Below are 62,731 nucleotides of genomic sequence, written 5' to 3'. Positions count from 1 at the left end.
TTAGCCCAGAAAAGTGTATCCATCGAAATACCACATGAACAGAAGCCTGAAAAAATAATTTCAAGTGAAAGTTAAACAAAATACTTTTTGACAATGAAATCTCTAGCAAAGGCAATACATGTGCAGTGAATCGCAGATTCGCAGTGCTCTATCAGTGCCCTACCACCGCTTGGAGCTGCGCTTTCCGTTGATAGATCGTGCTGGATTACCTCAGGAATTACATTTGCCGGGAGTGAGTCTGTACTGTTAATGTACTGTTAATGTGTGACATTTGAGCATAGCTATCATGCAATTATTTAACAAACCCTGTGACACCACGGATACACTGGTGGTCTACATTAACCAACTTTGATAATATGCTGTGATTAAATAATATTTATTTCAATATGACATTAATTCAGTTCAACAAATCTTGAGCATAATCAAAATTAACAAAGACCAAATGTGTTATGCATTGAATGAAAACATGTAAGTTATACACAAAACAATAATGAAGACAAAATTGTGAAGAAAGGCTTGAGGCTTATGCTATGTCTCTCTTCTGTATGTCATTCATGCTGCTCATGCTGGTGATTGTTGCAGTGATTTGAATAAGTATAATCTTATAGTGTGTATAACACTGGTATGTGAAAACAAGGCTTTTAAAAAAAAATCTGTTATCAATAAAATAAGAAGGAAAAAAGGATAGAGGTAGAAGAAAATGACGTTCAAATTAGGGGTTGGTACAGGGACTGGTCAGGCCAGGATCGGCATAAGATTTGTTAAAATTTGTACTCAAAAACGTCTACATTGACGTATTGTACTTACAGACGTGGTCAAAGTTTTTTTCACTTCATATGAGGTCTCCTCAAAGAATAAAAGTTGAAGAGACGAATAACCAGCGGTGGATATAGAAAATATTTGAAAATAGATGTTCATTGAGACTGCTAAAGTAAAAACGTTAATGTCAAAATTGCTTAAGTCATCGAATAATGTTCTTTTTACTACTAAAGTTAAAAACATTGTAGTTGACGATATTTAGGCACCCAGTAATGTCAACTGGAAATCAGAAGAGAAGGGGGATAATGGAAAATGCGTGGGGCTAGGATTTCCATAAACCTCGCCAGAACAGCGTAGGAACATTGTTAGCCAACGCATTAGATCTAAGCTAGCGAGACATTTGATTGTCTAAGCACGACATTAATAGTAGCAGAAAACACCTACCCACATTCGAAAGGTGCCTAATTCAATAGATATTATGATACTACTTTAGTCCCTATAAACCGGCCCTACCCGGGTAGCTCATCGTGAGCAAAGGTCTCGTCCTTTGAAAAGCCTGAACAAGTATACAATTACACTATCGAACGCGGGTCACGCTTTTCCAGTTCTTTGAATCTTGGCCAAAGACGACCCCGCGCTTTTTGAATTTCACATGGATAATGAAACTCTTTTGAAAAACGGGGTGTGTTTCATGTTTCCGGACAATATTCATAATCGGATGAGCATTTCCAAAGTCGCAAAATATTATCAATCTATTCTGGTGATGTATGTTAGAGTTTCTCTGGCCAAGTCTGCGGACGCGGGCAACATACACGCAGTGTGGGTCAGTATCAAGATTATTTTTCAGGAAGTCGTGCAATATCTGCCTGCAGTTTTCTCCAATGTTAAATTTTTATTTTTATACTTATTTCTGAAAATTTATTCGAGGTGTAGTAAAAAGGCAACAGGTAGCCATAAAATTGAATTTAAAAACAATCGTGAATACACAGTAAATAGCAGACCGCTGATTTTTCTGGTCAGGTATTCAGGCCCCATCAACTGCACAACATGCTGCATCGTGTATGGTGATAGATCTTGAGTACATCTAACAGCTCTGAGTAAACGTCATCCAAGATGACCCCAATTCAACCAACAAGTTTCCCATGACATAACAGTTTAAAAATTAATGTATATATATGTCCTATAATACCATGTCTTTGTTCTGGTCACATTTACTGACCAGTTTCAAAATTCATCCATCAGAATCTCAACTTCTAAAGGTTGAAATGTTACATGCATCAACTGTTAACATTTAGAAAGATATGATCATTGACAGTGTCAAAATTACATATTCGTATGTGAGGCTCCTGGTTGTTACAGTTGCCTTTAGTATGGGTATATCAGTCCCGGATATTAACCTGCTGGTACACTTAGGTGCCCGGCGTTATGTGCGTTCATAAGGGCCGAAATACTTGGTTTAAAATGTCATGGCAATTATGATGACATTCCCAAGGTCACTCATGACAACGCTGTCGTTCATACATGCCCGCAAGGTTGTTAACGGGAACTTTTGCATCGTTAAAACATTTCGCGCCGATTGCTCATGAATAGGATTGGCGAAAATGACATGCAAACGACAACGCCGTGCGCGTTAATCTGTGAGAAATGTTTTTGTGAAGCTTGTATTTATTGCTCCGTTTGCAAAAATGTATGCCAGTTTGTAGGAAAGATTAGCTTTCGGGAGAATCTTAGACTGTTATAATTGTTTTCCCTTGCTGACTATTTATCAGATCTTGATAACTATCAACATGGCGCCTATATACACGACACAAATATGTGTTATTTTTACTTCTTTCTTTTTGATTTTTTAAATAGGTTTTACCAGTGTGAACAAGTTACATTGCTGGAATAAAATGTGAAACGAAAAATGTATTTGTCTATATTCAGGAGTAGTCCAAATTTTGATCTGAGGTCATTTTGGTACCGGAGAACCCGGAAAATGAACACGTCATAAGACATTGTTTGATATTGATTTTTGGTGGGAAACAAATGAAATATTACACTGGAAGGTATTGACACAAGGGCACACTGTGACACTGTTTCATGTGTCTCATCCTGTGCTGAATCTTTTTATAAACATAAATTTCTTTAATTGAACTTTAGTCATTGGATAAGTTCTTTGAAATTGAATGTGCAGATGGAAGTAAGTTGCCTTACCCTGGTTTTATTAAAGTTTCTATGTTGACACCTGTAATACCAAAATCTGAAAATCAGTCATGCTCGTTATTAATTGTTCCTACTACAGAGTTCAATAAAAAGACACCAGTGTTAAAAACACAAGGTACAAATGTGTTGCAAGAATTGATGAAACATTGTAAAGAAAACTAAGGTCCACAGTTTTTTCAAAGAGCAGGACTACATTTAACATGGTTTCTCGAATGTTGATGCATGTCACTTCGTGAAACGGAACTAAACAAAATCATAACAGAATAGCAACATTGCGAACTACTTTGCTGTGATTCAGTTTGAATAAGACAAGAACAAATAGTTTACAATAACATTGTCAAATGTAACGGGTAATACTATCAAATTTACGCCTGTAGCTGTGATTGCAGAACTCCAGCCAGTTGTAGTTGATACTAGTGTTCCTACAAATGAGACTAATGAAAAAACAATTTCAATTTGTTTTAACTCATTTACAAAGGAAAGGATATATCTTCAGAACAGCAAACAAAATTGAGGAATTAAAACAACTTTTAAAACAGCAAGGATTTTTTTCTTAACATTAAAATGATATTGGCCATTAGGCCACAACAATTTGATCATGTCTTCTACGTATTTTGCCAAAAAAGTAGGAGCGAGCGAGCGATTTTTTTTAAAGGCAATTCAGAGGCGAGCGCAAAGCGAAAAATAAAAAAAAAAGATAATAAAGTGTATTCCTTACCAAATTTATCATACAATTATGTCCAGAAATGCTTTTTAATTGCAAACATAGGTCCTCAGATATAAATGAAAATGTTTTGATTGTATCACATGAAAATCTCTCTTAATATTTAACAAATGGCAATAAGATCCTGAGTGATTTAACTTCAATTAAAACGTGGATATATTGTAAAGACAACATTCCTCATATTAACATGCAATTAATGCAAAAATGAAAACTATTATATCCATTCTGGAACTTACTATCACAAAAAAACATTTTAGACTAGTAAGAGTAATTCATCATTTAAGCATTTCCAAATATTGGGTCAAGTCTTAAATAAATTTAAAGAACAAAGGTTTAGAGTGATATAGATTAGGAACAGCCAAATGCAGAAATACCGGTTAATGTAGTAAATACAAAAATAATATTTATATAAAAAAAACAACAGAAACAAGCTCAGTAGCCGAAAGTTTGAACATGAACCCACTTGAATGGCACAGGGTAAACGCCAAAGACATAGAACACAAAAAAACAAGCAATCACAAACTAGATACATGGAACAACAGCACAAAAACTCCACTTTAAGAAAATTATTACAATGTAGAATTTTATTTCATACAAATATTTGTAATGGTAAAGCTTTACTTAAATGTTACATTTACTGTTGCTTACACTCGCTGCCTATAATAACGTCTATAATTGATACTTAAACCAGATTTCATATCTGGTCGTTGACCGTATGACGTTCAAGCCATAGCAAGTGATCAATTGTTTTGCTATGTTCACCAATTGAACTTGATCACTTATTCAATATACTAATCGAGAAATCGCTTCTATGCTCAAATGAACGTATTCAAAAATCCTTTGCTACCAGATTGTAATAGGAATATCAGGGTTTGTCGCTCGCGAACACCTGTATAATTTAGATAGAATTATGCAAATACTATTGTAAAACACACACCCGAACAATGAGTACTATCAAAATCAATTTTTGAATTCTATGTTTAAATCGCAGATGATCTCCTCATCTGATTATAATATGATGATGTATTAATGGCAAAGAATGAAAAACTAACCAAATGCATTTATTAATAATATTCATATTAGATGAGTTTTCCTGGACCCTATTTCTATACAAGAAAGCATTCCAGTTTACACTTTTTAATTTTTCATTAATGACATTATTGAATCTTTTTTTAAATTATTTTTCTGAAACAAAATCAAGTTAGCTTGCCAAAAAGTATATGTTATTTTTTATACCTTATGAACACCTTTAACTAAGGGTGAATATTTATAACCTTAGACTCACAAATACATTCTTAAAGTAATTTTACATATAAGGATCATCCGTGACCATCCACTGTCTTTCGGAACCGACATCTTAAAGATGCACCCCTTGTTTGAAGGTGTAGATGCACACATATGACGTTTCTATACTCCATGCACTTACGTTATATACCGAAGATGAACACAACATTAAATAACTATATCTTCATCATACCAATCTATGCAGACCTATCCTTATTCGGGGTCATTTAAATACACTATGAAAACGTTCAAAACATACACTTATTTAAATGTAATAAACCTGTAGTGAATAAGCTTCGTACGAAACTGATAACGATATCCTAAACATCGTTGTATCACAATCAGACCACAACACATTTATCGTTTAAATATTTAATCAGTAAATAATTGAACGTAGCTTTTGTATACTATTAGTGACGTCACCTGTAGGAAGGAGTACACAGTCAGCAAGGTCATTTATGAGAAACCCGAAGCTAATGTTGCCTTGGAGAATTGTTATACGTTATTCTTGTATTTTATGTTAATTGGAATCAAAAGCTAAAAATCAATAAATATCGATTTAAAAATGAGTGTTTCATGCTTTTCCAATTACCGTAGTGTGCTGAACAAAAACTATTTGAGAATTCATAGTTATGTTAAAAGGTCACCATGAATTTTGGTTTAAACAATATTTATTTCGATATAATATTTACAATTAGTTAAGTTTAACACATTTGAGCATAATCAACGTTAACAAAGACCAAATATGTAATGCATTTAAACAAAGAACATATTAATTATGCACAAAACAATAGTGTAAACAGAACTGAGAAGAAAGCCTTGAGGCTTATACTATGTTTCGCTTCTGTAAGTCATTCACGCTGCTTAGGCTGGTACGCAAGTTCCGGTGATCTTATAGTCGTATTGTGTAAACTATGGTATGTTAAAACAAGTTGTTTTAGTCTGTAATCAGTTAGTTAGAGGGAAGAAAAGATAAGGATAGAATAAAAGGAAGGTGATATGAGAGGGGTGGTACCTGTGAATTTTGACATATATAACGATTTTTTTGCCCAAATGGCAAGAGAACTTGAAAGTTCTTTTGCAACACAGTTGCATTGAATTTACAAGATTGTTTGAATATTTCTTTGAATGTTCCCACAGAAATGAGTATTCGTAGAAAAAGTTCATGAAGTTTATGTACAATCTCCATATTTCAGACAGATCATGAATCAGTGTTTTATTAAAATGATTGTTGTGAAAAAATATATTCTAAAGATGATTCAAAACATGAAGATATATTGTACAGATAGTGTTTCAAGAGTATGTATCATTTTATAACTTCATTTGATAAAGGCTTGGGACATCAATTTTATAATTCAACTTATGGATAGCAAGGACAGTACATGTACCTCTAGTGTTTATCATTCCATACTCTAATATATCCCCCTTAAATATCTTAATGTTTACGCTACACTGAGTATTTCATATAAACATAGACAAACATATACAAACATGTAAAAGCTTTTATATACACAAGTCATACAACGGGGTTTATGTTTTAAATTTTGGCTACTGATCTTGTTTCTGTAGTTTTTTTAATGTAATTTAATTTTATATTTCGTTAACGGCAAGACAATAAATGCGCACGTATAGTCTGTTTTTATATTTAAATGGTTAAGTTTAAACAATACTGTCGTTTATTTGTTTTTAGATATTAAACTTTAATTCAACTTGATTGATGAATTAAATTTTGTTGGAATAAAATGCTCATGATGAAATTGTTCTTGTGCAATCAAAAAAGTACAGTTAACTGTTTTATCATCATATGTTGTGGTTAAAATGCATCTACAATAAGCAACTGCAACCTTGTATCTTGATGGTTTTACAACAAACCACATTATGTAACAAAAGAGATAATTGAAGACGCTAGAGTAAAGCTTTCTCACTTGTTTCAATCTGAACTAAAATGCAATTGTTTCTGCATGAAAATTTTGTTGAGTGTGTATCAGGTAGGGTTTTTAAATCTAGTTATTGGAAAGGGCTGCATCCTGTCCATTTTGATAAACCTTCTGTCCTCATGGAAAGAACCATATATACCCTTCGACCTTTATAGAAATAAAGGTTTAAGAAATTCAGATATATAATAATTCTGATTAAAACTAATACTATAACTATCAATACATACATTTGTTTTACATTTATTGAAGTTGAATCTTAATATTAATATTAATTTAATAAAACTCCGTTTCTAAATATTTTTGTCATACTTGTAATGTCAAAGTTCGTCATGGCCCGATACAACGTCTTCCCCTTTTCTGTAGTACCCCTGCCCTTTTCAAAACCTTGCTAAACCCTACTTATGTAATATATAATTCAAATACTACAGTTCAGTATTGATACCATGGAAAAAACTTTGATAAAAAAGGAAGTCGTGCAATATTTGCCTGAAGTTTTCTCCAACGTTATCTTTGCATACTCCGAATCGATTATTCCGTCTAGATCTTGCATCAACATCAATGGACGTGTACGTTAATGTCTTAAAGAAATCCGAAAGGGCATTGGTGGCCGCTATAAACTGACTCTTCCTATCGGTTACAGGTGTCACTGTCCTATGGAGGCATTCAAGTTTAAGATAAACATTATTAGTTAATTATTTTGATTTTATATTTCAGTTTAGATTATTATATCTAGTATAAAATAGTTTTAACTTATCTCTTCATGAGGTACACGATCAAATTAACGGAAAAGTGTAAAACAAGTTTTGATGAAACGAAATAAACGATAACACGCATGCGTGCTTTAACAATGGCAGCACACTGAGGTTTTGACAATATATAAGCAGAACATAACAGAACAGATAATTAGTTAGGATTGTGATCAAACGTTTTGTAACCGTAATCAGTGATCCAGCCAAGGTAGAGTGCAAGGTCAGAAAATGCTGTTTTGATGCCTATTGAATGAGCCTTTATCGGGCACTTGCAAAGGCAATTGTTCAATTCTTATTGTTTATGTGTTGTAACTACATTCAATACAAATCGTTTATTAATACCCTCGCGTTTATCTGTACTTTAGTGTCAAAATTATGTGTACCTTATTTTTTATACTTATTTCTGGAAATTGACCCTGTCAAACAAAAGGACACACAATCTTAGTAAAGAGGGAACAGGTAGCTGGAAAAGGCAGTGGGGTACCCAACCGTGCTTAAACTAGAAAAAAATCACTCTGTTTGAAAAAAAAAAACAACTTTTTTTGACAAAACAAACGGAGGTTTGAATTAAACACAGTCTTAAAGTTTCATCAAACTACGTCATTGGTATATAAGCTTCCATTCAATTGCAAATCAAAGAATCCAATTAAAATACGTTTTTTTTAGTAAATGTCGTATTTTATATTATGTAGACCAATATTTTTATTACTCTCCGTTTCCTATACTATATTACTGTTTAAGCTTTTTGAAAGCTTGTGCACTTCAAACATTATCATTGCATTGCTTTGTCATGTGGTTGACGAAGTCATCTGTTTTCTGCACCATATTTTAAAAATATTTCATTTGCATGATTGTTTCTGTTCTAATTTCTTTCTTTTTATGTTCTATGCAACGTTTGGGTTTTGGAGGTTATCATTTTAAAGATACTTATTCTATTAACAATACCATCTTGAAACTTTAGTAATATGATGCACAAGCAGGACTGATTTCTTGAAGCATAATAATTTTCGTTTTTTTATGTTTTATCAAAGATTCGGTGACTAATTAGAAAAAAATGTTGAATTTGAAGTGTGCGGTGTGGTTCGTTTGTAGAATTTATTTTTTACGATCCATTTTGTCTGTTTTAGTTTAAGGATAGTACATTTCAGCTGGCTATTCGAGAGACCCCCTTTTCTTAGTTAGTACAATTATTTTCAGGGCTCATTGGTGTTAGCATTGATGATAATCTATTTTTTTTAAAGTTTTGCTCAGTTACATAGATACTTCTCGATTCTTAATCAAACAAAATAAGTAATATGGTATCGTTCGAACTATACATACATATACATATTGATGCATGCAATCCAACTTTTTATGATATAAATGTGTACTCTCTGAAGTTGTTCTTTTATTTGCTTTCGTTCAAAGGTTCACAGACCAATCCCCTTAGAAAATAACTAATAAATGTCTATTCACAATAGAGGTTTTTGTCAACATATTAAATGTTAAAAACACTTTATCTATTAATACGATTTTACATCTCATACGCAAATCTGAAAGAGAAAATATGGACTACTGTTATCTAATGGTATAATTATGTTGTTTGTGTACATTTTACATATGCTCATGTTTCGTCTTTTCTTGATAGTATTTCATGTTTGGTGTTTGTATATGCTTTTTTTCATTAATGCAGAATAAAACGAATATAGTTCCAACAAAATTCAAGACAAAATTAGAAATTTAATTTAAATTTAAATTAAAATGTTGGTATTGCTTGAAAGAAGCATAGCATGTAAATTGTTGACAACAATAAAAAACATTGTCATACTTTGCAGAAATATTTTATTTGCTTATCACAATTTTTACCATCAATAAACATTATATTTTCCAAAGATTTAAGGCAGATACTCTGAATTTAATAATGTTATCTCAGAAAACTGCTATTCGAAGTTGGTATAACGTGAAACGGAAGTGGCATTTAAGGTGACACCACACCAGTATGTATATCAAGTCAAAACGGCAAAACAACAGTAGTATGATGAATGACTCCACCTCCTCATGAAAGTCGTCCTCGATTAGCAACAACATGGAATAAAGTACTCCAAGAACATCAGCTATCAAACTACATGACCTGAATCAGACCAGATATTTATAACCGAAAATAAAACATTTTTTCCCAAAGGCGACCTAATGCCTTTTTTACAATTTCAGCAGAAAAGAGCATGAGTACTTCAATCAAACAGTCTTTTTCATGAGCCATGAACCTCATTTGTCTTGTATCCATATATTTCTACTCATAACGTGAGGAAAATAAAAATAATATTTAAATACAATACAGTGTCAAAAAGTGAAAACATGTGAGTATTATGAACATCAATATAGCTATGAGCTTATACATTCTTTGCAAAAGAAAAAAAGAAATAAGCAATATTTAATCTGAAATATCAAAAACAAAATATAATCACATCCTCGGCCTCTTATGCAATTTTAGCTTAAATGTAAATCAAAGCACAATAACATGACAGAAATGGGACATATCTTTACTCGATGTACATACGAAGTATAACCAAATACATGTCAAAGACATAAAACACACTTTCCACTGTACCAAAACAAGGGAATGTCTATAAAACTATTGTGTAATCAAAATATATGCATTAGCATTATCGCAAAAGTTCATTACAAATGCAAATAATAATACAAATCACATTATAAATATAGAAAATTTAAAACCAGATAAAAATCATATTGCAGTACTATACTTTAACAGTTTTACTCAAAAGTGGTACTCAACAACTGTATTGTCAATGATGCTTGGAATCACAACAGACAGGCTTTTCCTTAACTCTGCTGGATTATCTTGGAACCGGTATAGGTGGTGCATCTGGTGGATTATCTCTTGCTCAACTTTATATCTGTCCTCCTGAGTTTCAATTGCTGGACCTTGAGGAACCTCATCTGTTTTATAAATATCACATCTTTCTCAACATCTGCTACAGCAGAAGGTACTTTTTTGTGACCGGCAAGTCTTTTCTTTGTACATTGGTGACCTGGTAATATTAATATGAAATGAAGTAAAATCTTTATAATTAAGAATGGGAGGAGTGAGCAAAGCGAACGAGTCCTTTCTCCTTCACCTTACTGACTTCGAATACAGCCTCATTGGCTGACACATTGTCAGAGTAAAATCTGACACAGAAAGTGTGTGTAGCATTAGTGGTAGCAGAGTGGAAGTAGCATTAATAATTGACGCTGGTTTCTTCTTGCCTTTGGAAATCTTGCATAAGCGGTGCATACTGTTGTATACGCGTACCAAGGTTGGTTTAGGGAACGCGATGGCATTTTGTTAATGATAATCAAGAAAACACGTTTCCTTATGAACTAAAGGCGGTAAATAGATAAACTTACTGTCATCGATTTCGCTCATTAAATGAATGTTGTATCACTTTCAATATAGAACCGTTTTTAAAGCAGACGGAAATATAACGGTTGCAATAAGGTTCACAATACATTTGCCTTTTTCAAGAAAGAACGATTTGAGCACGACAATTCAGCAGTGTACATTGTGAAGATAAAATTATGTAAATATTCCAATATCGATGTTTCTATGCCCTGAAACCTTATCTGTATGTTTTTAAATAACTTAAATTTTATACAGAAAACATGGACTGCAGCCCAAACTAAACCCAATAAGTGAAAGGTACACTTTCTATAAACAAGTGCAAGACACAAACAATGACCAGTCTATAACACGGCTCAGATTGATTGCCCAAGACGGTAATTTTGCAATTTTGATGAGATGATACGTGGTCGAGTAGTGTTTAGGACTGAATCTTCCGAATCCGAAAGAAGAAGGAAACGAATAATAAACGGAGTAAAGAAAACCTATTCTCGACAAGACCATTCTTTTTATTCATGGACTTGTGTATAATATACAGCAAAAGCTAGCTGTTAATCTTAAACAGCAGAATATCAACGTTATTTCAAAGGACGCAATGTTTTTTTTTTTATATACGGTCATGTCCCATGAGTTGAAAAGAAAAGACTTGAAAAGCATTATATGTCCATGGAAGACAAACGTTCGATAGAAATGAACAGGATGAGAATCACCAATGAAAACGGTCATTTAAAGCTTGGTTTTTCATATGAATATTGCTTTGGCTTGACGTAGACCGCTCGTTGCCTTACAACATAGCTCTTGCGCGAAGGCACGTCCGTAGGAATTAAAACGAAGGCTATCACGGAACTCTAAGCAAATTAGATGTACCCTGTTAGTGTGAATTAATTTACGACCAAAGGTTATGCAAAGCAAGGGTCAAATATAAACTCTGGTTCCAATGGTTTTGGTACTTACCTCACCACCTTAATTCGAATAAGAACAAACCAGGCAAGGCTCGCGATACATTGGTGGGAGTATTGATTTGGTTTCAGCAATAAAGGTTACCGTGGCAGCCGACATTGATGCCTTGTGAAAAAGGCTGTGGCGCTTTACGTTTCTTATGGTGGCCTGATGGGGTCAAGGTCCAAGATCTTTTGCATACAAGTTTATCTTTTCGGCGCGACATCATCTCATAGCTGCGTTAGGTATGTACTAAAGCGGACGGTTACTGTCAACACGCACATGACTTTTTGTTTCGACATCTGTTCGAAATCAGTTTCACATGAATATCAGGTCGTATGACTAGCTTCAGATCTACAATCTCTTTTAAGATGGGTAGCTTCCGGGGTACAAAGTGGCTAAGCAACAATAGATATGCCTGAATATGAGCCAGCGCCATTTGTAGTCAGCCTTACTCAAGAAAACACGTTCCTTAATGACAGAAGCCTGGGCCGTAGAAGACGACGAAACCACGTTCGGGGCCAAGAGAGCTGTAAAACCTAAACAGACGCGCAATATTATATAGTTCGAGCTCTTGGACTTGGACCTGTCTCACCATTGCTTAAAGCAAAGGCTATTGTACAGAGTTTCTGTAGACTGAAAGTTGGCAAGGACGAGAAAGGTCAGAACGATAAACGTGATAAATGCGTTCGGGGATGTCAAACATACACAGCTACATTTCTTTAGATATTGCTCTAAACAATGATACGGCGCATGCGCATACCTTCGAATGTCAGATTAAAACAACAATATCTCTGCTCGCTCGTCATGAGAAAACTCCGTCTGGCTTGCCGCTTGTCTGGATTTCTATCCCAAGAATTGGAAAGAATGACAATGTCACATTGTGGACCATTTAAATGATTACATTAGGTTACATCAGGATAGAATCAGAACGATTCAACGCGTTCGTTGGGAACATACCGAAGGTCATCTACGACATTACGTTACTGGCCCCAATTTATCGAAACTTCTTAAGCTTAACAGACTTCAGTCGCTTATTTCAATTAGCCAAACTACATACTGAAAATGTTTTTTGGTAAATGAAAAATGGTTTATTCTGATAATCATACAGATTATTCCTACTTAATTAAAAAAAATAATGAAGAAGTAAATATAACACATTTTATAGACTAACAAAAATAGTGAGATAAGCTTAATCCTGTTATAAGGGACTTAAGAAGTTTCGAGAAAGTAGGGTCAGGTCCATTGATATCATGTCGACACACACTCGAACCAAGCCTACATAGTTTCTCGGTTTAATTACGCTGACGATACACGAACTTAAGTAGCATAGCTAAGTGGACCCAAGATTATGTGGGAAGAACCAAAAAGTTAGCCTAAAAGACAACTATCGGAGGAAATAGATGATGATGACGTAGATGACAAAACTGAGGTATCCGCACACGTCATAATTTGCGATATTGTTGACAATGTGATTTGCCACTACTCTGATTCGTGTAAACTTAGAAGAGCTAAAGCTTGGCTTATTTGGTATACAACCTACCGCAAACTACATTACCTGGAACATGATGTACAGTGCAGTGTTGACGAACTTACGTAGGAAAATTACGAGGAGCCACAAACGTGAGTTTGGTACATGTGTGTGTTTCATTTATTGTGATTCAGAGGGAAACAATGAATAGAAAACCAGTCGTGTTGTGAAGCTCAGCCATGTACAAGTTTTAGCAAATGACCTTGATATTCATAAAAGAACGAATTGACGCCGGAAGTACACATAATTATCAAATCATAGCCAAAATCTTCTGAGAAATTTAATGGCAATTTAACCCGCCTTACAACAAACACCGGGCTGCGGGAAGACGGATTAGATCACAACGTGCTATATTAAATGCACTTACTACCGATACTACTTTTTAACAACAAACAACTGGTCTCCTTGATGACCGAAGCAAATAAGTTCATGAAAGATCGGCTGATAACACAGGCAGAGACCTGAGCGATCCACGAACCCTGACACCGAACAAGTTGCTGTTGATTATATCCAACACACATCTAACACAAGGTGTTTTCAAAAAAGAAAACGAGTATACTTAACAATGGCTGAAGTTTTGGTACACGTGACTTCTTGACAACTACGACCACAATCCAATGGTTAATCAGAGATAATGGTCAAGACGGTGAAACGACTAGTTCATCAAGCTAAATAAAGTACGACAGACCCTAACAAAGCAATACGTATAAAAACACTCGATATTAGAAATATACCAGCACGATCGCTTATGCGCATGAAAAGACCCAATAATGCCAATTGCAAACAAAAAGTTGCAACCATAACTGCCAATATACAGTTCGTTACAAGCAAAACAAGTAGCACAAAGTCAATGCAAAAGAAAGAATGATGTAAGGCTTCAAATTGGAATAATCTGGAAACGTGAAGCAAAAGGATCGTTCATACATTGTTCAAATAGAAGATAGTGATATTGCCGTGCAATTATTAAGACAAACAAATGAGAAATGCCAATACAAAGAGGAACTTAACTCAAATGTCAATGCAGATAGGAGCAACAACACCCAAGTCCGGAATCACCACAATCATATTTTGCCCAGCAACTTAATTTCAACAATGCTCCACAATCAGCATCTTCCGAAAACCAGACTAATCATAAACAAAACTATGTAACTAGATCTTACAGAAATGTACGACCATTTACTATATTCATTGAAAATAAAGGAGTGAAATAAAAAACTTATAAGCAATGCTTTGTTGCATTCAATGCGTATTACGTTGCAGATTTGTTCTTCAATATTTCTTATTATATTGAAAGATATTGGCATGTTCCATACATCCGTTGTCACATTCCTAAGCGTTAACCCGACCGCTCATATTACTTTACTACGAACCGCAAATTGAAACTCAATGATATTATATTGCTCATTAAAAATGTTCATAACCATTACTTGCATTACAATTTAAAACTGTTCAATACTTTATGTAAATACTTTCACTACTATAACGTTAGTTACCTTGCATAAATTACTTTTAAAAACTGGAAATAACATCGCACCATATATTGGTTTATCAAATTCGCTTTCGTGATAGGCTGATGTTCATATGGTGAAATTAAAGTATCACTTTCCATTTTTCTCGAATATTCATATCAGTTTGCTATTTAAATTAGTAATATAATTTGATTAACGTGTTTATGACATAAGTACCGACATACATGCAATCTGAAAGTTAATGAACATCTGTTACATTTTCAAAGAGTTTTCACAATTTACATCTCTTTAGTTTACCTATATAAATGCATGTGTTCTGGGATTGTTGAGGTAGTGGCTTGGTACAGGTGAAGTTGAATGTCAGTGGGTGGATATTGACCAAATCTCTGCTCAAAACGCACCTGTGTACATTATTGTCTTCAACAACCACAGAAACACTGCACACCATTCTTATTATATCTTTATACGTGTACATAGTATTTCTTAGTTGTTTGTTATTTGTTTGTTTTTTCACCTGTATTTACTTTTGCTCACTTTTGTTCGTCGTACCTTGTAAACGAATTTCCTTTTGTTTACGTGTTTTAATTATCCATCTATCCATTGCGAAAAAAAGCTGATTATGAACAGGTCAACACACTTACTTTTTTTGATGTTTTATTAATTTTAAATGAATGAAGTTACTCATTACGCGTTTGTTGAGTTTCTTTATAAATGTACAAAACAAAAATCCGTGTAAGAAGACGGAAGAAATCTAAAAGTAGAAATTTTAATAAACCGGAAACAGTTTAACATATGACGAAATAACAACACCGGAAAAGAATAATCACTTCGTTGTTGATATGATCGTGTTAAAGCTGCACTCTCACAGATTTACCGTTTTAACAACTTTTTCTTTTTTTATTAAGTTCACAAATTGATGTATTATGCATTTTTCGTAAACCGTTAGTCTGCGAACTGATCTTTTGTCAGCAGTCTTATATTACTCGATTGAAGATATTTACGCAAAAACTGGGTCATTCCAAGACAAAAAAATAAAAAAGTTGTCAAAACGGTAAATCTGTGAGAGTGCAGCTTTAAATCGTTGCACAATTGCAGGCGTAGCCGGTATAAAAAATACTTGTTAGATAAAGTAAAATAAATATGGGATGCTATGGAGATTGAAAATAATAAAAACAAACTCGAAAGGTAAATATCAACACCGGCCTCAGCTTACAATAACGTTCTTGGATAATCTGTATACGTTATCACTCTCCAAGCCATCTGATATTTACAAAATGAAAGAGGACGTCGAAGAGTTTAAATCTATTGATTCTGCGTTATAAAACTTCCTAATTTAATGCAATAAATCTGAAATGAAATACAAATCAGCAACTTCATACCAAAAATCTCTTGAATGCATGATTAACTCTTAAATACGGATTTAAAACTGTTAAACGCTTTCAGTCGCATGGGCGTTATGTGTTCCGGGTCTAGGAATGTTTGAATACGGGATTTGTACACGCCAGTATATTTATCATGTACGGGAAACATTCCCGGGCCCTAGCCGTGAATTTATCCACCCAGCATTGTCGAATTCAATTATATTGTATCATATAGATGTCATGTAATTTCTTCAACGGCTGTTAAAAGACATAAAAGCCTTAATATTTCTACAAAACGCGACTCCTGTTACTCCGCGAAACACGGAAAAAACAAATAAGTCAATGGTATATGTAATAAATGTTGATCGTATCATATATACTGTCAAATGTAACACCACTCAGCAATGTCAAATCTTATTCTTTTATATCACAAAGATGTCCCTTTAATTTCATCAAAGGCTGTTAAAACCCCAAAAAGCATTTACAATTTCTACAAAACTCTTACTTACCTATTCCTGTTTCTTTGCAAGTCAATGGTATAAATGTTGTTCATATCATATATGCTGTCAAATAAAAGAACAATTAACCTTACTTGATTAAAAAAATCAAAACTATTTTAAAGCATGGGTGTACGGGAAAGAGTACATTTCCGTACATCTATAATATACGGGAAATGTATAAGCCCGTATATTCATCGTGAACGGGAATGGTATAATCCCTTATTCTCAAAGTGTACGGAAGAGCATAAATTCCCGTACACTCAACATGTACGGATAACATACATGTCCGTCCGCTCAAGATATACGGATATGTACGGTGCCGTACATTCATCAAACTAGCCGTTAATCAACTCTACCAGCATTGTCGAATCTCATTAATTTTTTTTATCATAAACATGTCGCTTTAATTTCATCAAAGGCTGTTAAAACCCGAAAAGCATTACATTTCCTACAAAACGTGACCCTTACTAACACATTGCTGTTTCTCTACTTAACACTGAAAAATGTATACAAGTCGATGGTTTAAATGTTGTTAATATCATATATGCTCTCAAAAAACACCAAATTACCTTACTTGATTACAAAATTTAAAACTATTTTATAACATGGGTGTACGGGACTTCATTTCCGTATATCCATAGTGTACGGGAATTGTTACTTTTACTCAGCGTGTACGGGAACGGGTATATTTCCGTACATCCATAATATACGGGAATTGTACGCGCCCGTATATTCATCGTTTACGGGAATGGTATAATCCCGTACGCGATGAATATACGGAAGAACATAATTTCCCGTATTTTCAACATGTACGGAGACCGTACATGCCCGTACACTCTAGATATACGGATATGTACGTTGCCGTACATTCATCGAAATAGTTTAAGTACTAGTCGTTAGTTAATCAACTCAGTATTGTCCAATTTATTTATTTGTTATTATTCAGACCTTTTTTTAATTTCAAAAGCTGTCGAAACCCATTAAAGCATTTTATTTTCTACAAAGATAATTTTTACTGACACCATCCTGTTTTTCCACGTAACAGTGATTTTTTAAGTCAATGGTATAAATGTCGTTCATATCATATATGCTATCAAATTAAACACCCAAAGACCTAAATTGATTACATAATTCTTTTTTTATATTATAACACGGATGTACGGGTTAGTACACGCCCGTACATCGAATCCCGTATACTCAAGATGTGCGAATTTTATGAATATACGGGTCCGAACACACCCGTATATTCAACATCCCGTACACTTACCGTACACGTTGGATGAACGGGTTTCAGTACATTCCCGTATATTAAACCATTTTCTGCAGTGCATTTAATGAAATACAATTTATGCAAATTTAATAGAAGGCTTAACACTACAGCACTGCAAGTGAAGATGAGGAAGTAAAATATTTGAATATTAATCGTGCTTGAACTGTCGAAGCAGATAAATGATACGCTACCGTACAATTCACTGCAGTCTTTTTAATATTTGAAACGCAATAAGTAAACATGACTTAACCTAACATTGAAATGACACCTTTACTTATTTGGGTGTGTTAATACAGTTTAAGCATTGCAGTGTTTAACGTCTATGAAAAATAGTGTCGCCGGTATTACCACAAACAGAGAGCATATATTCGAAAATGAAGTTACACGGGATTTTGTGTATTATTGTGCTTTTAACATTATTCAGGTAACCTTTCTTTTATTATCTTATTTTGTAAATGATTTAAGTGATATAAAGGAACATTGATGATTTGTTTATGATTAAAGTTCCCTTTGCTACAATACAAACTATGGTAAGAAGTCAATTACTCATTTGGCTAAATCTGTATGAAATTCTATAGCGCTTTTTATTCGAAAGTCATCATCTTTACTTGCATTTAAAACACAATTAAAAAACACCTTATGACAGAAGACTGTCTGTTAAAATTGTTTGTTTAAATGAGATTTAGTTTTGCCATTTATAACTTAGAACATTCTATATGTTGTGTTTGAATGTCGTCGTGTTTGTTATTGTTTGAATGAGAAATGTGTACTAATACGTTTATAGAATCCATTGAAGACCACATTGTAAAGAAGATAACAATATAACTTAATGTGTTATCTTCATGAAATAAAGTTATTATATATATAAACTTAATAAAACGTTACCGAATTGCTACAAACTTAATAACTGTTATGTTATAATGAAATCATAATGAAAACTCAAGTGTACCTTAATCTTAAGAAGGTATCTATAAGAGAGCAAACATACAAACTATGAAACAACTGTATGTTTAATATTGGTATGGTTAATCATAATTTACATAATACCAATCAGCAAGCAATACCTTGTAAAGGAAGCCAACATTATATGGAGTCACAAGGTATCAACATTTTACATAATGGATGCGAGAGAAGTAGCTTATTTGTAAGACCTTTACTATCTGAGCAAAAATAACAGTATATTATACAGCTTACTTAAAAAGTGTTTCCCAAATTACGCATCGTGTTCATGATATTGTGTTTAACAGTTAGACGTGTATTATTTTCTTCCTAAATTTAGTTAAAAAGGGATAGTTTATGTTCGATTAAGTGAAGATAATGTCAATTTAAATACACTATAGTATTTCGTTATGTTTGGGGTGATCATATAAAAAAGAGTTTCACAAGTGACTGTGCCATGAGTGAAAGTATGAGTTTTCAATTGACAAGAATAAAATAGAACGTGATCTTACACTGCAATTAACAAATGGTATGTTTTTCAAATGCTTAATTTCGGAGATTTAATGTATATGCAATTGTGTTAAAAAATCAAATCAATAAGAGGCCTAAAACCCACACCTTAAGCCTTTTACGAACATATTGAAACACCCGACAAGAACGCGCCAAAACAGATCTCGTACAAATTAATTGCTTATCATTGCATGCTGTTTTATTAAACAATATTGTAATCACATTAGTTTTAAGAAAGAGTCCTAATTATCTTTTTAAATTATTAAACAAATATAATACTACAATTCAATTATTGAACTGCGTACAAGAGGTTGTCGTGAGTTACCCATTTACTCTTTTGAGGGGTCGGCAGAAAGATCAACCTAACAAAACATTATGTCTACGTCTAATGTAACATTGTGTCTTGTGTAGGAGTTTGTTTGGAGGATTAAAATGATTGTTCGTTGGATTATTCATTATTTAGCATGCACATATTAAGTTCAGTTTTCAGTCATCAAAAAACACTCAAATGAAATTGATACTTCTTAAGTGTCTTGCGTTTAGGTAAAATATCCTTCTTACCTAAGATGAGAACGCCGACAAAAATGGATGAAGATTTGTGCAATGATCTGTTTAATTTATTGTACTTTACATGCATTATGTTGCTGGCTTCCAAGGTCAAAACTTGATAATTACAAATAAATATTTGTCGTTTCATTTTTACAAAAAGCACATTGTTCCATGTTAAATAAGTGTGTGTTTATCGCCTTTATACATTATAATCTTCAAGCAAAAACAGGTATCAGTAAAGATGATTATTACAAACGAATCATCAATATAAGCAGTACAATCGCAAAACGTGTCTTTCTGTTGAGTCAAATCAGTAATTTTATACTAGAACGGTTAGTCGTATTGCGATTTAATCCGGGAGATCGTATTCGACTCTTGTGTTTTTAGCCTCATGAAATCAAAATTTGCAAACATCTATTCGAATCTAATACGATCTACCGGATATTGGGACTGATTATGTGGAAATTAAACCCATCTTGATCGAAAAGTAATACTTTCATTTGATTATTTCAAGATGTCATATACCATACATATACACGTTTTTGTATACTGAATTGAAATAACTTTGTCTGTCGGTGGTTCAACAAGTTGTGTCTATGAAAATTAACACTTTGTATAATTCAGCCATGCGTATTTTACGCTAACACTTACAAAACGTTTTTAAAATGGAAGACGCGTATTGAATATAAACCTGGTGTAAAAGTTGCCTATTGATTAATATCAGCTCAAATATACTATATTAAACTTGAAGCTATTTCAGGCAACACCGAACTTGGGTTATAACATCCTACCTTCAAATGTTTTCGCGTATTTTATGACGAATTTTACAATATGGACATTCAATAAATGCAAAAAATAATTCAAAACGTACTCGTATTACCCTTACAAACTTATTTCTCGTTTTTCATAACCAATCAATTTCAAACAAACACTTTTTGTCAAGGTATATCATCTCAGGCGTTGGTTTTAAAAGGGAATCTTTCAGAGATATGTTTATCGCTTTCAATGTAATTGAATATATTAAAATCAACAAATCTCTGAGTAACAAGATAACATTAATGGTTTAAATCATGAAAAAGTAAATCGCAAATGTCATGTTTAATACGCAGTTGTTAACGGTTTTCCACAGTGCAATATCTCTTTGTAGGGCCATACTATAAAAGTATATAAGAATCATTTTGTTTCAGACTGATATAATTAGCGAGAATAATACATACATCCGTTGGAACATGTGTAGGTGTATTTATGAATTAAAATATTATGAACGAAGATAATAACAGATTTTCAGAAAATATGTCTGGCATTTTTCCAAAATGTCTTTAAACAGAATGTGTTTATGTCAGACAAGTCATCTTTACCCAGTCAACAATTACATGTAGATTTGTGTCATTTGCTTAGATACTTGCACTTTTGCTTTGTGGAAGGAACAAATCTCCGATAAACAAGTAACCTTAAATGACGTATATCATTAACGTGTTTGTAGCTATGCAGAAGCTGGATTCTGTTCTGAAGCATATACATGTAGCAGTCAGTGCTCAAGAAAGGAGAGATACACAACGAGTTGTGGATTCCTTTGGTGTTGTCGATGTAGCAAATACAGGTATGTTTAACGACAGGATGAAGACACATTGACCGTCAGAGTGTGTAGAGCTACATGACGTTTAACTAAACACTCACTTGAAACAGTTATTCATTATGGGAGGACATTTCACATTAAAATACACGTTATAAAAGCGCATGCTTATAAACCATAACTCTGTATTTGTCGATATGATAATTAAGAAAGAAGCCGATATGTTAATAACAATATACAATTTAAATAATCATAATATTGTTTTGTGTATGTAGCATGACTCTCCTCTAATCTGCTTATCTTACTATATTACAGGACGAAATATGACACATGTTATAGCACGTGTTACCGCCAGGTTTGCTGCCCGGGATATACAGGATCAGACTGTAACACGCGTATGTTATTTTTTTAGTTTGGTCTCAATGCCATTCTCCAGAAGGCCTTACATGCATGATTAGGATTCAAACAAAATGATGATCAGGACGATTATCATGAAAATACTGATGCTGATAAATTTGCTGCTGCTCCGGGTGGAGTGATAGTTGTTGATAATGCTGCTGCTGCTGCTGCTGCTGCTTGTTCTTTATGATGAAGATGATTCATTATGATCATGATGATAATGACGAAACTATGTGATTTTTTACTATGAGTCATGATTCCGGATTCCTTAAAGCAGTTCATATTCACATTTATACTTTTTCTTTTCAGTAAATAAATGCAAACAAAAATAATAACCCAAAACAAACTCGTTTTCCGCATATAAACAAGTTTGTTATTATATTATTTTGTTATTAACTGATTGACTTTTCCCTATAGTTTGCTTTGTATTATTAAGTTGGTATATATGAAGATATGTTGTGTTTATGTTAATACAGCCTTGTGCTATGGGTCCACGTCATGTTTGAACAGCAACCCGTGTAGAGGGCCTGACAGATGTAGCTGCAGAACTGGCTACAAACTTCCAAAGTGTGAAGGTACAAGGAAATTATAGTTTACCTTCTATTTAGGCCGCTGTAGTTTGTAAGTCGATTTTGTGTTTTATGACAAGATACTGTTTCTATGTATTATCACGCGGACTGTCCCATAAGGCGTTTGCCGAACATAACGTATTTCAGAATGGAACAGTTAAACAAAGAAGTCTGAAGGCATTTCACCGAATTAACGGTTGTGCTGTTTTTTAAGTCTGAATACATTACACTGATGCAAAGGTTGTACTAATTTTGTAAGTCCAAATACATCACACTTGAGCAACAGTTAGACAATTTCAAAATTATTAGTAATCCAAGTAAACCAGGTTATATGTTTAACAATATTTACTTTGTTTATAGCAAATTTTTATCTCACGAATTTATTTGTCTTTTCACATGATACCCTGCACATAATACTCATGACTTCCTTAGCAAGCTTGATACATAAATCCAATGACGGATGAGTATGTGTTAAAAAGACAAGAGCATAGTTTACGAAATAATGACCGTTCGGGTGTTTGCCCAAAACTTATTTTTTGCATTTTTTTCCGTAGAAGTCTTCCTACAATATGAATGAGTTTTATCTACTCAACCAACAAATTATTGTTTTTGAAGGTGCTTGCATCTATTTAAGAAAATAATATTATTTTTTGTACCCAGGAAGTGAATTTAATTCACTATGTTTCACTATGTTTCACGGTTAAACTGAACATGTTTTTAATGTGAAAATATCTCGTCAAAAAACACTTGACAGTGTAGATTTGGTAGTCTGACAAAAATGTCTTATATTGTCGATTCATGTTTTTCCAAAACAATGTAAATACTTAAACTAAACTCTGATAAAATTTTACACCAATAGGTCTAGAAACTTGTTATGCAATGATATTGTCCTTCCCTAAAACTCATTCATCTGCCCCTGGGTACACTTCAACCGGGAGATTTAGCCCCCAGAAGGTTTACTTCAAATACCATGCTTCAATTTTGACATGGTTTGGGTGTAGCCAATGTTTTTTGAATGAAAATGAACATTCTCTATGTTATTTTTAGCAATACTTCAATTGTTATTGATATTGACTACCTTGTCACGATAATGTTACGCATGAATGTGTTAGTTGTATATATTTGTTTGATGAGACGAGTTGTTACATAAGTCAAAATAAACTTCTATTTTATCTGTTCTGTTCTTCTGATAAATGTTCTACTCTTAATTTTGGTTTTAAAAAAATAGGATCACGTAAACGTTTCACACGTTTTATTTGTTGTTCTTACTCACTCGCCACTTTGGGAGACGCTTGTTCATTCAACGCTTCGACGTTTTACATTTACTATGTATAAAATGATATAAAAATTACCTACAATAAACTAAAATAGTTTGTTGGCTTGTATTTGGTAGTGTTGCATATTGTTGTACAACAGGTGAACAGTCTCAATTATACCGAGACAGCTATGTGCACACATTTAATGTATAGTGAGGTTTCGAAGCAACCAACCGTTTAGACAACATGTATAATAGCAGGCTGAATATTTTTTTCAGATATAAATGAGTGTTCCTCAAACAATGGCGGCTGCCAGCACGTCTGTAGGAACAATCTGGCGTCTTTTACATGTTTATGCAACAGTGGATATGTGTTAAAGACTGACCTCAAAACTTGCGAAGGTATACTTAATAGTTTATTATGATGTTCAATAATGAAATCCTTACATACATTGACACATGATTAGCTCATACGAATGAAAATTGTATGTAATGATCTTACTTAAGTGTTTAATTACACACAACTCTGCATGGAAACAAAGGAGTTTACAGTTTTACCGTGTTCAAATATGCATCATATAATTATTTGTTCTTCTACTAATTGGATTTTAATAAATAGATAATAATTCTGGTAATAAATTTCTTATGATTGTAATAAATTGCACGGCAAATAGTTTCTTTCATCTCTTTCATCGTAGACAAGAACGAGTGCTCTTCCAACAATGGAGGATGTGCTCACACATGTACAAACAAGCCAGGGGCACATCAGTGCAACTGTAGAGAAGGCTACACACTTGCTTGGGACGGACGTCAATGCAATGGTTAGTGTAAAGTCTTCCAATGAAATGTAATGGCCTATAATTTCGCAATCTATTGAATTACAATGTGTTTGTTATGAATCATTTTTGCAGACAAATCAAAAATCAGCTTACTTAAGAAAGTATATTTGAACGCCATGAAAAAAGACTGCACTGTTACTTTGAAATGCTACTTTTGAAACAATCATAAACAACTTCTTAAAAACTATTGATAATTGAAAATAAGCAGAGTTATTTCTTAACAAGATAATATAAATACGATTTGTTTTGCTTTGGCTAATAATATGCAACTGTTGATACGCATTTTCAGATGTCAACGAATGTTCTGCGGGAACATCTCAGTGCGGACATGATTGTACAAACACTTTTGGCTCATATACGTGTTCATGTAGGGCCGGGTACCAGCTGGCTTCCAGTGGAAAAACATGTGACGGTAACGAAATGGTTTATTTGATGGATAACATTGATAATATTTCATAAAGCTCAATTAACCGGTTCATCGGATATTTAATTGTCAATTAATAAAACAACACAGTATATTAACATGTACACTCACACTATACATATCATATTTGACTAGACATTTTGAGCCACTAGCAAGTAACTTAACCAGACACATACACCTAGTTTTGTCTTTATCGAAACAATAAAAATGTACATACGGTGAATTATTTATACTCAGACGTAGACGAATGCAGGCAAACTCCGTTCCCTTGTGACCACCAGTGCAACAACACTCCTGGATCTTACACATGTAGTTGTGAAAAAGGATATTTTCTTGACACTGGGCCACAAACGTGCAAAGGTAACTACAAACGTTACACTATACGTAACACTACAAGGTCGTTATTTGAGTATTTTCGTTTTGTGTAATAATGAACAAAATATCCAAACAATAAAATATTAAATAATTCTGCCCTTACTTGCATATCAGATACAATATAAATGACATCAGATTTATTGTTTGTGATTTTTAACGTGTGATTGTTTAAACGAAACTATAAGGTACGCAGGTCTTTAATTCACATGGTGGCATGTCAATAAAACCTTTATAAATCGTTAACTTCGATTGTTCTTTCATACGCTTGTAAGCTTTCATTGTATTGTGAAAAAGTTGTTTACCTAATAATTGCAAGTATCAAATGATGTTAATGTTTGGTTTTCAAACTATAGATATTCGTGTAAATTTTGTAATTGCCTTACAATTATTCTTTATTCCAAAAGACGTGAATGAGTGTGACACACACAACAATAAGTGTCATCACATTTGTACGAACAGCAAAGGGTCATACCAATGTACCTGCCGACCTGGATATTTATTACACACTGATGGAAATACTTGTACAGGTATGGCAAAGTTCTTCTCATCAGTGTAAGTGTGTTCTGTTAAATCACTTTTGCTTTTGTGTAAGGTCATATTCAAAAGAAATCTGAGTAAATTTGTTATTGAGTTTCTCAACTAAATATTGAGTTTACAGATATTTATGCATTTCAAAATAACGTAAGGATCGTTATGTTCCTTTACTTTTATAAATATACTGTATACCTACAAATATATTTATTTTTGGAATGGAATTGAAAGAGTATGTGCAAATTAAGATACAAAGTGCCATCTTTAGTTAAACGAAATTTAGAAATATTCATACGAGTTTCTACTTGTAATCTTAGGTTTAACATGTTAGTGTTTTTGAACCATTTATATATCGTACGCAAAGTTAAACCATAATAAACAGCTTTATGTCCAATCAACATAAATACCAAAAAGGTTTAATATTTTGGGATAAGAAAACACAAACAAGTTACTTACATCATTTGATCTGAACTTTGGTGATTTTGTTTCGTACATTTATGTAAATATCACAACGTGTATATTATCTTAGATGTGGACGAATGTGCAGAAGGAACGTCTCAGTGTTCTCAGAAATGTACCAACACACCCGGCAGTTGCACCTGCAGCTGTCAGAAAGGATATATACTTGGGACAGATACATTCAGTTGTATCAGTACGTATCATAACTGTTACCGTGTTTACAAATCTTCCTAAAGATGTTCACTTGGCTTTCATTCCATGAATCTGTCGATGTTCATAATTTTCCAATCTTTGACAAACTTCACAGTATCATTTGTGAATAAAAAACAATGTATAAGGTATAAATACAGGGGGTCCATTTGTTTATTACGTTTCACATTTTCGTTTCAAATTCCTATATCATTCTTGCAAACAGGTTAAATAACATGTCATATTGTTATTTTCCATGAACAATTTTCAATGAATGCTTGTCATTTAATTATTTTTAACAGACAAAGACGACTGCCAAGGCATCGCATGTGACAACGGAGGAGTTTGTATTGACAACATTGGCGGGTATTCCTGCTCTTGTGCTAAGGGCTACACAGGAATGCATTGCGAACTCGGTTGGTTGCGACATAAATTTAGCACAAATAGCGGTAGCCATATGTAAATGCATATCTGTTTGATCGTATCATCATTTATTTGTTTATTTCAGATAAAATCATCTCATTCAAGTTCAATTTGATTTATTGCCAATGCTCTTAATATCATAATACAGCGTGGTGTTTACTTAAAGACATGTCTGAATCATAAGCATATCTTCGTTGGAAAAACGATGATATATTTTTGTGGAACAATGTTCAAAACTGACTTAATACTTTTCCAAATGTTACGTATTGGTTCGGAAACAAAAAGGTTCGGTAATTGAAGGTCGCAGTGTTCAATATAGTGATATCCCTTTTTTAAGACTGTTAACAAGTGTGAAGACAGTGTAATGTTTCATCTTATAAAAAACGAAAATCAAGACATAACATTATCTGTTTGGATTTACTTCCAACGCATGCTGCAACGTTTATAATTTTGTTTTTCCAAGACTTTAATGAATGCTCTGGATTCCTAAATGGCGGCTGTGAGGACGAATGTATAAACACAGTGGGTTCATTTGCTTGTAAATGCAGCGACAACAGCACCTTGAACGAGGACGGCTTCACTTGTTCCGGTTAGTATATTGACTTGATTTAGAAACAATAACAGTGCTATGATAATCATATACTTTAATATTCCTTAAAAATGTTGTATTTTAATTTAATATCAAAAACATATGAGTCATTGTAGGTGATGTATAACATAACTGAGCCTATAAAGTATTCTGCATCGATATTTATCATATATTGACTAGTATAAAATATGATTAAACACAAAAAGCATTTTCACTTATTCTTATCATGTTTAAGTGGAGACCAGTTATGACCGGCATCCATATGGTTGTGTCAATTAAAATCTTTGTATAAGGTCCGGTATCAGTATAGTAATATCAATTGATAAATGATCGTATGTAACTGGATGTATTACAGGCTTAACTGGACCAAGCGTATTCTCCAAGTATGGGTTATTGCGACGGTTTCTACCACGAGGCTGCTCAACAATTCTTTTAGCGAAATGCGACGAGGGAACTGATGTTAAAGTTCTTCTTTCCTCAACATCAAATTGGTACAGGTTGAAAACTAATCCTGGAAGAATATTTACTTATGGCATTGTATTTGTTGAGACAAACACAATAGCCCTTCCAGTGTCTATATCAGGCTTGGAAGTCATCGAAGGAATCGACGATTTTAAATTAATTACCGGATCGGTAACACGTGATGTCAACGATGGCGTTCCATTTGGAGAAGAAAGACCGCTGTCCTGCTGGACATTTGCTACAACGCCACGATATGTTAGAGACTTCCTGGTTTCCAATTCATTTTTATCATCATTTTTTAATAATATTGAGAAAGCATTGCCTGACTGGCTACAATTTTCCCCAACTGACAACGAAATACTTGGTGTAAATGATTTGAAGACAGAGCTCAGTAAAGGTAACGATATTCAAAATACAGAATGCAGAGGGGCACCTTTGTATTCTGATCGCCTTTACACTGTTTTGAAATTTAGCAACAGTTTTGCTTTGTCTATCTACGGTCAGGAAATAACATTACCAGCTGCAGTCAGTAACAAAAAGTTCTGCATCATTGTTGATATCTGCCAGGATTATGGTGGATCTGTATTCCTTATTTTGCCCGAAGAATCAAGGGACATTCTGGACCGATTTGACATGTTCAGAAGGTTGATCAACGATTCTGGTGTTTATATCCGCCCGATAGGAGTAGGGTTGTCTCTTCAAAAGCACATAAACGTGCATTCTAAGACAACACATTTGCAACAATGGAACGGGGATGAAATTATTCAGTATCCGTAAGTTAACTGAAAATAGCTTTTCGGATTTTAACACAGGTGTAAGCCATTACGTTATACAACGTGAACCTAAAGAAAATAATAGAATAATAATGATACCATTAAGTGAGGGTAAATAAGATATCACTAGCTGATAATTTTTTTTTACATATGTCTGTAAATAACAAGGAATGATTTGTAACAAAGTTTTCGTAGATCATATTGTATACATGAATAACCTTTACTTTGTTAGTGTACAGATAACTGTTACTTTCAGTGTGTTTCAAGAAGCAAATATATGGCTTGGAGGCAATTTCCGAATGGACTCTGACATATTCCGCGTATCAGGAATGACAAATGCGTTTCTTTCTATCCCGTCGCCAGTGAATGTAAGCTATAAAATAATCTCGAATATAGAATTATATCACGTACAATGTTCAGTTAGCCAGAAACAATGTATGTTTTTGAGGTTTGAATTGAATCTTCATCTAATTTAAATAAAAAAGTTTCTAAAATATATTCAAAAGTATGCTTACCGTTTTATACAATTTCTTAGTTATCATCCCCGCTAAAACAAATCAAAATAACAAAAAGACACCAAAACACGACAGTATTATACAAAACGACTCATTATATATTCCGTATGTCGTGTGGTAGATGCCGTTACCTTGTGACTTTTCTTCGACCTTTCTCTCTGTCAGTGGCGAAGTTACGAATATTTAAACATGCTTATTCGTCAAATTTCTGTTGAAGCCGAATATCGAAAAGAAGACTACCTTTTCCTCGTCTTTCCGGTTAACGGTTAATATGCGCTGTGACATGATGCGATAAACGGAAAAGAGATTTAATCATTATTGATTATGTGTATCAAGTGAAGAAATCGTTTTATACTATGTATGTGCTTATCGATACTTGAACGGGTCACTCGTTTTCTAAATAATTTCAAGATTATAGACAATATTAAATAACAGATTGCACGTAATCTAGTTGTATGTTTTATTTTCTGTCCCAGTTAAATGCCATAAGCAATCTATATGTAAAACCGTTTACACGTGATGAATTCCTAGTAAGCCATACATCGGCCACAATTCAAGTAGGATGAAAAGCAACGGTATCAATAAATTAGCATTTGGTTAATTTAGTGAAGAATAACAAGATTGATTCAAACGGATAATAATACACCATTTTTAAGACAAATTGGTCAACAAATTTGCACCAAAAACTTACACAACTGATAAACTTAAAGTGATTGACAATTTTTCATTGTAAAGAAATAACATAATAAATAATTGCGATTCGCATTGAGTTGATTAACATAAAAGTCATAAGGATAGAATTGTCTAGATGCTGATCTAATGATACACGGTACCAATCTTGTTATCAGTTGTTAATAATTATCATGCATTATTGAGTAAGTAGGGAAAGGTTTATCAGTCAAAATATATGTTTGTAATACATGTGTATGCATTGATATAAAATAAGAGTGTCACATTAAATGTAATTTTGCAAGAACTAACATCATTTTAAATATGTAGTATTAACACAATTTTATTACTCTTTTGTCTTGCAATGGTCAATGAAACAACATTTTAAGTATAAAACGAGACACACGATAAGGACTAACGCGACACAGAAAGAAAGGCACATACATACAAACACACAACACAAACTGTATACACAGGCAACAAATCATGTTTAAAGATACATCAGGGGATCCCCACCTTGGTACGAACAATTTTGTCTTCAATGAAAGTGAGCTTCGCATTTATATATTTCAAACAGTATCGGCCATATATTTCAATGCTATGGTGTCACAAATATCTAAAATAGCGGTGATGTGTGTGATTTATCTTCTCGTTGTCACTTACATTTTATTCAACGAATAAGAATGTAGTGACCACGACTCGCTCGTTTATACGACTTTCTTATATTATGGCCACGACTAAATTACTCGTTACCTCGACTAAGTATGTCATGGCCACATTTAAAAGATACCTAAGTGTTGCGAGCGATGTAGTAAGTCGTTGCCACAACATACTTAGTCTTGGGAATGAATAAGAAGGTCGTGGCTTCGAGATTAAAAGAAATATTCACACATGTCACTGTTATGCAACCGTGCACAGTGCGCAGTGAATGTCTGTTATTTTGTTTCGTCGGGGGAGTGGGAAGATGACAAAAATACACTGTCATATATTCGATGTGCCATTTTTTCGACCGCGCGGAACATTACAAAGAAATGGAATAATCCGCCATGCGATAATTGTTTGACCGATAAGTTACTATCATACATTTGATTGAATGCAGTCGAAACTTCATTACAAAAGTATAAGTAATGTTTAAAGTATAAGGTGACACTTAGTTATAACAAAATATAGCTTACTATTTTTGTGCATTTCTTTAAGATATTTGTATTTATCTTTTTCAGATAGTATATAGTTTGTTTCTAGAGGAATGGGGTTTTGTGGTTAGACTTGAAGCAGTTGGTGTTTTAGAATTTACATTCAAAACTCCATTTGGAAAGCAAACTATTCGAGGTAGTGGTATTGGTGAAGTTAACGCTCTTGCTTCGCTTGGAGGTAAATTATTTACTTGAACATACATTTCTTTATATAATCTCGGACAAAATGATATTATTTTGTTTATTACGATCTTTTTTTATTAACTCGTTTTCATAAATGCCACGTGACATCTGCTTAGATGTCTAAAGCAATTTTGCCAATACGATTTGTTAATGGCGACATTCTATGGGTGTTACTACATGCCATTTAATTCATCAAATCACACCTCGTAACACCATTCTATTTCCACTTGATTAACAACACGTTCAATCGTTTTGTGTAATTTATTTTAATTTTCGCCCATGTCCGCAATATTTACAGAACAATATAACAAAGTAATTAATTTTCAGGATCTAATCCGAGGAACTTTTGTGGTCTTAATGCAAATCCTGCAGGAGTCTTCATGTCGCTACTTTTCAACGTTGAAGCATTTCTCGATGCACCACTTTTGCGTTTTATTAAGCCCGGGGTCAGTGTTAAAGCCTATGTTTTTCTTGCCAGCGATTCAAAAACTCCTGCCCACAATCAAACACTACTTGATATAGAGAAAGAAGTTCTTGATTTAAAACGCATAAGTAAACGGTTTATTAATCTCACAAGAGATTATTCAGCTAGGTATCAAGTCCTATTGTCAGACCATTCAACCATATTACTTAATACAGTAATAACCACTGGTCAGAAGTTTTTAGCCATTGTTGAAGACGTTATTCAAGATGAAGGTAACTTTGATAAACCAAATCTGCAACTTGTTCTTCAAAAAGTTACTGCTGTCTGGAGAGTGGGATGGAAACAATTGCAAAACGACACAGATGAATTTTTAGAGTCGATAAGAGAAAACACACGATTACTCAAGCACAACGTTACACATCTTATTAAGGAAGAAGCCAACACAATACGGAACAGGGTAAATATGTTGCTCAGTAATGTAACTGCACAAGCTTCCATGGTGCTTAGGAAAATCAACGGAGCTGGATTTCGGTTTAAAGGCGACCTAGATATTTCAGGTTTGAAGATATTAGGACTAGAAATTGAGCTTGTGTATTCCATAGAAACTCTGGGGTCATGCGGACGGTTTGAACGCGCGTATAGTGTTCTTAAGGGAGAAAACGCCGCCAGAGTTTTGGCTGTTATCTCTTCTGAAGTAATTCAGATTAAGATCGGGCGCTTCCTTCGTATAGAAGGAGCAGGCATTGGACTCGCTATAAGTTTAGACTCAAAAGGTAAATTTGCTGCTTTGTTACGTGTAGAAGCCGATTTCCTTGGAATTAAAGCTCAAGCAGACCTGTTTATAACAAATCAAGGTTTGTATCTTTACCTTGAAGGAAATGTATGGAATACATTTAAAGCACAACTACAAATATCTGCAGAACTTGGAAACGAATGGTACCAATTGTCATTTGGTGTGAAAGGAAGTTTTGTAGCCGATGCCGATGGAGATGGTAGTTTTGATGACGGTTATTTAGCTGCACTGCGTAGATTTACCAGTACAATAGCTGATGATGCTAACAAAAGAATAAGTAAGTTACAGGATGGCTTGACAAAGGCTCAAAGAGGGTTAATTTCTGCTCAGAACTGGCTTGAAGATAAAAAGTCGATTTTCCGTAATGCAAATTCAAAATTCGATGATGCCGTACGTGCACTTGAAAGAGCAAAAGATAAACTAGAAGATGCGAAGAAACCATTTCAAGATGCACTAAGTAAACTAAATGAAGCCCAAAGAAATGTTGACAGATTATGTAGGATTAAAGACTGCAAGAAAATATGTATTCCAGGAATTAAATGTAAAATTTGTCACAAACGGGTTTGGGGAGTTAAAATACCATACCCATGTTGTAAATTTACGAGCTGCATGATTTCTTTTCCTGATCCAATCTGCCTTACCCTTAACCTTCTATGCAGAGCTGTTCGAGCTATTGCCTATTTAGCGCTAGAAGTAGCCAAAGTTTTTGTTCGTATTCCAATGCTAGCCTTAGATGCCGCTAAAGTGGTCGTGTCGGCGGCACAATTCATTGTTGATAAATCAAGGGTTGTTTTGGACATAGCTATAGCGGCACTTGATTTGGCTAAATTAGGATTAGAGGCAACTAAAGGGATATTGGAAGGAGCAAAGCTTGCTCTTGAGGCTGTAAAGCAGGTTGTGAAATTAGGCGTTGCAGCTTTAAATATGATCATTAAATATGGATTAGAGAGTATCGTTGATGTGCGAAATTGCGGATTTGAAGTTACGCTTTCATCACGTAATATAGCTGTGTTTGATGTCCACTGTGATGTTAACGTTTTTAAAACAGGATTTAGAACAATTAAAATACGCATCAATTTCAATGACATTTTCCAAAGTCTATGGTATGCTGCCAAAGCAACAATATCAGCTATTTTAGATTCCATCGGAAATATCTTCGGACGCAGGCGAAGAGAGATAGAATTTGATTCTCTTAATGTATTGTACAAGCATTATAGGAAAACAAGGGATACTCATGTCAATGCTTCAGAAACACTTTACAATGAGACCATTGACATAATCGCGGATACACTTGGCTTTACTACTAACGAAACGGACAGTGAATATGATATTAGGACAGAAATATTTCGGCAAAATTGTAAAACATTTAAAAACATCCATACTTTTCTGCTTGACACTATCTTTGCCTTGCATGACATGGCAAACGAGACAGCTAGTACTTTGATAAATGCGTCAATTGTACAGGATGATCTGGGCTTAAAAGATAAGCAGGCCCTAGGAAATGCATCGTTAACTGATTTAGGAATTGATCCGAACGTAGCTGAAGCTGAATTCAACATCAGCCTTACTGAATTGACAGAAACCATCGACAGCGCAAAAGCAAATTTAACTTCTGATACATACTTATCGGATGTTGAAAGATTTTCTGGAGATGCAGCCGCAATGCTTCAAAATCAAACCGATGATGCCAATTCCCTAGAAATGGTCAATTATTGGGTCGTCGCCATGGAAAACGTAACAAGCGCACATTTCAGTGCAGATACGTGTGTCTCTTTCCTGGATTGTGCACATTACGCTGTTGCATCGCTTTATGAAATTGTTCTTCCATCAACTGACATACCTTACAAAAATCAAAGCATACAACGTATCTCCGCCTTTGAGGATATCTTTTTGACATTGACTAATAACTATTCCCTCAAAATTCTCGAGGTATACGAAATGTCTCTTGGTCTTTTGGATCACCTAGATGCGATTAATAAGTCCAACGTCTTCTGCTCTACTTCACCTACCACTATGTATCCTCTTGAAAACCAAACAGTAGTGGCAGGACAAACATGCCTGCTCATTTGCAATGCCACAGGAAGTCCTCCTCCGACTTTCATTTGGTTTAAAGACTATGAACAAATCACCAACTCGTCGGCACACATGATATTCACCATCCGCAACGTGACTTATTCAGACGAAGGTAGTTACCACTGTGTAGCATCCAACTTGGTCGCCAGTCTTATCATGCCGGAGGCGTACGTCAGTGTGACAGGTATTTTAATTTGTAATGATTCTTTTTCTAAAACGAATCTAGTAAAATAAACGACAGTTAATTGAACTTATTGTTTTTTTACGGTTAATATTCTCAAGTATTTGTAAACGTCCTGCAATGAAGAAAGAAAAAGGCTTTTAATACAAAAATAGTTATAGTAAGATGCAGTATGTTTGCTTAAAATCGATCTGTTTTAAAGTGAAATTTTCAAGTTGCAATAAACTTATCCATTTTCTCACGAAAATTAGATCTCAGTAATGATTTGTATATCAAAATTCCATTTCTCTGATGAATTCGTTTCTTTGCCCCGTAAAGCTTTACTATACTATTTAAATCAATGAATTGTACATTTTACAGAAAAAGAGGACATAATCGACAAAACGACTACTGAAGGTAATATATGATCTGGTACAGAATTGCCAGAAATGTGTAATGAAGCTACTATTAAGTACTGAATGGTCTGATATTTAGCGGGTTGCGCTTTCATCAGCACTCATCATTAGCACGGTATAATGGCTAACACTTTACTTGAAGCATTTTTCTACCAGATTAATGTTACGTTTGTTTAAATAATCAGCTTAAAGGCCTAGTATAAGCCTGCTTTAATTGACCCCCACCCCAAAAACAATCCGTGTATAGTACACAACTGCTGTGTATTGATCTTTATCTTAATTACATTGTGCTGCTTATCAGATCTCTGAACTGAGTGTCCAGCTGTTACGTTATAGATGTTTTATTATGGAAATGGACAACGATACATCTTGTCTTTTAGTTGTTTTTGTTGTTTCCAAATGGTTAATGATGATGTAATGTAACATTAATTTGTACGTTTTGACAGCTTGCCCTTCTATACCAATGACTTATGTCTTCCAATATCGGCATTGTTGCCATTGGCACAGAATATAAACGGTAAATACACTTCAAACCTTGTCTTATTTTGTAAAATACGACACAGAAATCTTGCTAATTAGCAATAATTGCCCTACTCAGGAACAGACATGGTATAATCAATTCAACATATTCAGCCCATGTGCTAATCATATGGAAACACGGTACACATATGACTAATATATGTAGTGACTAATGGCTTAGCTATGTCAGATGGCTGTCTTTGAATGATTTTTCATGCATTTAAAGAGCTAGCACATTTGATTCGGCTATCTTCATTTGGTTTGCAGAATATTCATTGTTTTCAAGTTTATGCTTGCTCTGGTGAGGTTTATATTTTTAATTGTGAAAACATTGATCAAGTTTTTGTGCAAGTATGGGTATTGCTATACAGACTAATTGAATCAGTACACTAATGTCCAAGTAAACACGTGTTTCAATGACCGTTCCAATGTGGTAATCCCGTCACATATCACATTTGTAATGCATCTATAGTCTGTTTGTGGTGTTTGTATTTGATTATGTGGTGTAAATATGTTTCTTTATCTAGTTCATCATCATTTGAACTCTTGTGCCGCTTAACAGGGCTTATGTGTATTGTTTTGCAAGTGTCCCTGTATATTTCATTGTATTATTGTAACTGCTTTGATGCAACGTTCTGGTTTTAAATCTTCAAATATCACCTTATTTTGACAGTTTAATGCCAGTATGTATTGTATTTTTCTTCCGGCTTGGATATATTAGTAATGTAAGTTTTTCATGTGTGTTTTCCAGATGAGTTTCCATTAACACTGGTGGTGACACTAACGGTGATACTTACGACATGTGCCGTCATTTTAGCTGTGATTATTGTTGCCTGTGGTGTATGGTGCTACAAAAGGTATTTTATCTAATTGGTTTTAAACTAAAGTATCGCCACATAATTAGACCGGAAAGAAATTTTAACATAGAAACAGTTAGTAAACAAACGTGAACGTATTGCAACACGAAATATAAATTTTGCTTCACAGTTAAATCCCTTGAAAACTTAAATTTTATCTAATGTAAATTTAACTTGCAGTCCCGGTTTCCTTACGGGCAAAATTAATTTCGGATTTGTAAAACAATGCTTAATATAACAACTCAAATGTACAAAGAAATCTTGTTGAATTGAAGGACTCTTCATCAAAATTCCACCTTCATATCGAATGATATCTGGTATTGATTTGAAACGATTGCGCAATAGTGTTGTCCTAATTTTCATCGTTCAGATGGCGCCATTGGAATTATGATCGCTCGTTAAGAAACTGCACATTTACAACATTTTCATTAAAATTGTCTTCCATTTATATTGCTTCTTCCGTAATAGGCTTCTTATAATCTAAAACACCGGATTTTAATACAAAGACATACATTTAACAAAATAATGTTGTTGTTTGATCATATCGTCCAAAGACCACGTTTGTTTAAGAATAATTGTTGCTAATAAAATACATAGCTTTAAGAACTTAAAGGGAATATAAATTCCGAATTAAATCGATCCAAAATATTACACATTAAACCTTTTGTCATAGACAGTACATTGGGTGCTGTGTTTGTGTTTCTCGTTGTAGGCTTGTATCAAATATGTGTGAAGTAGGTGAAGCAGTTAGAACGATACACTGATAGTGTTTCGTGTTATTGACATGCTAGTTATCATGCGGCTCTGGAACGATACAGTTATGTTACGTTTTTGTGTCTTACTGCAGGCGTGTGCCAAATACGTATGGTGTCTGTGAAGCAGTTTTTACGATACACTCATGTTGTGTTTGCGTTTCGCATTGCAGCTGTGTGCCAAATACGTATGGTGTTTGTGAAGCAGTTATTCCGATACAATCATGCTGTGTTTGTGTTACTTATTGCAGGCTTGTGCCAAATATGTATGGTCTTTGTGAAGCAGTTATTACGATACACTTATGTTGTGTTTCTGTTTCGCATTGCAGGCTTGTGGTTTACATAATCTTAGCCATATGTCTTTGGCGTTTGCCCAGTGCCATTAAACCGGGTTTATTTTTATACATTTTGCTACTGAACTTGTTTCTGTAGCTTTTCGCATAAATATTGTGCCGAACACGTATGGTCTTTGTGAAGCAGCTATTACGATACACTAATGCTGTGTTTGCGTTTCGCATTGCAGGCTTGTGCCGAGCACGTATGGTGTTTGTGAAGCAGTTGAAACGATACACTCATGTTTGGATTGTGTTTCGCATTGCAGGCTTGTGTTAAAGTTAGTTGTCGTGTGTCTTTGTGGGGCAGTTGGAAGGATACATTAATGTTGTGTTTGTGTTTCTTATTGGTTCCTTGTGTTAAAGTAAGATGTCATGTGGCTTTATAAGGCAATTGGAACGATACAATGTTTCCCATTGTAGGTTTGTGAAAAAGTAAGATTGTCAAGTGACATAAAGATGCAGTTTGAACTTTTTACTCATGCTGCGTTTATGTTTCTCATTATAGGCTGGTGCCAAATAAGGTTGAAGTGTTTGAAGCAGTTGGAACGAGACACTCATAGAGTTTCTAAATATTGACACGTGTTTAAGTTAGATGTCATGTGGCTTTGTGGAGAAATTGGGACGATAAGCCATGTTTGTTTGTGTTTTTTTGTTTTTCAATGTAGGCATGTGTCAAAGTAAACTTTTCATTTGATTTTGTGTGGCAGTTAGAACGATTCATTTTTGCCAATCCGGTGTTATTGCTAAGTTCCAGTTGTGGCGAATATATCTGTACAGGCACTTTTGCATCATAATGCGGACACTACATATAATGTTCTTTATATGTTCAAGCAAATTCAAAAGGAGATTTGGGGATACACAAAGTGTCAAATCGAAGCATGTTGTTGATGAATTTATTTTTTGTTAAAAAAAATTCTGACATGATATTTGTTATTAAATATAGTGTATGCTTTTTCTCTAAAAAATGTCAGATCCAATTATACCACATTTTACAAAATTGGCTGTACAATGCTAATTTTAATCTTTGTTATAACTGTTAATGAATTATTCTTGCGGGCATTTATGTTACCATTTCATGGAAACTTTATTTCCATCTGATCAAAAGAACAATAAAACATTGGTACTTGTATGTAACTGTATTGTGACATATATACTTACGAAGGTTCTTCAAAAAGTGTTGTTGCTGGATGACAAACATATAAAAGAGTGTTTAACTTCAATTTGGCTCATAATATGTTGGTCGTAGCTGCCTTTCCCTATGCCATAATCTCACAAAGGTGTATTTTGTGTGAAGATGACATTTTATATAAAATGTGTACGTACATAAATATAAACTCTTTAACGCCAATGGTTAGAAGGCAAACAGAGGAGTGCGTGAGTGTACAGGGTGGGGGGGGGGCATATATTGTGGGCTTTCAACAAAGCGAATTCGTTTTGTTTACGCAATAATAATCATATTACATTACTATTTGAAGGATCTTCGTATATTGCCGAAATTGCAGTTGTCATATTTTTAAACAAACATTATCAACTATCATTAAGACACATACTGTTTTACAAATACGACTCCCCATTAAATGCAATCTTCATAAATCATATATTATAATTTGGAAACATTTCACCAGTCCAGCTGTTGTTTTCTGTGCATAATACTTTCACTCTTAATATCGAATTACTGACAAAGACCATACGTTCCACATTTTAATAATTCAGAATTAATGAAACTCAAATTAATGAATGTATATAAGCTCTGCTTTCATATGTAATACACAGTTGGATTCATATTCACTTTTGACATATGTTTATTGTATTGACCTTGCAAATTTAAAAGCTATGTTTGACAATCTGCTTTTATATTTGTTTTCAATTGTTTATTAAAATTGTAATTTGAACATACCATGTTTGCGTTTAGATTTTTTTTTGAAAACTTCACCCCGTTCGGGTTAATATGTTCTGTATATATTGTTTATAAATATGTAATATATAAAACCTTTGTTCCGTTGTTTTCAAAATTTTCCGAGTTAAACGTAATCGAAATAAGAAAATCAGTCAACATAAAACCTAGTATTTTCATATAACTACTATGGTATCATATGACATATTGTTATACAATACAGTAAGATGAAAACATATATATCAGTGATTCTTTATGAATATTTACACGTGAAAATTTTCAAAAAGAATGCATATATAAAAGGAAATATTGCATGCTAATGTTATTGACCCCTGTTAATGTGTGTGTGTGTGTCAATGAAGTTTCTAATGAACATTGTATAACATCGAGACTGTTCATGTTACACAACATCGTTTATGTATTGTTATAAAACTTTTATGCAACAAAGGATTTGTTAGAGGTAATGTTTAAAGGCTAATTGTTTTAATTCATAAACATTTATTTAAGTTTAAAGTTCAATGTTATTAAGTATCCACGTATTCTGCCAGTATATGCACGGCTACACAATGACAGCGGTAGACGATATTATAAGTTGATCATATGTGTCATACATTTTCATTCATTGATGTTCAAGAAATACACAACTGTTCAAGAAGTCGTAAATATTCGCGAATTTACAAATTGTCACAAAGTCACTAATGCAAAAAAGTACGCACAGGTTCACGAAGTTACAAAGTTTCACCAAGCCACAAATTACTACAAAGGTAGTCATATCTTTTTACGGAGCCACAAAAACTCACTAAGTACATAAATGCTCATAAAGTCATTGATGTTCAAAGAGTCATAAAGGTTAACTTAGCAACACATCATTGCGATATTCATACATGTTCACTTAATCATATATGTTAAAGAAATCACCAATGTTCACAAAGCCCAAAATGTTCAAGATGTCAAAAATCTTCACGAAACCTGAAATGCTTACAAAGAAAACAAATGTTAGCGAAGCCATTAATGAACACAAAGGGCGCACATGTTTACGAAGTTAAAGTTGTTAACAAGGCCAAAAATGTTTATGAATTGTACACATGTTTACGCAGTAATAAATGTTCAAGAAATCATAATTTTTCACGAAATCATAAATGTTAAAGAAACCTTATAAATATATAAAGTCACAAACTTGCACGAAGCAAGGCATGTTTATCAACACACATCCTAACGAATAACATACATCTGTGCGAACTCAAAAATGTACACGAACCCAAAATGTTCACAAAGTCACAAGTCAAGAAGCTACAAATGTTTACAAAAAAACACAACTGTTCAAGAATCAGCAACTAGTAACAATGTTCAAATAACTACAAAGTCGCAAATGTTCACAAATTTACAAAATTAATGTATTTTGATTATGAAACATAGAATGGCAGTCCCCAATACACAAACGTTCAGGAAGATTCTTAAATTACTGTGAAATAGCATGATTATGTGAAATACTATGGCATATCAAAGACAGTATCCTCGAACATCTTTGGGAACTCTTTGAAATGGAGTGACTTGTCACCGTACAAGTAGCTTGACGAACAGTTGGTGGACTTCCAAACGCCAACAATAAAACGTCCATGTACATCATTACAAGTTTAAAGATGGTAACAAACAACTTATTCATTTGTTTTGCTTTGAATAGGGTTACAAGCTTAAGAGCACTTACTATCTTAATAACAAAGACGTTCTATAATTGCCGCGAGTATTATCGTGTATGATCTTAATAAAATTACAAAAAAATATCTACCAAATTGAGATAATATATCACATACAATTCTTTGAGGAAAATATCGGAGTAAGATGTGTTAATATGAGCTTAACTGAAAAAGTGTGGTAGATAGTTTGTGTTAGCCTTTGGGAGAATGTCAGAAAAGTTAAGGAAATGACGTCACCGTTTCCTGCGGTATAATTGTGTTGGTTACATTCATCTACAAGTTCGCATGAAAACCCCCAGATAATGCCGCGTTAAATCAGATTAAATTACTAATTTTCATATATCGTGAAGAATATGAAGTCACTCAAAACCATATCCAAAATATGCTTTACTTCGCATAAGCAATGACGATTAAGTACTTTATTTAGATTGACCATGAATAATTAATGGAAACAAAACAGTAGTTTGATAGTTTATATTATTTGGATTCAACCCTTTATTATTTGAAACTCCAATGAAATTTGCTCTAAATAGTTTTGTTCTTATTTTTGGATACGAGATAAAAGCAAATTCATAGCCTGCACCTGAAGTAAAAGAAGAACGACCATCGTATCGAATTTGCGGCATTAACCTGTTATTCCCTAACTATCGTAACTGCAGTGATTCACTTGTCTTCTTTTCACTTGTCTTCTCATTCACGGCACTAACCTGTTATTCCCTATATAACTGCAGTGACTCACTTATCTTATATTCACTTGTCTCCTCATTCAAGGCACCAACCTTTTTTTACCTATATCTTAACATCAGTGGTTCACTTGTATTATTTTCACTTGTCTTTTAATTCATTGCGCCAGCCTGTTATTCCCTTTATTGTAACTGCAGTGGTTCACTTGTATTCTATTCACTTGACTTCCCATTCACGGCACCAACATGTTATTCCCTATATAGTTACTGTAGTGACTCACTTATCTTATATGCACTTGTCTCCTAATTTACGGCACCAACATGTTATTCCCTATATTGTAACTGCAGTGGTTCACTTGTATTCTATTCACTTGTCTTCCCATATACTGTACCAACATGTGATACCCTATATCGTAACTGCAGTGGTTCACTTGTATTATTTTCACTTGTCTTCCCATTCACGGCACCAACATGTTATTCCCTATATTGTAACTGCAGTGGTTCACTTGTATTCTATTCACTTGTCTTCCCATTACCGGCACCAACATGTTATTCCCTATATCGTAGCAGCAGTGGTTCACTTGTATTCTATTCAGTATTCTATTCACTTGTCTCCCCATTCACGGCACCAACATGTTATTCCCTATATCGTAACAGCAGTGGTTCACTTGTATTCTATTCAGTATTCTATTCACTTGTCTCCCCATTCACGGCACTAACTTGTTATTCCCTATATCGTAACAGCAGTGGTTCACTTGTATTCTATTCAGTATTCTTTTCATTAGTCTTCCTATTCACGGCACCAACCTGTTATTCCCTATACCTTAACTGCAGTGGTTCACTTGTCTTCTTTTCACTTGTCTTCCTATTCACGGCACCAACCTGTTATTCCCTATATCGTAACTGCAGTGGTTCATTTGTATTCTATTCTCTTGTCTCCCCATTCACGGCACCAACATGTTATTCCCTATATCGTAACTGCAGTGGTTCATTTGTATTCTATTCTCTTGTCTCCCCATTCACGGCACCAACCTGTTATTCCCTATATCGTAACTGCAGTGAGTCACTTGTCTTCTTTTCACATGTCTTCCTATTCACGGCACCAACATGTTATTCCCTATATCGTAACTGCAGTGGTTCATTTGCATTCTATTCTCTTGTCTCCCCATTCACGGCACCAACCTGTTATTCCCTATATCGTAACTGCAGTGAGTCACTTGCCTTATTTTCACTTGTCTTCCCTTTCACGGCACCCACATGTTATTCCATATACCTTAACTGCAGTGATTCACTTGTCTTCTTTTCACTTGTCTTCCCATTCACGGCACCAACCTGTTATTCCCGATATCGTAACTGCAGTGAGTCACTTGTCTTCTTTTCACTTGTCTTCCCATTCACGGTACCAACCTGTTATTCCCTATTCCTCAACTGCAGTGGGTCTCTTGTATTCTTTTCACTTGTCTTCCTATTCACGGCACCAACTTGTTATTCCCTATACCTCAACTGCAGTGGTTCACTTGTATTCTATTCTCTTGTCTCCCAATTCACGTCACCAACATGTTATTCCCTATATCGTTACTGCAGTGGCTCACTTGTATTCTTTTCACTTGTCTTCCTGTTCACGACATCAACCGGTTATTCTCTAGATCTTAAATGCAGTAATTAAATTGTCTTCTATTCACTCGTTTCTATTCGCTGTGGTAAGTTTGCTGTGTTTAAATCTCAAAACCAAAGCAATACATTATATGACACAATTACTTAATTTGTAATCGTACCCCAGAATCCAAGAGCAGTATATCATGTGACTATGTTATTAAACTCGTGTTCACACCTAAAACTTTTTGTCACGTGACACGATGACTTACTTCGTGATTCCTCTCCATAATCAAAGCTATGAATACAATCCTGTGTTTTATATACTTACATCATGAAAATAACAGTGATGTTTCATTGTTTCAAACTGTAGTACAACCAATTTGATATAAACACTGTTTCGAAATTTTAGCCCTCTCGAGATTGTGAATAAAAAACTCATACATAGGTAAACAATTTACTGATTAAAATTCATTGAAATTTGACTCAGCCTTGCTAAATGCAGGTAAATCTATATACAAACATTAATATATAACAGCCATTCTACAGAGAAATATTAATGTACGCATGTACGCTTTACTTACTTATATCATCGAGAGTGAGAACTTTGTCTTGCCTTCTAACAAAAAGGCTTATTTTTTACATCAAGTGGGAAACAAAATTTTATGAATTGGTTCGTGTTAAAAATTTCAAGGCTTTCAAATATAAACCTCATTTCCTCTCAAATAAAGAATTGAGTCAAATGTACAGGGAGCTGAGCAAGGGTATGACTATTTGATATGATTGTGTACATGCATAAATAATATGTTGTTTAAAAGCTGTAAGTAAGAAGCTATTATAATGTATATTGTACATGTACAGGAAACACAGGAAGTATAATTAGGCTCGTGCTAATGTTTTATGTCTTTCTTTTGATGTTAGCCCTCCGAATCCCCTCCAAAACTCACCCAATTACATACTCCCCACTAACCGTTGGAAAAGCCTGACCGAACCCCTGATTGATATATATAATGTTTTGTAAAATCGAATCAATGTAACCGTTGAAACCGTTTATATATATGTATTATATAGAAAGACTAGGGGTGTTTAACAATAATTGTTAGGTACCGCCTTGGAACGATCAGTATAATTTATATTTACTGCGGTTTTAACTAGTTAAAGTGCACAAATCTCATCCTTATTTCAACAATCGTGTATAAAGAACAAACGCAAAAGGTAAATCTTAACAAGTTTCGTCGATCACGTATTTTATCAAGCTTTTAGAAAAGTTCCTCAGCATGAAATTCATGGGTCAGCTTGATACATACCTTGGCGTTCAACAATGTAAGTTTAACTGTATGGATCATGTTAGTATCAATATTTATGAAAAAACTCGTTCTTATCATTTGTGTTTCCTCGTATGTATTTTATTGTTACTAAACTCCATCGCACGCTTTTAGACCCGTAGTTAAAACCGGAAAGATAAATGAACAAGGTTTATCAATTGAAGAACAAAAAGTCCTATTATTTACTACACAAACGTTTTAATAATTCAAAACAATGGACTACAGACGTCAATATTTATGCGAAAAGCTACAGAAACAAGCTCAGTAGCAAAATGTTTAAACATTAACCCGGTTCTGGAACTGGGTAAACACCAAAGACATAGAACATAAAATCACAAGCAACAAATATGGAAAAACAGCACAAAACTCCACAAGCAGCAAAGTGATTACATACTATATATAAAACACTTCAAAGCATTAAAAATATCTAGTCTATAAATAGCCACATTTGTCGTTCGAGTTCGTAACTAAAAAATACGCTTCGAAAAAATGAATGGTAAAGGTTATTAAAATCATGATCTGAAACTATACTATTTTAAAATAGACTTGGAAAGAAACGTAGGTTCATTGAAAGGACATCATTTATATGTCTGTAAAATTGTTAAGCTTATTTTACTCCATTTTTATATAAAATCTCCAATTGGTACAATTGTGAAAACAGCTATAAAAGAGGTAGGAACATGTCAGTTATAAAATGTTATTTTGATCTTCACTGGTAGAGGCAATATTGACAGATCCGTTTGCTGACGCACACGTTATATTAAAAGAGCCGTTTGCCGACGCACACGTTATTTTTACAGAGCCGTTTGCCCATCAAATGCAATTACGAACAAGTTTAGAAGTAAACGTAATATGTTTGATCAATATTATGTGAAACATATATTTATAATTTCAGTGAAAATTACATCATAAATTGAAACCGAAAAGATAGTTTCTAGAAATTGTATCTTTAAAAGCCATTGCGTGCATGTCGTCTTGGGCAACTGGCATTTGCTAGCAATCAGGACCACTAGGTCTCAGTCCTTCTTCGCCAACAACCTCCCAGGATCTCGTGAGCCAAACCCTCACCTTCTCGAGTTATAAAAAGATTGTCCTTTATGAAACTATGCCTAATGGCCCCACTTATCAATATACATGCTTTGGTCCGTATGTTTAATATGAAACGATCATCGGGGTTGGCGTTGACGATGCAGATGAACCCTGCAGCGTCCAATGACGTAAAATACAGATGTCTACGTAAGCAGGCCATACACAAGGCCAACAGAAACAAATCGCATATGCCCACACTATTGGTTATTACTAGACTTCGATAAGCTTAAGTATTTCAGACTTGTGTGCAGAAAGCATAGTTAGGATCTTACTAACACATGCAGCATTTAATCTTGAGCCTGAAACTCAATACGTATGACTTCTTGGAGTTATAGCAACTGTTACCTAGTGGGTTTATTGCAAATGTAATTTATTTGATTTCATCCACGATAATTCTGAATAACAGTAGCAATTTACACTAACGTTTCTATTGACACTATCTTATGTCATGTAAGGAAAATTAACGTGATATGACGGAAATGTCTAGTATATAATAGCTTGGATTTACATAACACCCGCTTAAGTCAACAGGACTATAATTCTATTCCAAACAAAAAAACATGCGATCGGCGCCAAAAAGTGTTCCTCTAATGTACCAGCTTAAATAAGATTTCATGAGACATGATTCGTTTTTTTACTTGTCTTGACCATCTTATATGAATAGACAATAATCGATTTGTAATACCGAACTCATATGTTCTTTTGAATATATCCGCTGTATCTGGGTTCTGTTTTATCTCTTACGCATTTCATTTGGTTTTTTCAATGTCAGCAATTGGTCGATTAACTAATAAAACAGATCAATAAAGAAATATTATGCATTTACAGTATGCAATATTTCCGTTGGTTTTGTATCTTTCTTGCTGGTAAGGTTTTTTGTGTCCTGCTCTCCTACTCATACATCCAAGTGCTTATCACCCTATTTCCGCAACAACAAGAGCTACTAGAGAGTTGATTATCATCTATTTTGTTGAAAGAATTGTCCAGGTTACAATCAAGATCTCAAGAACCTATAAATGAGAGATTTGACGTGGAATCAATCACAATGTAGACTTGATCATTGCTGGCAAAGTGCGAAGATCAAGCATTTGGGAAGTAGACGAGGTACTTTCACTGGCGTACATGATATTAAATATGTCATTGTATTGATTTAGTTTAATGTGGCTATATTGTTAATATATATCATGTTCTTGTGTCTCGATATTTGCAAAATCTTGTAGGCAGAAACATAGTTGTATGATATTTCTGAAATACGATGTTAACTTACTTTTATACAATAATCGAATATGAAACACTCAAATTGAAAGATAAGTTCTACTTCAAATATGTACATTTTGATTTAATAAAAAATATGACAAATTTATTAGGCCAAGTTGCACAGTCTGTGGATGGGGTCACTTTGGGAAAGGTTTATTAGAATTAACTGCGTTGCACGTGCTTTGTTGTTGCTACTATAACCAACGGGTATGAGGGTAATTCCGAATTCACGCACAAATTCTAGATAACAAAACTGACGTTAAATTCTTCAGATTTTACATTGATTGTCCTGAAGTTTCTTGCAACGTAACCACAGAATACTCTCATTATTTTAATTATGTTTGAAATGATATGTTACGCAACTTATACTTTCCAACGTACATTCAAGGTAATGAAGCTTCATATTTTAAAGCGAAATTTCTCGGTGACATATTCGGTAGCATTAAGGCAGGTTTTCTCGCGGAAATAAATTATTGCTCGTTTGTTATCCAAAGTTTTAAGACATTAATCTGCATTTAACGTGACAACTATCAACTTATTACAATAACAAAGGTGCTTTAAATCATCTATAATTACTTAAACTAAAAGTTTTATCCCCATGGATATAAATTTCATGAAAGAATATCTAAATCTTTGGTTCTCAAAAAAAATGGGTTTCGTGATAGACACATCTGAAAAGGAGCTCATGTTGTTTTAGATACACTGTCAAAAAGCCTTCAACTGTATGGCTTTTACTCTGAAGGTTAAACAGTTGACTCTTATTTTTCAAATCCCTTAATTGAAATGGCATCATAAGCACATGTAAAAATACAAATAAACACTAGTTGATAGTACGCTTTTTATAATAGGTACGCCTGTGATAAATATTCAAATGTAAATGCGTATTTACATTGAAGGAACTTGTTGGTATATATCGAGTTTCATGCAAATAATGTAACGGTTCACTCGGTTAGCTTTGCTAGTTGTATGGACAATCCACACTCGTTTGGTTTCATCTCCCGAAAAGTTCCGCATAGTACTAGCCGAATTTTGTGTAAGCTAATACAGTACGATGAAACTTTTGGTATTGGCAGAAGGCCAACATGATCTTTGTTTCCACTTATATCTAAAACTTACAGGGTAGGTAGGAAAGAGCAACTTTTTCTGTTTGTTCTGAATATGGATTCTGTACCAAACCGACCTATATCACCGTATATCACTATTGTAGATTTCATTTGTGGTTCAAATGAATTTAATTTCAGTGATATCTGCTGTTTTTTTGTTGTTGTTTTTAATAGTTGTACACATTTAACAACATTTGTATTATATGAATGTGCTTTTTTCTTTAGCGGTATTTTTTCTTTTACGAGTCCATCATACCATTCAATATTATGAAATTATTGTGAGTAATTTGTTATGACAATGATAGGTTACATACAGCTAGCAGGCGAGCAGTAAGGAAAGTTGACCCTAAAGCATGAAATGTACATGAAATATGTTTATTTATTTAATAAATAATAAAAAAAATAAAACGGTCAAATGTTGATATGCTGTTGTTAAGCAAAGTTGAATAAACCAGCAACTACTGCATTTAAATGATCTTATTGCCAATAGTCAATGCAAAATCTGCAATTTTATCCGCAATGACCTGGCAATGCAAAGCAACGTAACGCAACTATTCAACCACCGGGACGCCAAGTACTACGACGTTCCCGGCGTTGAGAAGTATACATGAAGTAGACTTGTTCAGACTTTGTAATTCCAAAAACGGGATTATCAGTGTTATCTATATCTATACACCTCAAAATAATTTAAGGACCACTATTTCATACCATTATTTCTAACCATTCTTTAAACCAGTCAGTTTTGAAATATTACTGACTGAACACATTTTTGTGTAAAGTTTGGATATTTTTAGACTTGAACAGTAATTATACGGCAATTAGGCCGCTAAGGAGACATTTACCGCTTAGTGATATGTAACTAATGGTTGGAATGCTGTTGGCCGGCCAGACTCAACGTCACGTTGGACGTCAGTTTAACTTAAGCCATACTGTGGTCGGTCGTGTGTGACAGAGGTACTTAGATACTGGCTCTGTTGTTGAACGAGCAGGAAGAGGTCGTCCGAGGCAAACAACGGACCGTGGTGACCGTTATAGTGTTAATATGGCTAAACGTGGGAGGTTCGAATCCGCTAAAACGTTGAATGCAAACTTCCGTGTGGCATCTGGGATTCGAATCTGTGAACAAACTGTAAGAAACAGACTTCACGCTGCCAATATTTGCGCTCGGAGGCCAGCTGACACCCCTCCATTGAAACCAGGCCACAGGAGGTTAAGTTTGGCTTTTTCTCAAGACCACCATGACATTCCACTAGCTTGGCCCCGGTCAGTCCTGTTTACTGATGAGTCCAAGGTTTGTGTTGCCTTCAATGACGGCAGGAGACGTTTGTGACGGCAGAAAAAACGAGCGATTCAAGGACTGTGGCATCCAGGAACACGATATATTCGGTGGCCCGGCAGAACTTGTTTGGGGTGGGGTCTCCTATAATGGTTCTTCTGCCTTTTACGTCATCCAAAACGGTTATTTGACCGGTGTTCGCTTTTGAGATGAGATCCTTGATGCATTTGTGCGACATAATGCTGGTGCGGTGCTGTGGGCCAGGACTTTGTGCTTATGGAAATAACGCCCGTTCGCATCGGGCTCGTTTTGTCAATGACTACATTGAACGTGAATGAATAGAGCGTATGGACTGGACTGCCCGCTCTCCTGATCTTAATCCAATAGAGCATGTATGGGACATACTCCAACGACGGATCAGTGCGCGGCCAGCTCAGCCACAGACCCTGGAGGACCTAGCACAAGCGGTGATTGAGGAGTGGGCAAGAATTCCTCGTCCTGCAATCAGGAAACTGATTCGCAGCTTCAATTCCAGGGGTAAGGCTGTAATTGACACTAGAGGTGGTCACAGGCGATATTAACTTTACTTGGTGTGTGACTTTCAACAATTAACATTGCTGTTTAAAAAAGTTCATGCCACACCCACCGATATGCAAACTTTCAAATTTCAGTAGTGACCACACCTTTTGATCTCACATGTGTTTACCATTGTTATTCGCTATTACGTACATTTACAATTGTAAACTAAAGATATCATGTAGTTCATATAATAAATTGTTTTGTTTGAAATAATTAAATTGATGAAATTATAGCCCTTTAGTGGTCCTTAAATTATTTTGAGGAGTATATACTATATAAAACTAATTGATTTTAGTGTATGAATCACAATTTGATATTGATAGCCCACTTGTGGATTTCCCTACCAAGTGATAACTAGCACAGAGGTGCTCGACCAAGGTAAAGGTCTCGACAAGCCAAAACACAACTAAATTATAAATTGGATATGTATATATATATGCATTTTTAAACTGTAATGAAAGCCAACCCAGCAAACACAGTTTGTGAATTTTTCCCCGTCCTCACGACTGACTAAGAATGAGTTATGAAATACATGTGGAACCTTGAAAAGCGGCAAGCGTAAATTCGAATACATATTAAATACTACGGAAAATGCCGTCTACCCTTCATATCCAAATCATACTAGTTTTATTTTAGCAAAGATGTAGATAACTTTTGCAAACATATAGCTATTTCCGATGTCCATGGTTCCTTATCTAGACAGGGTAAAAAATAGATGCAAATTCAACATACATGTAAAGAAATTACAATTTTCCAACTGTAACACGAATTAATGAAGGCTGGTCCAGTACAATGAATCTTGAGCATTTTTTTTCCAGTAAAGGGGGAACAGTCTGTCATGTCCTCTTAATGTTGGCATCGGTTGAGTTTACGTACGGAACCTAAATGCCCATAATTTCCCAGTTATGATTAATCACAATGTTCTACGGGTAAGAGTTTTATGTGTTGATGTTACAGAACATCGACAAAAGTATTACTCCACACAGCAGTTGCACATGTAAACGTGGGAGTTAAGACAGAACCCGATGGAGAGTAAGATTCCATTGTTCCCTAACTGTTAGAAGGCTATTCTCTATCATGACGAACACCGCATTAGAGCCCTCAATCCACCTTAACGTGTATGTGGATCCTACACGAACCAACGCTTTGAAGCTGTTCTGAAAAAAAAAAACAAAAAAAAAAACAGCAGCAACGTGAGAAACATATATCTAAACAAAGTTTTGCAAACTTAATTACTTAAATACAATACCATAAAAGTGTGACTCACGATTCATTGACCGGTTTAATATCAATCCAAATTCTATCTAAACCTCCGTTTATATCGTGAATCAATCCATAATAACATTAACGGTAGCGACATAGTTTTTCGATTGCTTAGCAACGTAACCTACACAATTTTACCTAAACTCGCGAAAAAATGTTTTATTTTTAATCAAAATGAATTAAATTCTTAGATGACAAAGAATGTATTTGTTTTATCACGTGACACTTACGTCGCTTATAATGAAGAAAAATTAGTTGATGAAAAAGTTTGGTAGTATATTGATATGGCGCAATGACATTAATGCCAAGTTATATTACACAAGTGTAATTTAAGAAAATACCTCACGATTGTATTGCTCTCGAAACAAGGTATGCCATTTGATACAATAAATACTGGTTAAAATATATCAAGAAAACACAGTTGTAAAATTTATGTCAACCTACACCATCTAGGAATTCATTTCCGAGTAAATTGTCATATTCAACGGCAAAGCTTTGAATATCACTTAAACTGATCCTTTACATCTAACCAAACATGAAATAATGTCTTCAAGTGCCGCGAAAGTATCGGAGAAACATCCTCCTAGCCTGACGACTTTTAAAGCGGAACTCGTATTGGACAAGACTTTATTCGCTTTCGTTTCTTGAAATGCAGACTGACGACTGCCAAGTTGCGTCCAGTTGTTATTGGAGAAATTGCGAGATACGCTTCGTATCATCAGTCGCGCAATTAAGAAGAAACTGTACTTAAGCGTAGTGGAATTAAATGATATATGAAGTTTGTATATTTACATCGACACAGGAATTGAGGAAACATGTAATTACTACGGGTAAACTGATTTGTATTCATATTCAAATGTTAAAATTAACTTTTCCATTTCATTTATTTTTGTAAACTTCAATAGAACTATTGATTACGTAATTCTTCTACAAGTTCTTATTATTAATTATCATCATACATAAAGTGTAACTTTAATACGTGTCCTCTTTTTTGCATTATATTTACAGACTTAACATGTTAAACCTTTTTTCAGTCCAGTTTGTGTCTGAATCATTTCTTAATTATATACGTAATACTTAATTAAAATAGTATGGAAGGAGGGTAGGCGTAACTACCGGTAGTTTGTACCAAACCGACCTATATCGGGGTATAATCACTATTGAAGAAAACTGTTAATATAAAAATATCAAATTTGAACATTTTCACACAAAAAATGCATATTTATTAGAAAATTACGAGAACACATCAACACTACGTCAAAACCGGATGGGGAGATAAAAGGTCGGTCCGGTTACCAATATATTTACGTTATACATATAGCAACGTTAAGAGTCAATAAACACTGTTTTAATCTGAAGTGGACAAGATAAAACAACCGCATAATGAGAAATTAAACATTTAGAATAATTACATCAACAGCTAACTTTTTCGCTTAACCAAAGTATGTGGTACTTGCCTTTAGCAATGCAAAATACCTGGCCCCAATATCTCCATAGATTCGTAAGTCTAAATCTCAAATTGAAACCTAACTCTTTTTTAAACTAATAACATAATATAAAAAGTTATTGAAATTCGTATATGGATTTTCTCATTTTAAAAGCCAATTCTCTGATGGAATATGATGATTAAAAGTTTGGTTGCTGATTCAAGAGAAGAAGAACTCTTCAGAAAATATGTAATTACGTAAAACTCATAAAATGATTGTCTTCTTGAGTACTCGTTTTTTCATGGAATAGTTTTCTTTAAACTATTGACAAAGGGTTTTTATAAGCAAATTCTATGAGAAACTACGCCTTTAAAAAGTAGTAATGCATACACTATTTTGAATATTTGGTCCAAATGTTTAGTTTGGTTATGCTATTTGAGTGAAATTTTGTGATTATATGGCCTACATCAAAATTGAAACATAAAATGATAAGTCAACAATAGGATAAAGAATGAAAATATGTCGAAAGAAATAAGGCAAGGCGCGTGTTAAGGCAAAACTATTACTTAAAAATATCAGCTTATATAATATGTCTTTAAATGACCCTTATGCTTATTCAGCATCTCTTAGTTAGTGATTAGTTGTAATATTAATGGTGACACGTGTCATTTTTAATGACATAACGTTTGCATTTGCTTTTTTACCAAACAGTGTATGGTATAATGTAATAAGTAAAAATTTACGTGGCATGGTCGTTGAATATATTTAGTGCTCTACCGTTTTAAAGAGAAACTAACGCATATGCTATATATTCAACATTTGAGTAATCTTTTCATTTTTTTAATATACATGACACTCATTATAAGAGAGATCTGTTAACTCCAAGAATTCATCTTTCAAATACTGATTCAAATAGTTCTTAGGCATGTGCGACGACTTCGTTAACATCTGAAATATAAGCAAACAAAATATTCTTAATTATAGTTCGTATGGCAATTAATCACTTTTCACAATTTGAAGCAGCCTGTAAACGTTTCAAGTATAAAAATAAGTATCTTTGATATTTGACTATATTAAACGTGATAATCATTCTTAACATCAAGTTTATCAAATAACACTCAGTTATAAATATGTTAAAATTATATGATGTGATATGATTGTTTCAATATTTATTTTTCAGATTTATTGAAAATATACCAATGACCAGACACGTCGCTCAAGAGATGCATAAAACAACATCAAAGATGCAAATTAGCCCGTGAAAATGATTATAAACAGTACTGCTCAGATGTTATATATTGTTGAAGCCATTTCGTCTGGTGTAAATACAAGCGCCGTTGGAAAAATGTATAACGACACCGCAAGTGACTTCTTTTTTACATCTTGTGACAACGACTATTCACTCGAGATGACACGATTTATCGTCCAAAAGATTATAGTGCCTTTTATAACATCCATCGGATTTGTTGGAAACCTCCTCTGTATTAATGTTCTGACTCACAAGTTCATGGTGTCGTCTACGAATTGCTATCTAACCGCGTTAGCCGTATTTGATATTTCTTACCTGATTTTTAGTTTCACATTGAGTTTAAAACATTACGCTGTTGTGAAGAGTTTGGAAGCCTATACTTACTGGTATCCCTACGCAAGAACGTTAACAGACATATGTAGCAACGTGTCCGTATGCCTTACTGTAACATTTTCCCTTGAACGCCTGATTGCTGTGTGCTATCCAATAAAGGGAAGAGTGATATGTACGCCTCAGAGGGCAAGATTTATTACATTCGTAGTTGTAACTTTTGCTGTTATAAGCACATTTCCGGAATTTTTCGAAATGGAAACGGTAAGGATCGAGAACAACAATACTGTTGTAATTAAGAACACGGAGACAGATTTCGCCAAAACCGATGCCTACAAAATCATTTACTACCACTATTTGGTGTTAACTTTCACATTCCTGCCATTCATTTTATTGTCGACCTTTAACGGCATTTTAGTGAGAGCAGTTTACTCTGCACTGAAAATCAGAAAGCATATGACAAATTCATATTCTTCATATAAGCAAAACGCCCGTCGGCAAGCGGAACAAAATAGAATCACAATTATGCTTATTGGCGTAGTCATAGTTTTTCTTCTGTGCCAGTCGCCAAACGCTGCATTGTTACTTTATTTGACTTACCTTGACTCTCACGATATGCGTCTAACTGCATGCGAAGCAAACAACGTGAAGATCGCCGGAAATATTGTTAATCTGATGGTACGTATCAACGCATCGATAAACTTCATACTTTATTCAGTTATGAGTACGAAATTCAGACGTGTTTTCTTGTTATGTTTCTGTGAACGATATGGGCTAAATTTCTTTACAAGAACGGAAACAAGTTCGTACAATGGCCATTCGGTGAAAGAGGCGGAAATGCCTCTCCGTTTTCGTTCTAGAAGACGCCACAACTATGGTTACAGTCCCTACAAGCACGTGCCTGTTCAAACCAAGAATAATTGTAGAATCGTTGAATACTACCAAAATAGACGTTTCGAACAGAAACAGTCTCTTACAGTCTTTAAAACTACAATATCCAGTTCGAGTTTGCATAATGCCTCGTGCTCCTCAAATGATGACGATACGTTTACACCAATAGTTATGAGGAAAACAAATAAGCATAGAGCCAATGGATCAACGCAGTGTCAAAGGTTAAGAAGACATTACAACAGCAAAAGTATGAGGCAAATTGCTTTGTCTGACGAGAAAAGATCGAAAGGTTCCAACGGAACTGAAAGATATAATGACGTTTATTTGATAAAGCTTTCTCTAAATGATGGCATATCGAGAAGACAACTTGCAATTCAAGATACAAAAATATAGTCACTTCAAAGCATTGAATTATTTTAATGAACACAAGTTATACTCCTTGAAAGACGTATTAAAATGTACCTGATTTTTATTACAAAAGTAAGTCAGATAAGTTATTGATAAAAATGATAACATGTCATTGATAACACATTGTTTGTTGCATTAATGTGTACCTTATTTTTTATTGTTTACCAAAAAGGTTTATATTGATCAACTAAACGATATGAGTATTGATTTCTTACCGACAAAAATTAGACATATTTATTTTACTTATTCTTGTATGTTATATAACATATGAGATGTCAAATGTAAAATCAAGGTCATTATGACATATCATTATACATTGTTAAAGGCCTAGTTTAAGGAATGTTTGGCATGATAATCCCCTGATGTGCATCTTCTGCTAATTGCACTGGTGTCAGATTAGGGACCAATTACCTGTATTATATTGGTTTATTGACTTAGGGCCATTTAGGGTCCAATTTTATAATGAAAGCTCAAAAACTGCAAAGCAGGATACTCAGATTGGAGATCTGATAAGAAGGCACCAGGTAATTAGATTAAGATCAATACTCAGAGGTTGTGTTCTATACACCGATTTGGAGAGGGCGGGGGGGGGGGGGGTCACTTATAGAAGGCTTAAACTAGGCCGTTAAGGCGGAAAGGAAGAATTTAGGTATTTTTGCAAATCCTGTTAAAGTTAAAAAATGTTACATTGCATTTAAATAGATTTAGACATTCTTTGATATACTTTGTATCCATTCAACTGTTTGTGCAAGTATTAATAATAAAGTACCATTCTTTGCATAATTCAATAACGATGACATGTGTTATCAACCAGTTGTTCAATGCAGTACTATAAAAGCGGTTGGTATTTTATAAAAGACTAATTGATAGCGACAATATCATTATTTTGGTCTTTAAAAAACATATTTTACAATATTTCAGAAACAACATAAAATGTGTTATGTAAAAAAACAACAAGAAAGTCTCGTGGATGAGGAAAATAACCCGGCAAGGCGGAGCATTGTTCTCATCTATTGGTATTCTACATGGTATTCTATTTATCTAGTCACATACTTGTTTCATTTCGAATACCTCATTAAATTGCTAATATGAAAAGATAAATTTATAGATAAATATATTTGTTTGAAGATTTGTTTCTCAAAAGAGCACTCAACATACAAATGAAAATAGTTTGGTAAACTAGACAACTTTAATGACATATGGATTTCATTAACTTTTAAAGGATCCTGTTAACTCTGGAACCTTTTCTTTGCATCCATTCAAGAGCATTAAATCCGCTTATAGATTCACATATTTTGTCATTTTGTGACGTCATTATCGGCTTCACGGCTACGGGGTACGAAGTGTCATAAATAGCCTAACTGATATTATTAATCGAAAATACTTTCTTTACACCTAAATAACCGTGATAGTTTTACGTTCTCATAAATAAAGACTCAATTCACAACACCTCGGATATCATTTAACACATTCAAACTTCAATTTTTCTCTAACTTCATGATTTTGTTTATACCAACCTCACCAAAAGTAAAATGATCGAAGAGAATGTGGGTCAGATACTTCTTTTGGACCCTATTGCTAGGTACCAGTTTTGTAAGCTAAATAATACAAAAACAATACTATAGAACTCAAATTTATTTACCGTGATAGATTATTCGATGATCTAGAGCAATATAGGCTTGCCTTGGTCACACTTGCGAAGTTTCATCTTGTTTTGTTAAGCATTTTTCTAAAAAATACCATTCAATGTTTATAAGCTTAAAGATCAAAATGTAGCACATGGGGGAATGACGTCAGAGGGTGCACGCGCATCTTTAGGTTTTGCAGTTATGTTGACCTACATTCAAGATATTTATAAATAGAAATCACGGTTTCCATTTGAAGCGAATGTTTTAAAAAACCTCGGAAACAATAAATCACTGTTTATTTCATATAGCATACTTTTTAATTATAATTGTATGACCATGTATTTTCGCTTTTCAAGTGTATTTGTGCCCTCCATAGCATAATTTGAAGGCTGATTTACTGTGCATAATTTACAGTGAATAAAATGAACGATTTTCGACATAAAATTGACGAGATCGTGAATCTGTACTTTGACAGCTGTTTCCCCATGAACCAAAGATGTTTCATACGAAAGTTTAACTTACTACAACATAAACTCTCCAAGATAATTGTAAAAAAAACATCAAAAAGTGTTCGGATTTGTGACCTTAGCCAGTAATTAGTGACTCGTTTTGAATGGAAATAGGACAGGTCAACTTAACTTGAACATGAGTCATTGTATGGTCCAAATTGATGTATCAAGCTCATTTTTGATCAAATTCTGATAAAACAACAGTTTTGAACAAATATCTTTTCACAAATAGCGATATAAACACTGGTCTGGATATACCTCAACATAAGTAAGCCTAAGTTTATCACCTTATATTTTGTTTTTATTTGCAGCATAATCTAGGATTGTAATGCACTTGTCAATTGTAACCACTGCCCCGCAAACCCCTCGCCCTTGTTCCAGGGGTATACCGGGGACAGCAGAGGCAATGGGCTGTGTTTTTACCTTTCAGGTGGCCCCGCAGAGCCTAGTGAATGTGGTTTTGTCTTCATACTGAAAATAGTCGGGAATTGGCCTCACATAGGTATTCGGGGTTGCGGGGCCATTAGGCAGGGATTTTACCAGCAGTGTGTCCCTGCAGGTTGGTTATTTTACCCGGGTTTTGAGAGACCGGAAGTCAAAGTCACCGCTATTCCGGACTTAGGGGGGGAGGGCATATACAATTGGCTGGTGCATAAAAAACATCTAAATAACCAAAAAAAGTACTCTGAAAAATACCCTTGTTCTTTTTGTTTTAATAAGCACATGTCATTGCATTTCCTGTGATAATAAAAACAAAATTTAGTCTATGTTATATGGAGTCTGATGTTTGATGATGCCTGTGTATGTGATCATTTTTTACAAATCCAAAATCAATCCTAAGTTATGTCTAATTACAGTTGCATATGATGTTAAACTGATTCAGGTAGATTTATATAAGTCGTTTCAAACTTTTTACTAAAAGCAGAGTTATTTATTTTTATGTATGATCGTCATATTAAAGTACGTTTTAATTATATATGAAATTAAATTTAACCATATAATGTTTGTACTAAACACGGATGAATAAATAGTATGTATTCCGACATTTTCCCATTGTCCATTAGAGGTTCAGTTCAAGATGGCATTAAAATGGGTATAAAGGGCAATTATTTTGAACAATCTTTCTTATTTATATTGAATATCAGGAAAAAAATATTTTTCGCTCTTCGCTCGCTTCGGTTTTTATGAAAACTGACAAAAATTATTTTTTTTCGCTCGCTCGCTCCAATTTGTTTTGGCAAAAATCCGAGGAACTAAACATTGATTTGGTGTGGCCTAAAGGCACGTTCAAACAAACCTTGAAATAAAATGACTAGAAAATAAAGTAGAATATTAGTTATCGTCTGTGATAAACACGTATCGAGGAATAAGCCCTGTTTAAACATATTTCAAACCTATGAGGGTTTTTTTTTCTACACGATATTTTCATATTGTACTGTTAACAATGAAACTCCTTTTGAGTCTTGCAAAGATGTTTGCATTGTGAACATCCATTTGGGGATTATTCACATACTTGACTACGTAATGCGGAAACTGAATTGTGTTTTTTTAATGTGTGTTTATTTTTGTGCAATCTTTTTTAAGGATTGATGGCAGTTTAAATGCATATGCTGTATGAAAGCAGTAGAACACTTCTTTTTCATGTGCTTGCTTGCCTTAATGCGTTTATACAGCATACACGCAAAAAATGCGATCCATACTAATATTAATATTTTTAAAAAGGTATTCATAACGATTAAATTTAGCAGTATCGTTTTCAAGAAGTGTAACAGGCAAAATCCGGTCATATAAACAATGGCTGATTTTTGTAACGTCATATTTATATCATTGGTTAAATGACGTCTCGCTATTCCAATTCGCAATATTGAAATAAACAATGACGTCATAACTCTTTGCGTGTTTTACTATATGAAAGTTATATATATACAAAGGACTCGGCGATTCTATTCATAACACATTGGGGGTCATACAATATTGAACGTTGTTTTTCCTATACAAATTTTAAAAAATAACTTATTATTCTGATATGTGCGATCTGCTATTATGTTTTGATTGGTATATTTTATTTTTTAATTTAACTTGTATGATGATAATTTAATTTTAAGTATTATTACATACTTTGATTGGTTAAGAACAATCACCATTGTGTTACGGGGAAATCATTTGTGTTACTCACTTTCTTCATTTCGCCTTGTGCATTATTTAATGTGTTATGTTCTTTTGTGGATACGGTTTCTGTTTTGTAGAATATTAAATATGATGTTTGCATTCTAGATTATTTGATGTAGATGCGTTTCAATATATTTTTTGTTCTTTGTTTAAGGATTGTTTGCATGTTTATGTTCATACTATATGAATGCTGTAGTACACGCGCACAATTTCTATAAATTTTCCACATATTACTTGCTCCATACACCCTATTACTGTCCGTCCTGAAACCAATTTAATAACCCATAATAACCCATAAGACATGTTCTAAAATAACATATGTCGATGAATTTACTAACTTGCAAATGCAGAATTTCATTTTATATTACATTAACTACCATTCCTTTGTTATTTCAATAGTTATAGGCTAGTCTGTCGCTATAATATGTTTTTCACGAGCGGTATCGACATCATCGCATATTTTTTTTAATTTAGAAAATTTCAAGTTCAAGTTTATTGTCAGAAATTGGCCAACGAATGTCTATGCTTCTTAAACACAGAGATTACAACACATATACAAACATAAACATTTTAAGTACTAAAATAGAGAGCAAATACAAACAAAAACGCAAAAATATCAACCAACAATAGTAAATCATTTAAACTTAATTATTACAGTATCATTAAAAACAGTTAAAGTAACAGGGTAGATTTTTTAATTGCATTGCAAATTCGATGATGGTACACTATTTTTCTAATTTGCTAGGCAAAGTTGAATTGCTTAGTAATACAGTTGTTAGCATATTTATATAAGGCTAGGAGGCCTCAGAAATTTAAAGAACAGCATATACATTTCTTATCAGCTCTGACATTAAGGGGAAGGTGTGCGGGTCAAAGAAAGTTGTAACTTCTAAATAAAAGTATCTTGAAAATGTCATACAGTATTTTTAAAATATTTCATTACCACGTTCCTAACTAGAAGTTCCTTTCAAATAATTTGCAATAAAAAACTACTACATTTATGATACGATCGATTGCAAAACACGACATAAAATGTTACGTTTGTTATATGTTCATGCAGTGGAACCGGACAAGAGGAGAAACGGGCCTAACTTCTATACATTTACAGTGGTACGAGTCGTATTTATGATGTACCAACGATTGACGGACGATTTAAAGGAGACTCACATAAGCGCAAACCCAACCCTCTTTCTGTTTAACTTGTCCTTTACGAACAGTTGTTGTTATATTCATGTTATGTATAAAGATGTGTTAACATGACGACAACTGAATGCTAAATCTGCGTTTCATTTGTGAAATATCAGGGTTGGTATTCAATAGCAATTTAAACAATTTTATGGTCATACATCATTGACTTCATTCACTCTATTGGCTACTTATTATTACAAAGTTATCCGATAAGCTACATCGTTCTTAAATAGAATTAAGAAGAATATTTTATACCAGCCCAGGACTAATGACATACAAATTGTGAGACACTGTATTTACAACACGTAGAATCAAGGAAATAACATGCCGAGTTTTTCTTTACGTATCGAAGATTATATGTCCGATTTCTTGTCTCACGGATATAATATTTGATATTCTCCAGACATCCAATATCCACCAGAAAAATCTAAGGAAAACAAAAATGGAAGATAAAAATATTGCCAGAATTGTTCATAAGCCTGAACCAAATTTCTCAAACAATTTCCTGATCCATTTTGATTTTTGTATAATTCTCATTGTGAAGAGATCTGATTGTTAAGAATATATGTACGAAATAACGATAATCTCCCATGTTTTGTAAATTAAATGTCATGTAAGTTTTCTAGTCAATTCAAATAAGAATTTTAATTTTGTTCCGCTTATTTCGACAAATACAGCAATAGTTGTGCATTCTAGGTCAAGTAAATTTTCTGGTCAATTAAAATAAGAATGTTACTTGAATCGAAGTTTGTTACGCTTATTGTTTTCGACAAATACATCCATAGCTGTGTATAACACTGTCATGATTAGAAATCTTACACAGAACAGAACAGAACAGAACAGATTTTATTTTCACTTAAACTTATACAGTTTTTCGTGATAAACATACATATTGCATACAAATACATAAATTGTATACAAATACATGAATTGTACAATAATACAATGTAGTAAGCAGACACACAATAAACGGATAGCTATGGATGAACTAATATAACTAGACTTTAAATGTTGTTTAACATAACATATGACATATTTCATTACAAAGCTATTTTGGAACATAATATTGTCTTAAATATTGTTCAATATAAGAACATAATAGTCACATGAATTAAAAAAAAAACGATAAAGAATTCATAATACTGCAGTTTGACTGATTTAAACAGTTTGCGATAGATAACAGCTTTTGGTGAGTTTTCTCCACAACACCGGTCGACACTACTACTTAACAACGTGACAACAAGGATCATTAATAAAATGGTGTTAGACATTGTTTCACAATCGTTAAATAGTAAAATTAAAACTGAGGAAGTGAACACAAA

The 62,731-nt window shown here is 33.9% G+C and overlaps 2 protein-coding genes across 3 annotated transcripts; both read left to right on the top strand.

Annotated features, from left to right (window-relative positions):
• Positions 1–18,236: 18,236 nt before the first annotated feature.
• Positions 18,237–39,753, top strand: LOC128218695 (uncharacterized). Of its 2 annotated transcripts, XM_052926358.1 has the most exons (19): positions 18,239–18,531; positions 21,589–21,705; positions 21,994–22,073; positions 22,554–22,652; positions 24,181–24,303; positions 24,600–24,722; positions 25,030–25,152; positions 25,402–25,524; positions 25,944–26,066; positions 26,600–26,722; positions 27,021–27,134; positions 27,605–27,730; positions 28,086–28,965; positions 29,222–29,333; positions 31,370–31,520; positions 31,853–34,999; positions 35,357–35,392; positions 36,662–36,767; positions 38,360–39,753. In XM_052926358.1, the coding sequence occupies exons 1-19, from the start codon at positions 18,482–18,484 to the stop codon at positions 38,412–38,414; spliced, it is 5,811 nt and encodes a 1,936-aa protein (XP_052782318.1). In that variant the 5' UTR covers positions 18,239–18,481; the 3' UTR covers positions 38,415–39,753. The 2 variants fall into 2 exon arrangements, with proteins under 2 accessions (XP_052782319.1, XP_052782318.1); XM_052926359.1 differs by lacking the exon at positions 36,662–36,767 and having other exon boundaries at positions 18,237–18,531.
• A 14,629-nt stretch (positions 39,754–54,382) lies between these two features.
• On the top strand, positions 54,383–55,900 carry LOC128219382 (FMRFamide receptor-like). The gene has a single exon (XM_052927191.1). It carries the CDS (start codon positions 54,383–54,385, stop codon positions 55,898–55,900), a length of 1,518 nt encoding a protein of 505 aa, XP_052783151.1.
• The last annotated feature ends 6,831 nt before the right edge of the window (positions 55,901–62,731 follow it).

This window comes from Mya arenaria, chromosome 15 (genome assembly GCF_026914265.1).
Source record: "Mya arenaria isolate MELC-2E11 chromosome 15, ASM2691426v1".
NCBI lineage: Eukaryota > Metazoa > Mollusca > Bivalvia > Myida > Myidae > Mya > Mya arenaria.
The sequence above is the reverse complement of the archived record's forward strand: the minus strand, read 5'-3'. Positions and strand labels throughout refer to the sequence as shown.

Excerpts from the sequence above, each read along its gene's own strand:
- LOC128218695 (XM_052926358.1), top strand. The coding sequence starts at position 18,482 with ATGAAGTTACACGGGATTTTGTGTATTATTGTGCTTTTAACATTATTC. Across the intron at positions 28,966-29,221 it reads GATGAAATTATTCAGTATCC|TGTGTTTCAAGAAGCAAATA; the intron begins GTAAGTTAACTG and ends TGTTACTTTCAG. Across the intron at positions 35,393-36,661 it reads CGACAAAACGACTACTGAAG|ATGAGTTTCCATTAACACTG; the intron begins GTAATATATGAT and ends TGTGTTTTCCAG.
- LOC128219382 (XM_052927191.1), top strand. The coding sequence starts at position 54,383 with ATGTATAACGACACCGCAAGTGACTTCTTTTTTACATCTTGTGACAAC.